Source organism: Musa acuminata, chromosome BXJ3-3, assembly GCF_036884655.1.
Source record: "Musa acuminata AAA Group cultivar baxijiao chromosome BXJ3-3, Cavendish_Baxijiao_AAA, whole genome shotgun sequence".
Taxonomy (NCBI): Eukaryota; Viridiplantae; Streptophyta; class Magnoliopsida; order Zingiberales; family Musaceae; genus Musa; species Musa acuminata.
The window spans coordinates 8,484,048-8,544,995 of NC_088351.1; the positions used below are offsets into that span (position 1 = coordinate 8,484,048).

The window sequence follows — 60,948 nt, forward strand, 5'->3', positions numbered from 1 at the left end:
TCTCATAATATGATTGAATCATTGAAGTACATGGATAGAAAATTATTGGCTGCACATCTCAAAAGTGCTACGAAACTCACACTTTCAATAAGAAAAAAGTGATGACTTGAATGCTAATATAGGATTAATATCATCGGCATAAACGTTAGCTTGAATATTATTGGATATTGACTTGAACGTTAAATATGGCTGCTAGGAAGTTAAAGGTCAAATGTTGAAGTTTGAATGGTTGAAAGACAAAATTATAGCTTAAAGATGAGCCGAAAGCAGTGCACAAGCAGTAGCACCACTAGAGTACACTACCCATAAGCAGTAGCATTGCCCAACTGGCGGTACCATAGCCCGAAACTGAGCCCTATAAAAGGGCTTTTATGGTCGATGGTAGAACCGCCCCCAAACCTTCCTCCACCTCTCCTGTACATTTCTAAACCCTTCTACACTTCTCATTCTCTTTGCTCTTCCTCTACAAAACCTTTCTCTTCTACAAATCTAAGGATCAATCTCAACTCTCTAAGAGATCACTATAAGGTTAATCTTTAAAGCTTTTTTCTAAATTCATTGATTGATCTTGCTTCTTATATATAGTTCTCTCATTGATAATATATGTAGTTCTCATGATACCTAGAAGATCCTCAAGCGGTAAAGAAAAGAGAAGATTATATGAAACCTATGATTTCATACTCTTTGATTCTCCTCAACATGCCCTTAAATTCCCAAACTTTGAGTCTAGAAGTATACATAAAGGAAAATATATAGGTCTAAAAGAATTAAGTAATTTGGAACTAATTCAATGGTTTGCTAACTTAGATGTCCTTCCAATCCTTCAAATAAGTGAACATATTTATTCTAAACTTGTTTGGTTATTTTACAACAACTTGCATGTGGATGAACATAATAGGATATCCACTTATCTCTTAGGGCATCACATACCCATTACGAATAGTATAATATGCAACCTTATAGGAATTCTTGAGAAAATGAGATGTTACTATTTTAGAGGATAATGAGATAAAGAATCAATTAGGATTAAGGCTTTATGTACCTTTTTTTAATCCAAATTTGTTTATCGTTCTGAACACTTGTTATCCTTCAGCACAAAATTATTTCATCACATCATGATAAATATTCTACTTCTAAAATAATACCATCACGATGAAGTTAGTCAAATATAATTATGAACAATATATTGGATTATAGTATGATATGACAACTATTTTGGATATCTGATACAACAAAACATGATTGAACTATAAATAAAAGATATGATGCTTTCATATGATGGCTTGATTATTAGACTAATGTATGCGCATGACATAGTCATCCACCAGACAAAGAAACCTTGAAACTAGATAGATTTAATGTCATCAATAGAAACATATTAAGAAGATTAAGATGTATAATAAGAAATTATGTTTGAACTAGATTACCAAGGAGGACTAATCCTCCCCCATCTGAACCAAAATCAGAAACACCTGTATATAGGGAAAGTCAATCTCCTCCTATTAGTCCCTTTGAGGCAGCACCTCCAACAAAGCCAACACCCTCCTCATCTGTCAATTCCATAGTGACTCGACCGGATCGAATTGAACTATGTCAAGATCAAATCTTAACCGAGATGTAGTAAATTTATCGATAACTTGACACTCTGTTTAGGCATTTTAATTTACCACCACCTAAATAGCTTGTATATTTCTTATTTCTTTTTGTTAATGAATGAGAAAGCTCGTTAGTATCCTGATATGTTGTACTCTTACACTCTATGATGTACTTTCTAATATTATGTGCTTTTTAATATGCATTTCTTGATGATATTATGCAACACTCTAAGAATTAGGCATGTTAAATCTTCTTAATGCATGAATTCCTATATACATTTTTCAGATTTTTTTATTTTTTGTAACTTGAGTTTTTCTTTTTAAATTGAGATCGTTTTATTCATTCCTTTTTCATATAATTCACCAAAGAGAATTTATTCATGGATTTTTTATCCTTTTTGAAAGAAGAGTTTTTATTCATAGACTTTTGGGATTTTTTTATCTTTTATGTGATAATCAATTCCTATAAATCCTTCTTCCTTCTATTTATAATAAAAGGGATTTGATTGATGAATTTTTAGTATGTATATTTTAATATTTTTTATGAATTATTTCTCTTTGTGATAATAGAAGCTTGATTCAATGAAACTTATTTATCATGGATTTGATTTGGTTTAAATACTTTCATGGATTTGGTTTGAAGCAATAATGCTAGCTTGCCTATTTCAAAAAGCAAAAGGAGTTATCTTGCAAAGTTTTTACTTTAACTTCTCATTTCATAAATTTGCTAGGTTGCATAAATTAGTGTAAAACTTACTCAAATAGTTTAAAATACTTACATAAATTATTGAATGATTTTCTTTTTTTTATGACAAAAGGGGAGAAATGATTAATATTATTGAATATGATATCATGCATGAAGTGATAAATAGTTAAAATATGAATGCTTTAGTATCATGAATGCTATGCTCTAGATGATGTTAATTTTGATATCATATAGATTATACTCAAAGCGATTTATTATCATGCATGAAGTGATGAAATTGTGCATGTTATACTTGGATGGCTTTAATCTACGATGATGTATGAAATATTGATATATTACATTTTATCATAGTAATCAAAATTATTTCACTTAGAATTCAAATGTCATGATTCCTTTTGAATTTAAGTATACTTTATCTGACATATAGATAGGAGGAGTTAGGGTTAACTCCATCATCAATTGATTGTCATCATAAAAAAAAGGAGATTGTTGAATCTCGAATTTTGATGATGATATCAATTGATGAATTAATGATATAATCTATGTATTGAGATAAGTGATGTAGGACTAACTACGACCATGAGAAAGGCAAAATGATTAAAAAATAATCGGAGTTGGGCTGGAGTCAATGATCGGGTATCAGATCGGATGAATCAGATGATACGGTGAAAGCTCGCTAGAGGTTCATTGAGAGTTCGTTGGAGGTTTGCTAGGAGTTCACCGGAAGATTGCCGGAAGTTCACCGAGAGTTTGGTTGAACCATTGACGTGCAGGACAACTTAGATTGTAAGTAGAATAATTGTTTTAGCCTTAACTACCATAGTTAAGACTTTGATTTGAATTAGTTTTGGGAGAAATCCTAATAACTCAATTAAAGGTCAACTGGGCCTTTAACTAGGCTAAATTGGGCTAATTGGATGGTTTATTCAGCCACTTGGAGCCATATCAGGCGATGGCACCGTCCAGACTAGGCGATGGAACCGCTTGGGGCTCAACCTCCTAAGTGGTTTGGGTAGTGGTACCACTGGCAGTTAATGTTACCAAGTGATAGTATCGCCCTGTTAAGCGATGGTACCACCCTGTCAGGCGATGGTATTGCTAGAGCCCAGTCTCCGAGGCTCTTTCAGGCAATAGTATCGTTAGACTAGGTGATGGTACCGCTAATACCCTAGAAATCGAGGTTGAGACACTCTTTGGCTCTATTTTTGAAGTCATTAGAGCTTATAAATATCTAACTCTTTTCTACATGAAATAGCATGAAAGTATGAACAAAAGCCTTGAAAAGAGTCCTCCTCCCTTTCTAATTTTATGATCATTCAAGAGGTGTGAGAGTTGTAAGGGTTATCTCCTAAGTTCATAAAAAGGAGAAAGTATTGTAAAAAGGTGGTTGGTCTTTGCCCATTGAAGGAAGATCATTAGTGGACGTTGATGGCATCAACAAAGAGGAATCGAGAGTGGACGTAGATCACGACGACCGAACCACTATAAATCCGGTGTTTGTGCTGAGTTGGCTGCTTAATCCTTTTAATCACTATATCTTCCTTATCATCTCTCTTCTACTTTTTTTTTATTATTATTATCTATTGACTTGGCTGCTTAATCCACTTCACATCTTCTTTATATTAAACATATTTTCGATACATTTTTAATTGAAACGAAAATTTTCAACTGAATGTAATTTTTAGAAAAACACTAATCCTTCCCGCTGTTTGTGCTGAGTTGATCCTAACACTTATATTTCTAATAATTTATCATTTCACGATAAATTAGGCATTCAAGAGTCAATAATATATTAACAGTCTAATTAGCAATGGAGGAGCAGCAGCGGCATCAGCTGCACGTTAATCTAACTAATTTAGCGTCACATGAAGGTAATTAGCGGCCGACGTCGACGTCGTGTCGGGGCACCACCCGTTTCTTCTTCGGGGTGCTCACGGGGCTATGCGCTGATCGCGCCATCGGTCCCATCACTCTCGCCTGTTGCTGCACCACCAGCGTGGACGCTCGGCTGCCCAAGTCTGTCGACGCCAGCAGGTCGCCGATGACCCCCAGCTCCGGGTATTCGCTCCACATCGACATTGCCGCCGTCAATGGCGACTCCTTCTCCGCCCTCCGCCCCACGATTAGCAGGCTGAAATGGGCACTCGTCTCGCGGATCACCTCCATCGTCTTCTCCCCGTCCTTCACCACCTCCTCCCTGTACACCACCCGGTGGCCGTCCACCCTGTCGCGCAGGAACTGCATCAGCATCCGGTCGTCGATTATCTCATCCCGCCCTTGCTCCCGCCACTCCTTGGGCGGGAGGAACCGGACCACCGTCAGTTCGACGTTTGCGTGCTCCGCCATGCGCGCGCCGTAGGCCAGCGCCTCCCGGTCGTCGGGGCCGCCCAGGAAGTAGACCGCCACGCGGTGCACCAGGGACCCGGCGTCGGAGAGCCCGTTGTCGACGAGGATGCCAACGGAGCAGGGCGCGTAACGGAGGACGTTCAGGTTGACGGCCTGGACAGCGGAGCTGGCGGAGCTGGTGCTGCCGTCAACACCAAAGTGCTTGTGGAAGGGGACGATGACGAGGGTGACCTTCTTGTCGTGGGCGAGGGAGCAGACGTCGTCGTGCATGGTGCTGTAAGGGGAGATGCAGATGTAAGGGATGATCGAGATGCCATCCCGGTGTTGCTTCTCAAACGACTGGAAGGCGTTGACAATGTGGTCCGACTCCGTAAAGACGACGGGCACGGAGGAGGACTTCTTGTGGCGCCGGTGGGGGTGGAGGACGGCATCAGCACGGCCGACGAGCTGGATGAGGTGGAGGAGGTAGACGCAGATGGGCGCGTTAGGGGAGGGGCCGGAGGCATCGAGAAGGGCGAGGACGGGGACGACGTTGTCCTGCTCGTGGACGCATGCAAGGATGCGGAGCTCGTCGTCGGGGATGGCGTGCTGGAGGGTGCGGCGCTTGTAGGCCACGTAGCGATCCTCGGGGCGGTACAAGTACTTGACCAAGGGAGCGGTGCCGCCGCCGAAGATGACGATGGAGAGGATGAGCGTGGTGTAGAGCTGATCATCCACCATCTGCAGCCCACGTGCGTTAAAAGGACTTGTCCCAGTTAGAATCTTTTGCAATTACAAACAAAACGAGGACCTGAATGTAAATATAAAAATTATTAACGATCAAATTACAAAATATCAAAAAGAAATTTGCAGTTGACCCTCCACCACCGTCTCTTTCACGGCGGCTCCAAGAGACGGTAGAGGAGAAAAGGGAGAGAAAGGAGAAGGAAGAACCGGAGAGAGAGGAGAGGAGAGGAGAGGAGAGGAAGGAAAGAGGGGATGAAATAAAAGAAAAAAATAAGTTGCTTTTGGAAATAAAAAAAAATAGGAAAAAAAATATATATGACACGTGGATACAATTATGAATTTGTATTATTTGAATAATCCAAAACAAAAAAGAAATGTTAGAACTATATGATTATGAATTTATATTATTTGAATGATCTTGGAAAAAGAAAATGTTAGAATTATATGATGATGCTGATGATATATATTATTGTGACCTCTAATTGCTAAAGTTTGATGAGGTCTAGAGATCGTGGGCTGCTACTTAATAAGGGTCGGTTTGATTGCAAGAATAGATTTCTTTTCTAATAAATAAATATATAAATATATAAATTATTCGGAATTAGGACGGATTGTACAGAAACAGAATGAACAATCTATTCCGTAGAAATAAAAGTATTCCATCGAAAAGGAACGCATACCTCGGTTTCTTTCCACCTGACGGCAGTTTCTACTTCGTAGATGCCTTTGCTAGTCATCATGAGGCCCAGTGAGAGGGCGTCCCGGTGCGGCATATTGCTGCAGATGCATGGCAGCACCACCCCCACGAACTTGGACACAACGCACAGCACCACGAACATCTCAAACCACGCCCACTGCGTCGCATCCGCCAGCGACGCCAGGTTCATCCTCATCCCCCCCACCGCCAGGCACACCGGCAACAGCACCCCCTTCACGAACCGGTCCACCCGCTCCACCAGCGTCGTCCCCAGCGGCGCTCCCCCCGGCAGCACCAGTCCGAAGAAGAAGGGCCCCGCCAAGAAGTCGAAGCCGATGATCTCGCTCATCAGCCCGCAGGCCAGCGCCATCAGCAACACCGACACGAAGCTGGCCTCGCTGAGGAGTGCGCCATCCGGCGTCCGCCGTATGATCCAGAGCACGAGCGGCCTCATGACGTACATGATGATCCCCACCAAGCCCAAGAAGGATAATAGCCCCGATAACCCCTTCATGGCATTTCCCTCCTTACCGCTCAGCAGGAAGGTGCCGAAACAGGCCTCCGCAAACAGATGGATGATGTCGGCGATGAGGGCTGCCGACAAGGCCAGGCGACCGAGCTTGGAGGTGAGGAGGTTGAGCTCGCTGAGGACGGCCGAGACGACGGGGTAGGACGTCAGGCACCATCTGTCGGACAGGATGAGGAGCACGGGTGTCTCCGTCAATCGAGGAGGCATCTTGTGCTTCAACGCAGTGGCCATGAGGAAGACGGAAACGTAGGGTAGCAGGGTGCCGAGCACCGCGATTACGACCGCCTTCTTCCCGGCCTTGTGGATCATACTCAGGTCCGCCTTCACGCCGACCACGAAGTAGAAGATCACCAAGGATAAGATGTAGATGGTGTTGAGCTGCTCGAAGCTCTGGCGGGCGAAGAATCGCCCCGCGAACCACAGATTTCGGCCAAGGAAGCTCGGGCCTAGCAGCACGCCCGCCTGCGTCTCGCCAAGCTCGAAAGCTTAAGATGGAGATCATATTTGGTGGAAATCGAGTGCTCGAGTTAAGCATGAATACCAGGATCTGAGAGATGGCGAGGGGTTGGCCGAGGCGGCTGAGGACGACGTGGGTCAGGCTGCACGCGCCGAAGATGGTGATGAGCTGGTAGAGGAGAAGGGTCAAGGAGAAGCGGAAGGGGTTGTCGCCGAGCCATACTCCGGCGGAGGTGGTCAACATGGCACGGCAGCAGTAGATGGACTTTGCTCCCGAGTACGAGGCACTGAGGAGGTTGTCGTCGGTGGATCTCCCGGCGCCGGCAGTGGTTGCCATCTTGGTACCAGAGAAGCGAACAGAGATGGGAGCAGGAGAGATGTGGGGAGAGGGAATAGGGACGGGAGGAGGTTGAAAAGGATGGGGAAGAGAGAGAAAGAGAGAGAGAGAGAAGAAATGGTCAACTCAATCCAATTGTCACGTTCCTCGATCCACGAAGATGCTACGGTTGACGGTTTGACCAACAAACCCCGCGCGTCTTCACGCCATGTCTTGACACCCTCCGCCCATGGAGGAGGAGGAGGAGGAGGCTTATCACTTTGACGTGCCACCGACGGGGACATCAAAATCCATTCTTTTGCTTTGCATCAAAAGAATCCGATTCCCGATTCCATCAAACTGGAGTTAGTCCTCATTGACGATGTCATACCCACTTGCAATTTTGCCTATCGACACGGCACAGTGTGCACTAGGTTTGATTACAACTTACAGTTCATCCTTGGATTAATGGAATTGCGATAAACGTTGATGGGGTTCCTTACGAGATTAGATTATACGTTTAAATGTCCATAGATGACACGCGTGACAGCGTTCAGATGAGTTTTGTCATGATCAAGAGCTTGGTGGGGGATGAGTGTAACATCTTTGATTGTGTATCTGAGAATCTGATTGCAAATATAGAAATTATAAGAAACTAAAATTCAATAAAAGTCAAAAATAAAAACTTTCACACCACTCAATCACTTCGGCAGTTTTAGAAAGAAAGAAGAACAAAAAGGAAAACGAATTGAAGAGAGAAGAGGAAGGGACAGCAAAAGAAGAAGAAGAAGAAGAAGAAGAAGAAGAAGAGAGAGGAAATGAAGACCAAAAAAATTTTCATGCAAAGACACAGAGTGGAAACATAAGAGAAAGAAGATAGAAAAATAGGGAAGGAAGAAGAAGAAAAATTGGAAAGAGGAGAGAGGAAGCGATCTGCTGTGACCAGAAAAAAATATAAAAAATTAATTTGATTAGTTCTATTATATTTATTTTAATTAGATTAGCGTATAGGATTATAAATCAATTAATTTGATATTTATATTATGAAGGAAAAAAATGAAAATAAAAAAAATAGAAAATCATATGATTTGAATAATTATTATTTTATGTTATTTGAACTTATATGAAATTATCTATTCAACATTATAATTATTATTTTTAAAAAATTTAATATGATTTCATTACTTTTTAAAATATGCAGAAAAAAGGATTTGTTCGAACTGTTAACTTAGTAAAAATTAATTGATATATTATTTTGATCGTGACCCTACCAATAAAGATTATACATTCCAACATATTTCTGAAATTGATTTCTTTTATCCAAATTGGTTTTTATCTATTCCATATCGATTAAATATAGTTCTGAATTTTATCATGGGGACATAATGTGATTCAAGTCATCGATACTATTATGACTTATATTTTGACATGTACATTATGATTATACTTATACTGAATTCTTGGTGTTATATATATATATATATATATATATCATAACATGTACATTATGATTACTGAATCCTTAGTTATATTTATGCTTAAATGCTGAAATTAAAATCGATGTTCACCATTTAGAAAACAATCTATACACCGAAATCCTATATAAACCAATTCCTAATTGGTTCGATTACTGATTGGACCAATCTAATCAATTCTTATTCCAGCCGGAATGTTTTATGGGTTCAATCTGTGACCACAAATTCGATCTTGAATCCCGAGTCTATTATTTGAGCCACCAGTAAACTGAGCTAACTATTTCATTTCCCATCAGATTGCGTGTACACTGCGGCCTCCGGTACCACCTGGCTCCCAGTTGCAGCGCTCTTGCGGCTCTCTGCGGCCAGCGCCGCTTCTCCCACCACCCACACCTGTTGCTGCACCACCAGCGTCGACGCTCGGCTGCCGCAGTCTGTCGACGCCAGCAAGTCGCCAATGACTCCCAGCTCGGGGTACTCGCTCCACATCGACATCCCTACCGTCAGCGGCGACTCCTTCCCTGCTCTCCGCCCCACGATCAGTAGGCTGAACTCCGGGCTCGTCTCGTGGATCACGTCCACCGTCCCCTCCCCGTCCTTCACCACCTCCTCCCTGTACACCACCCGGTTTCCGTCCACCTTCTTGTGCTGGAACTGCTTCAACATCCTGTCGTCCATCCTCTCCTCCCGCCCTTCCTCTTGCCCCTCCTCGAGCGGAAGCAAGCGAATCACCGTCAGCCCGATGGCCGCATGATCCGCCATGCGCACGCCGTATGCCAGCGCCTCTCGGTCATCGGCGCCGCCCAGAAAGTAGATTGCCACGCGTTCTAGTAGCTGCCCGCCGCTGGAGAGCCCGTTGTCGACGAGGATCCCAACGGAGCAGGGCGCGTGCTGGAGGACGTTCACGTTGACGGCATGGATGCCCGTGCTCGCAGAGTTGATGCTGCCGTCAGCGTTTACCTTCTTGTGGAAGGGGAGAATGACGAGCGCGGCCTTCTTGTCGAGGGCGAGGGAGCAGATGTCGTTGTGCATGGTGTTGTATGGGGAGATGCAGACGTAAGGGAGGACCGAAAAGCCGTCCGGGTGCTGACGCTCGAACAGCTGGAAGGCATTGACGATGTGGTCCGACTCCGAGAGCGTAGCGACCGAGGAATAGGGCTTGCGGTGGCGCCTGTGGAGATGGAAGACAGCATCGGCGCGGCCGACGAGCTGGACGAGGTGGAGGAGGTAGGTGCAGATGGGCGAGTCAGGAGAGGGGCCGGTCGCCTCCAGAAGCGCGAGGACCGGGTTGACGTTGTCCTGCTCATGGACGCATGCAAGGAGGCGGAGCTCGTCGCCGGGCCTGACGTGCTGAACAGTGCGGCGCTTGTAGGCCACGAACCGATCCTCCGGGTGGTACAGGTACTTGATCAGGGGGGCGGTGCCGCCGCCGAACACCAGAATGGTGATGATGACCATGGTGTAGTCCGTATTATCGACGACCTGCTTTCACACGCATCAAAAGGACTAATTCCGGTTAGCGGTTGCACCGTCGATCGCATTCATGGTGTCCTCGAAAGGGAAGTGTGATGAATGCGAATGGTGTTCGGACGCACCTTGTCCTCGTGCCACCGGATCGCGGCACATACTTCGAAAATGCCCTTGGTTATCATCATGAGCCCCAGGGAGACGGTGTCTCGGTGCGCCATCCTGCTGTAGAAGCACGGCAGCGTCACTCCCACGAACTTGGTCACCACGCAGATCAACAGAAACATTTCGAACAGCCCCCAGTGGCGGGCGCCGGCCAAAACGGATATCCTCGTCGCCATCCCGGCCATGACAATGTTCGTCGGCAGTAATATCCCCATCACCAGCCCGTCCATGCGCTGCACCATGGTCGCCCCCAGCGGTGCTCCCCCCGGCAGCACCAGCCCGAAGAAGAAGGGCCCCGTGCTGACGTCGAACCCGGTGACCGCCGTCAGCACCCCGCACGCCAGCGCCATGGTAAGCACTGCCACGAAGCTCGCCTCGTCCAGAAGTGCCCCCTCCGGCGTCCGTCTTATGAGCCAGAGAACGATCGGCCTCAAGACGAACAGAATGAGTGCCACCACGCAGAAGAAGCATAGTAGGGCCGAGAGGCCCTTCCACGCGGAGTGGAGCTTCACGCTCAGCGAGTACGTTTTGACGAAGGCGGCCAGGAACAGATGAACGAAGTCCGAGATGAGGGTGGCCGACAGGGCGAGGCGGCCGAGCTTGGAGCTGAGGAGGTTGAGCTCGCTGAGGAGGCACGAGAGGACCGCAAAAGACGTGATGCTCCATTTGTCTGACACAGCTAGGAGCACTTGCGTCTCCATGAAATGGTGAGGGATCTTGTGCCTCAGGGCTTTCGCCGTGAGGTAGACGGAGACGGCGGGAAGTAAGGTACCGAGGAGAGCAATGGCCGCCGCCTTCTTGCCAGCCTTAAGCATCAACCCGAGGTCTGCCTTCACGCCGACGACGAAGAAGAACAGCATGGAGGCCAAGATGGCCGCCACGTTGATCTGCTCAAAGCCGTAGGGGGGAAAGATTAGATACGCGAACCTCTGATTTCGGCCAAGGACATCACCGCTTAATATAATGCCTGCCTGCATCATGTCAACCAGAGAACACCCATCGATTGATTACGACCATACATATCGATTAAGGCGGAAAGCATGGGTATCATGACGGCTTAATTAACTACCACGATCTGAGAGATGACGACGGGTTGGCTGAGGCGGCGGAGGACGACGTGGGTAAGCCGGAACAAGACGAAGATGACGGTGATCTGGTAGATGAGGGTGGGTAAGGAGAAGTTGAAGGGGTTGTCGTCGACCCAGAAGCCGGTGGAGGTGGTCATGACGGCACGGTAGCACAAGATTTGCCTCGTCCCGCTATTCGTGCCACCCAAGAATAGTTGCTCGTCATTGGGCAAGGCCATCTTCCTCAGGGCACGGAGACACCGGGATAGATGCAGGAAGGGAGGGAGGGAGAGAGAGAGAGATGTGCAGAGGGAAGCAGGGAAGGAGAAGGGCAACGATCGAGAGAGTGAGAGGAGGAAAGGCTAACAGGTGGTGGAGAAATGGCCCGATCAATCTGATGACGTTCCTTGTTTCACGATGGAGTTCAAATTGCAACAGTTGACCGACGACATCGAGCTATTCCCGTGCCGCCGGAAACTAATTCGGTAGGGTGAGACCGAACATAGTGTCATTTGATTGGATCAAGTTCGACCAATTTTGTTCTAACCAACATAAATTTCAAAATTTTATGGAGTGCAAATGATATCACCCAATTCTTTTCCGAACCTCTGATGAGAACAAACCAATGTGACAAAAAATGATCACTGTCCTCAATGATTAAAAGTGTTGAGGAGTTGGAGATATATCACTCTAGCTATAGCATAAACGAACAAAATTACAATTTAAGACACCAATAATTATTAATATAAACTATAATTTGTAAAAAAAAAATTGATAAAATTTTCTCCAAGATAAACTATACTCAGCCTGTAAATTCATCTTAAGTTTCAACATTAAATCATCAACTGCTCAATACATAGTCCATGACATAATGGTGGTCGCCAATCAAATAATTATTTATAGCTAAACCATTTTATTTCGTAATAAAATATTATAAGAACTCAAAACTAAATGTATTCAAAATTTTAATTTGAAATAGAATCATTTAAGGATTATAATTAAATATTTTATGTCTATGATTTTAAAATATTACATAAATAAAACTATAAAAAGTGTATGCTTACTGATTTATCACTCATCATCGTAGGCCCTATTCTATTACTAATAATCCATCCAAACGACGGGTTGAGATTTATTTGATTAATTTTACTTATCAAACAAGTCATTTATTTGATTGATGTAAGTTTTGAGGTATTATGAGTATATTTTAGATCATTCTTATGAAGCTTGTTGTACATTGGTTGTTTTAAATAATTATTTCAAAAAATATACTCTTGATCTTTATTAAAAAAAAAACTCCTTTGAATATAATTTGAATAGTAATTTATTTATCATCGATGTCCCCATAAGATAAAGAAGAGGAGGAAAAGAAAGAAGAAGAGACAAAAGAGGGGGAATAGGGTTGATCGATTTAGTGAATCGATTCAGAAAAATAATGATTTGACCACAAGGATAAAATCAAAATTTATTAGAAAAAAATTATTCCTATGTAATTTTTCAATAGAGCAGCATAAGATAAAAATCAAATAACATGATCTTTTTTCCCCTTATGGACGTGGACTCCAAAAATACGTCTATTAAATTGTTATATATGAATAGAATTGAATTCTTAGTAAAAAAAAAAAAAAGAAGTGGTAGGCACATTTAGTTTCATATTTATTGAGAGGAGGGGAACTTATATCTTATAAACATCAAAATCTATCATATGCACCTCTCAGGATCCACCTTAAGGGAACAAAATTGTATGTGCTCACCGAACATTCTTGTTGAACCCTTGAAGTCTCTTTTGGGAGCACATATAACCATGTTTAAGATGTTATATCGAGTAGGATATGATATAATTCAAATTTCAAAGATAAAATGGATCTATAATCATTAACAATCGCAACAAATTAATGATCAATTATTAATTTAGTATAAAAAAAACTTGTACTTAGTAGTGATATTGGGATAATAACAAAAATGAAATCTATTTATTATATGACCAATCGTCTAGTGTCGTACAATAGATACCCTGACATCTTATCATCACGTGATTGATGGTTCAGCATCACATTAACGACATCTAACGTTACATAGCCAATGATCTAACATTATGCAATAAATACTCTATCATTCTTCAAACGTTACAATTACATCCATTTACACTATATGTTCAAGACAATCTCAAAAGGACCAAGAAAAAGATGTGTAACAATCCCAACATTGATTGAAGTCTTCAAATAAAACAATTTTGAAGCCCCTCTCTCTCCCTCTCTCTCTCTCTCTCTCTCTCTCTCTCTCTCACTCTCATACTCCAATTCTAAAATATTTAGCTCGAAATAACTAGAGTAACTTACCTATAAAGGGATCTTATCGGGAATAAGTACGGAATAAAATTCCAAACCAAATGTATACGGATGTATTAAGATAAATCTATTATGATTGATCTAAGTTTAAACATTTTAGATAATAATTCAACTTGACAAGTCCGTACTCCATCGAGCTAGTTCGTGAACAACTCAGTTTAATGGCTGATTTGATATAACGTCGGCATTGCCAACGGATTAAAGAATCTGAAGTGATACTTCTGATGCCAGAAGTTATTTGTCTGCTTGAGCAACACCACAAGGCATGATAATAGACTAATGTTCTGCACTTGTCTGTCCACATCAGTCTTGTGTTCAACAGTTGAAGAAGAAACATTCGTTCAATTTCACGAGCTGATTTCACCCAAACAAATCCCACTCAGTCACGGATAGCCTTTTGCTATCACATAATGATAACAAGTTCGCAACACACATCAAGTTCACAACAGGAGATCAAGGGTACAAAAATTGTCAACTTTCTCCGCCACGTCCCGTTCTCATTCTTACACACGGTTACACGACAGCGTATTGAACTCTTCACAGCTTGGTTTGCAAAGGAGACATCCATAAAGTGTAGTCTTATAAGGCGATAACATGGAGCTTCGACTCCAACTAAACATAGATCTCAGTGTAACAATATTACCTTACCAAACCGAGCTTCGAATTCTAGGAAAGTTAGCGCTTGTTGTTGACCTGACTGGCCGCTCTATCGTTGGAAGTGTCCATACCATGGCACTGCTGCTCTTCCCACTGCCTACATAGTAGTCGAGAGAATAGGATTCAATGACAAACAAAAAAGTTAAATATGATAACAGATAAAATTTTTCCAACTATATGAGAAAATCTTAGAAAATCCTCTATTCTATTGAGAAAAATCCTCCCTCTTAATCTATATAAATAGGTATAAATAGGAGAGAGACATGTTAATGTATTCAAGTTAAAACTTCTTCAATAATTTTTTTTATCTTCTATTTTTTCCAATAAAATAGCAACAACACGATCAATACAAAAGAAGAAATTACAAAAAGAAAGGAATGAAAAAGAGAAAAAATGTCATGATCACATAATCTGGAAGACACCTCAACTTCTTGAAAACTTGATCTGGTTATTAGATCACATGAAAGCCAAGCTACCACCTTATTCGAGCAAATCATGTTCAGTTAAAGAAAAAACAACGGAGAGAGAAGTCACTTAGACCGACCATAGCTTGTTCAAATCCAAATTTCGTGACAGGGGATCTGATTGCACAAAGAGAATGTTAAGAGATGTAAGATTCAAGAAAGACTGCCGCTAGGAAAAATCAAGGTAGACCCTCTAAAGGAGAACATCATTGTACAATGAAAAGATTCTGTACAACGCCACAAAAGACGATAATAACAAAGATTTACCACTTCAAATACAGAGAAAGCTTGATGTCTTAAGTACGAAAGGGGTAAAGGGAACCAGAATGAGGGTCCAGAAACATAATGAACATTCATAGATTGAACCGTCCTAGCATTTATTTTCACAATCATGATCCATGGAATAAACAGTGGAAATTCACGTCTAGGACTATAACCACGCAATGACAATCATGAAAAACACTTTGCTAATTCCTTGTTCCGAGACTAAACTTCCAATATCAAGCTTAACAGATGGCACAAATGAGATACAGTAACAAATATGATAGTCTCAAAGTAATCCATGAGCATGTACATACTAGCGTTAAGCCTACCATGTCCAGAGTTCCATCGAGGCAAGTTGTGTTGAGCACTCTCCTGCCAAGCTTCCTCAAAGGCTGGTAGTTCATCTGAGGAAAAGCAAATTGCGAATAAGATGTAACATACAAAACAGAAGAGAGAAGACAATCACCCAGTGGTGCTGGATGAACCTTCATCGAGGTTATGGAATGTCTGCAACATGTCCACCCTCCCATCCAAACTCAGTTTTCTTGTTACCGTGTAGCCCTGCAAAACCGATACCACCACTGAGTTTAGTGATAATGATCACATAAGCACTTCTTTGAACAAACAACACACGATCAGGAGCACAACAAGGCTTGTAAGAATACACACTTTATGACCGATTCCACGGGATATCCTGTGAATCGCTTTACCAGTAGTAGCATCAGCTTCCTTGCTCTCTTCCGCAATTACCTGTCAAAGAATTAGGCAGGGGTGAGTTTGGCTTATGAACAACTAAACCAAAGCCTCCACTACCACGCACTGACTGCAACTCAAAAAGTCTGCAGATTTACATTGAAAACATGATTTACTTACTCCATCACCACCGGTTCTCCTGACTGTAGATGAAGCATAATACGCTCCGTTTGGACCACCATAAGTCACAGATAAGCTGCGAAAAGCATAGCTACCACCCTGTGGCAGCATTGTTTTTGAACGGCTGAAGTCATTCCTGAGGTGATTGTGTCTGCTTTTGTTCCCTGTGTATACAGAATGAAGTGAGAAGCTGTTCCATCGACTGCTATACCAACTTAAGATGCCAAAAGGAGGATTCAATTAACGCAGCAAGAAACTAATAGAGAAAAATACCTTCTGCTGCTTCGTCGGGATCCTGAACATAGGGTTGTTTCTGTTTCCTCGACCTAGAAGGTCTTCGGACGCTCTTCCCCTTCACCTTATCCGCGTTCTCTCCCTGGTCTTCACCATCAGAAGATAGCTCCTCAATGATTGGCCGTGTTGATTTACTTGCTGGGGGAGGCTGATCCAGAAATCCGGGATCGCTCCTCTCTCTGAAAGGGCTTACTTGATGAGCAAACCTGCTACCACCGGGAACGAAGCTTGGTCCGTCCCCAAATGACCGACTGAAGAAAGCGTCATCGAAAGTACTCCTACGGCCAAAGAAGCCAGACCTCAAGCTCCCCGGTCTTCCGAGGACACTAAGCCCGGCAAATGAGTCACCGATACCAAAGAAATCATCTACATCAAGTCTTCTCCTCTGCATTTCCGCAGTGCAACTCCTGCAAATAAGAAAAATACATTACATACATCTCAAAAAAACAGATATTAGTCATTCAGAACACGTCCAAAAGCAAAACTTGGCGACGGTTTCGTAGTTTTCAGAAAGAAAAAAAAGTTACTTTTCGTGATCACCAAACAGCAATCACACGAAACAGATCGATTGAATGATTTGCAAAGAGCCCCCTATGTCCTACATAAAACGAACAACATCATTCTCCAACATAAGCACATGCAAAACCAAAAACAAATCAGCAAAAGGGAGCCGCAACAGAAGCTCTAAAAGAATCGCAGCATTAGGGAATCAAAACAGTGAGCTCTTGGAAGCCCTTCCTTGCAAACCGAGCCAATGCACGGAGTAAAATCCCATAGCTCAAAATCAAGTTTACTGCCCGGGCAGGCAGTCGTACCGAACAAATGCCCGTGAAACGAACGAAACGACGCCGTTCCGATCGGTTTAGTTCTCCCGAAACCACTATCGATGAAGAAAAAGGAACGACAGAAAGCCACCTTTGTTTTTGCTTTATGGGCGTGCCATCTTTCGCTATCTTCGGCTTTATGACCGCGAGGAAAGAGATCGGGCTGTCAAAATCTGTTCATCGCGCGGCAAAGGCGGTGGCCGAATCATCCAGAACCCCACACCATCACCCACGGTTTCCCAATGCATACTCTTCTGACGCAATGACACGATGCCCGCTTCTCCACCGGTCTTGTGGCTGGCCGTATTTGTGGGTCCCTTTTCTGTACGCTGCAGGAATCCGCGTCGCGGGTATGAAAACATACTGCTAATACTATTTTTCTCTGATGGAAAAAAAAAAAGGTATAACAGTAGAATTACGTAGCACTATTATAATAAATTTACATAACTTGTTTAGGGTTAAAATCTATTTTAATTTTTTTAGTTTATTCATTCTCAAAAAAATCTTTATATTTTTAAAAATTATCATAATTTTTTCCCATCTAATTAATTAGAGTCCACTTATAAGATATATTGACAGATAATAAATTATTAATATAATGATATATATAATTTAAATTAAAAAAATTAAAATCTAATTTAACTCATTTGATTTTAATAATAGATCACTTTGTAGTATATTTGTGTCTAAAATAATCTATATATTTTATAAAACATAATATATAAGTTCTTTCATCAAGTCTAAATTAATAAATGTTAGAAACCACTTACGTTGTATATTAACTCATAATAAATCATTAATATTATGATATGTATAATTTAAATTAAAAAATAAGATCACCATTAATGGTGGAATAAGACGTCATTGTGGAAAAAATCACCACTACTATTACTGAATCGCTACTGTTTAGCCCTGAATACTTCGATTTCTTCTTTTCTAAATGTCAAGGCTACCTCTCTGATGACGAGCTCATGAACTTCCAATCCTACCTCAAGTGTATATGCTTCGACCAACCAGACATTATGCACTAAATGGTCTCCTAGTCCCTATTTCTCCTCTTGGATATCTTTGTCTTCATCACTTCCCACTTCGTCCTCTCCTGCACCCTCATTGGTTATGCCTACGACATGGTAGTTTAGCTCTCTCTTACTTCCACCTCTTCCCTCTCCTATCTTTGTCTATTTGCCTTCGCTTGCCACCATGGCCTCTATTGTTTCTTTTTCCTTGACAAGTTGTATTTTCATCCTTTTTTAAACTTAAATTATATATGTCATTATATTAATAATTTATTATGAGTCAACACGCCGTAGACTTTAATGTATATTAACTCGGACTTGACAAGAGGGGTTTATATGATATGTTTTTTAAAATATATGAGTTGTTTTAGATATGAATAAATCATAAGGGCTTAAATGGTTCATAACAAACACCATAGGGCTAAAATGATTATTAAATATATTTTAAACTTAAATTATATATATCATTATATTAATAATTTATTGTGAGACAACATATATATATAGTCTCTAACATTTGTCAATTCATATTTTACAAAAGGGACTTATATGCTATGTTTTTAAAATATATGAGTTATTTTAAATATAAGTAAATAATAAGGGCTTAAGTAATCCATGATCAAAACTATAAAGGTTAAAATGGATCTTAATATTTTTTAATTTAAAATTTAAATTAATTGATGTTAAATTGGTTTTTATTTTTTTAATGAATGTTAATGGTCAAAGGGTATAAAAAAATTTATAATGATAAATAAGCTATTATAAACTTTGCAAGGCTAGCGTGGAAACAAGTTTTCAATTAAAATTCTCTCTTACAATTTATGAAATTCTCTCTTAGACTTGAGTTTAGTATGCATGTTTTTAAAATATGTAAAAATAGCATGAATATCATATTACACAATGTTCTTTACCTTCTTTTATCACTTATAATTTGTAAATGATATATTAATATTCTTCAAAAATAATATACGTTTTTACAAGTTAATAATATTTTTATTTTATTTTAGATTCTGCTTAAAAATTTTAATTTCTTTCAAATTCAATAACCACTATGATCAGTAATTACAAATATGAAGTTATTTAATGAACGTAAACGGCAGAGATATGTAAGAGGAATTCAAAATCCAAACACATGGACTATCACTGTTATTCGTATACTTTGCTGTAGTTTCTTAAATCCATTTCGTAACATATTTCCTTAAAAAAAAAAAATCAAATAGGTCGACTATCATCAGTTTCAAGTCCAAAGGTGATTCCATAAGAACAATGAACAATTGATTCTTCAAGAAACTAAATTCATTTCATAACATCAAACTGCGTACAAAACAAAACTCTAAACAGAAAACATATCGTGATCCATAAAACGTACAGAGAGGTCAGATGTTATCCCTCGAGGGAGACAAGATGCATCACTTGATGTTACACATCAAAATTAGCTAGTTTGAGCTCTAAAATATTTGTAAGACCTCAGTACAGAACACAAAACAAGGTGAAGCAGCGAAGCCTTCATTCATCCACCATCGCCTTGCTCCGCCTGTAACCACCTCACTGATATAAATCATTCACAGCAGAAGCAGCGGCCCCCTGCCGATGCTTAGGCTATAATGAGAGATCAATCTAAGTTTATTTTTCATCGGGTTGCGAATTATCCGTCCGGTTCTACCTGGATCACAGTTGAATCGCCCTTGGGGCTCTCCGCGGCTTGCGCCGCCGCTCCCATCACCCTTGCCTGTTTCTGAATCACCAGCGTAGACACCCGCCCGCTGAAGTTGGTCGACGCCAGCAGGTCCCCGATGACCCCCAGCTCCGGGTACTCTCTCCACAACAACATCCCAGCCGTCAACCGCGAATCCGACCCCTCCCTCCGTCCCACGATCAACAGGCTGAACTCGGGGCTCGTCTCGCGGATCACTGCCACCGTCCCTTCCCCATCCTTCACCACCTCCTCCCTGTACACCACCCGCTTCCCGTCCAGCTTCTCCTGCTGGAACTTCTCCACCATCTTGTCGTCCATCCTTTCCTCCGGCCCAACCTCCCGCAACTCCTTGGGGGGGAGGAACCGCACCACCGTCAGCTCGATGGCCGCGTGTTTCGTCATGCGCACGCCGCAGGCCAGCGCCTCCCGGTCGTCGGCACCGCCCAGGAAGTAGACCGCCACGCGGTGAAGCAACGCCCAGCGGTCGGATAGCCCGTTGTCGACGAGGATGCCGACGGAGCAGGGCGCGTAACGGAGCACGTTGACGTTGACGGCCTGGATGGGAGGGCTGACGAAGCTGATGCTTCCGTCGGCAAGAACGTTCTTGTGGAAGGGGAGGATGATGAGGGTGGCCTTCTTGTCGAGGGCGAGGGAGCAGATATCGTCGTGCATGGTGCTGTAAGGGGAGATGCAGAAGTAAGGGAGGACCGACACGCCGCTCGAGTATTGCCGCTCGAACAGCCGGAAGGCATTGACAATGTGGTCGGTCTCTGAGAGGGCAGTGGCTGAGGAGGAGAAATTCTTTTGCCACTTGTGGGGGAGTAGGACGGTATCGGTCCGGCCGACGAGCTGGATGAGGTGGATGAGGTAGGCGCAGATGGGGGAGTCGCGGGAGGGGCCGGCGGCCTCGAGGAGGGAGATGATGGGTTTGACGTTGTCCTGAAGGTGGATACATGCAAGGACGCGGAGCTCGTCGCCGGGCTTGGCGTGCTCGAGAGTGCGGCGCTTGTGAGCCACGTAGCGATCCTCCGGGCGGTACAGGTACCTGATCAGGGGGGCGCTGGAGCCGCCCAAGATGATAATGGTGACGACGATGACGCTGAGTTCATCCGGTCCCACGAGCTGCGGTGACATGCATCAACAAAAACAGACTCTGGTTAGCGTAGGCAGTGCGAATGGGGGTTGGATGACTTGTGTGATGGCGATGGGATTGAGAATAATAGTATTAAAATGGTGGTGGTGCATTTAGAGTCGTGATCTTAGAATTTAGTGACCTATATGTACGTTGTGAGGAGAAGTCTTTAATCAACAAAAAAACTAAACAGAAATCACTAAATCGTAGAAGAAAGATGAGGCAAGTGTTTTCCGCCCCTAATCAACGTGCATGCATGCATGCATGCTTGCGCTTGGAGTCTGCGTACGCACGAAGTGCTCCGCCCACACGAGGACGGCATATACTTCATTGATGCCCTTGGTTGCCAGCATCAGCCCAAGGGAGATGGTTTCCCGGGGCGACATCCTGCAGTAGAGGCATGGCAGGATCACCCCCACGAACTTGGACAGTACGATCACCAACAAATACGTTTCGAATAGCCACCAGCTACTGGCGTCGGCCAATACTGTCAGGTCCGCCCTCATTCCGGCAAAAGCCATGCTCAACGGCAGCAGCATCCCCAACACCAAACAGTCCATGCGCTCCGCCAGCGTGGCCCCCAGCGGAGGTCCCCCCGGCAGTACCAGCCCGAAGAAGAAGGGCCCCGCTGTGAGGTCGAACCCGATCATCTGGCACAACATACCGGACGCCAGCGCCATGGATATCACCGCCACGAAGCTCGGCTGGTCCAGAAGTGCCCCCTCCGGCGTCCGTCTTATGAGCCAGAGCACGATCGGCCTCATGACGAACAGGATGAGTACCAGTAAGGCCAAGAAGGATGCTAGCATCATTAACCCCCGTAGCGGGGAACCGACGTTGACGCCCTGTAGGTACGTGACCAGGATGACGCTGGCGAACGCGTGCAAGATGGAGGTGATGAGGGTGGCCGACATGGCGAGGCGGCCGAGCTTGGAGGTGAGGAGGTTGAGCTCGCTGAGGAGGCACGACAGGACAGGATACGACGTCAGGCACCATGTGTCGGTCAAGAGGATGAGCAAGTTAGACTGTTCGTATCGGAGAGGGATCTTGGGCTTCAAGAACAAGGTGGCGAGGGAGACAGATGCGATGGGAAGCAGGGTCGATAGAAAACCGACGGCCACAGCCTTCTTGCCAACCTTGGGAATCACACCAAGGTCTGCCTTGACGCCGATCACAAAGAAGAACAACATGTAGGAAGTGATGGATATGGTGACCACCTCCTGATAGTGTTCCGGCGCTACGACTGAGCTTCCGAACGCCTTATTTCGGCTTAGGACGTTGGGGCCTAATATAATGCCCGCCTGCATCACATCAACAAGAAAATGCAAATAATTCATGCGCGCGCGCGGCACATAAGGCGGAGATCATGTCGGATTTTGATTACCTACCACGATCTGAGAGACGTGGAGGGGTTGGCCGAGTAGGCGGAGGACGGCGTGCGTCAGCTGATAGATGACGAAGACGACAAGGATCTGGTAGATGAGGGTGGGCAAGGTGAAGTGGAGGGGGTTGTCGCCGACCCAGACGCCTGCCGAGGTCGTCATGACGGTTCGGTGACAAAAGAGGGGGTTGGGTCGCCCAGGTGCATAGCCGATGAAGTTTTGCCCTCCCGGGGTGGCCATCTTGCTTGAGAGAGAGAGAGAGAGAGAGAGAGAGAGAGAGAGAGAGAGAGAGGAGAGATGCCAAGAGGTGGGAGGAGGCTATGCAGTATTCGGGGAGGAACGGTCAGCGTCATCTGATGGTGTTGCTCGTTTGACGATGTAGTAACGATCGAAAGTTGACCAACGACCCGGACCTATTTCCAAAATTGTCAATTTTCATTAATTAAAAAAAAGGGGTCAAATTGGTTGCATGTGAGGACATTTGGCGGCCCCGAAAAGCACGTAGATGAAGCATAGACTGCGGCGACTCGGTGACGGTTAAAACTGTGGCGCGGAAGATATTCGACGGAATGCGTGTGAAAAACGTCGTCACCTGGAACTCGATCCTCTCCATGCGCATGAGGGCAGGGGATTTGGAGGCCGCTCGTGAGATGCCCGTAAGAGATGTCGTGTCCTGGAATTTGATCACATCAGGGTACGTCAAGGCTGGCGACATGGACGGTGCGGCTGAATTATCATTCCATTTGCATGGCGGAGAGAAATCCTATCTTTGAGGAAATGCCTGCAAGGAGTAATGTTTCTTGGATTGCGATGATATCTGGGCACACGAATTCTTTCCGACCAACTAGTTGGGATCTCTGGCGTCCCAACGGGTTTAGGTAACTGAAGCTGAGAGACATGAGATTTGACTAATCCTCCATCTCAACTTGTTGCATTTTCTGCACCGTTGTAGCATCTACTTGTGTTGTGTATAAGCTGAGATACATGAGTTTATACACAACATATTCATATCACATTTTCTTCTATCAAGTGTTTATTAATTACTATTTGCAACAGTGTCGTTGGCTATTCTAACACCACGGTTTATAGTTTGGGAGTTAATAAATTGAATGGTTGTGATGATCTGATTTGACTAGATAAGTGATCATTAACTTTGTTAATCTTGATCATATTAAACTACTACTTCAAAATGTTTAAGCTATCTAGTCCTTATCTAGTGCATTAACGTATAGGCTCATATAGATCTCATAAGTCTACTCAAGCAGAGACTAAATTGGTGTATTACTATTGTGTGTATAAACTTTAGTTTTCTTAATTTTCAAGACAATGTCTGCATTTACACTATGCATTATTAATCTCGTTTACTTTAAAAAAAAAATCCCTTTTTAAAGTAAATAATATAATTTTAAAATTATTGTTAGAAAAATGAACATTACAGTTTCGTACAGCTATTGATTTTTTTTTTCAAAATTCAAAACCTTCCCTGTTTTAGTAAAATTTTAGATCATCGATACAAGCTCGACAGACTTTATAATCAAACCCTATGGATAATTATCATCGTCATGGTCGAGGTTGACCACTGTACACCGTAAATGAGCGCATATCTCCAACTACGGAATACAGAAAAATATTAGCATAATTAAATAGGATTAGAAATATATATATTATTGAGATAGTTATATAGCCAAGATGGCTAGTTTTGCTAAAACTTCCAAATCCATCCGCCTTTTGATGTTGAAAATAGTATCTGTTTGAGACTGTTGAAGTAACGTAGTTAATCTTCTTGTTCAGGGGAAAAAAACACTGCAGATGAGACATCCTAGATTTATAAAAGATAAATAAATTATTATTTTATTATTCATAATATATAAAATAAGTTTTTTTATTTTTTTTATTTAAATCCTTATCTTTACCATAATAAATATTTTATTAATTTAAAAATAATCATATCTTCTTGGTAGGATAAAAAAAAATCTCTTTTACTCGCACCTCAAATCTATTTTAGAGTAGTGAATTATTCTATAAATAAATAAATAATAAAAAATATATTAACAATCAATAGAAATGTATAAAAAAATTATAAAAATAATATTTAATAAATTCATACATCAGAAAAAAAAAAAGATAATACTTATATAATAAATAAAATCATGCATCAATTATATATAACACATACATAATAGTCTGATAACAAAGACGTACATAACGCATAATAGTGCATCATCGTAATAACGGATGGAGAGACATACTCCATCCCTCCCAACAATAAATGAAGATAACCCATATCACACTCTCAATAGTGGATGAAGTGATATATCTCATTTACCTAAGTGGGAATATGTTCATTGCAATAGTAACTGGAGGAACCATCTAACCATCATATCTAATGGCCCACTAATCTCAAAATGGAATCATCCTACTTACCCTCAATAGAGATACATAAATAACTATGATTATTTATTTATATTTATTTATTTATGCATGTATCTAAGAAATAGTATGATAAAATATTATGAGAGACAATGCTTGATATATGATATGTTAGACTATGTCCATTAGTGGCTCCACACTATGATAAGATTATAGCTCCTTTTATATGTTATACTTTCAATATGTACTACTAGTATAGTCACATGTAGTATAAAAATTATATCAATATCATAAATTAAAAAAAATAATGAAACTAATAATCATTTTCAAATGATACTTTCAAATAAAATATTTTAATTTTATCAAATCATAAAGACATGAAATATCAATCTTTCAATTATCGTTAATCAACCAAAACATTAATTGCAATGATCTAGTTAAATTAAACCAAACTCAATTCATCTAATACATAATACATAATGAAACTAACCTCAAATCCAATCCTTGTAGAATTGGTTTTGAATCACCCTAGATTGGTCTAATTTAAATTTGATTGATTTTAATTAGGTTGAGTATGTTTAAACTAGTCAAATTAGCTTAAAATCATTATAAACCAACTTGAATCAATTAAACATGTATGATTCAATCAATTAACGAGCTTATGCTAATAAAAATTGAGGAAACTGGATTATGTCATAAAGTATTAGCTCAAATTGAATTGACCCACATGAGTTTTAGAAGTATCACGTGCATGCAATCTCAAGCAATAGGTTGGGTTAAGGTTTATTAGGCTGGATAGAGAAGCGACGATGTGTCCAATGCCAATCGTATAGTTTAGCGAGCCTAACTTCATGAACTGGGTTGAGCCTCATTCATAAGTTGGGCTGAGCCTTACCACGGTAACGCTTAACTCATGGGTCGGGTCATGCTTAGATACATAAGTTGTGATAATATTTGATCATATAGATTGGGTCATGTTTAGCTACATAGGCTAGATCATGTTTGGCCACATAGGTTAAGACATACCTTGTCACGTGGATTGGCTCTTACTTGACCACATGAGTTAGGTTATATATGACCGCATGAGCTAAGTCATGCATGATCATATAGGTTGGATTATACTTATTGAAAAATATAGGATGACAACACATGTGCAGTAGTAGAAACTACATGTATAAGAAGATTGATGCGCAAAAACTTGAGAAACAAAAAAACTACATCTATAAGAAGATTGTGTTACTTAGGGAGATCATATATCCCTGAATTACTGTAGATCTATAGAAGAGGATGAATAAGGTTAATTATCATTCTCTCTAGCAATGATCCACATGACAGGGGCTGCGAAGACACTTCTCAAATATTTGCTCGTACTATACAATCAAGAAGGGCCAACTCTTTTTGCTATCAATATGCCCCAAATAGGGGCTACAAGTTGAGGAGGAAAGGAGAAGAGGATAATAGGAAGTGGTAGCTAAAAGGGGTCTAGCCTATGACCCTTTGGTTTTCTCCTATTTATAGAGGCCTCCGATTAAATAAACCCTAATGGATCTTGCCATATTGAGTATTGGATCTTCATTCAACTATCCAAGTATATTAGATTAGTGGATCTCTATCCAATAATCTTTCATTGGCTCTTATTGGATCTTATTTACATGATCTAATAATTCAGAGGCTTATTGGATATCCAATAAGATATGGACTCTAGCGGATATATTATATCCGAACATCTACTCGTCGTAATATCTATCATATGTGTGTAACCCTCTAGACTTAATATCGAGCTAGTCATGAGTTATACCCTTCGGAACTCCTGGCTTAGTGAATTATTATCCCTATAATAATTCACTCGATTTATCGACTACGGACATACTAAGCCACTACACCACAGTTCCTAAATGATATAGGGGAATCCAATCATTTGGATCTATCTATCATCAGTTGTCTTGTACTTATATTCCCTCATCCATATAATATCCTAGAGATCGTACACTGGATATGGTGTTGTTAAGCTCATATGGTTTTTCCTCGAGTCGCACTCTAATCGATTTCTTCCGAAGAATTTTTTTTCTCTTGATCCGAATGACCTTGGCTATGGATTTGTCTGAGCAAGAACATATAAGATATTCCTCTCATAATACCGAGAGTGGATAATCCTCTATCGACACTCAATAGCCATCGTAAGGTTCGTTACCACTCCCGATGACCATTTGTACTAGATTTGGAACTTCCAAACCTATAAGTTCGTTATGAAAGAGTGGAGTATTTATACAGGTATCCATTATATCTCAAGTCTAAGGACAAATACACCAGTGAGATGACAGAATCACTATATGATAATGAGGCATCATCAACCATCTAACATTCCGTGAACGGATCAATCAGTCAATTGTCATTTGTTGTCTAATGTATGTGTTGAGATAAGTGTGCAGGATTAACTACGATGAAAGTAAGACATGCAGCAGGAGTTGCGCCGGAGTCATGACAATGATCACGTTGGGAGTTCGAGAGCTCGACGGAAGTTCGGACAATCGTCGGAGGTTCTGCGGGAACAAAACCGAGAAGTCCAGAAGCTTGCCAAAGGAGCTCGTCGAAACTTGCCAAGTGGACCGTCGCAGTCCAGGAGTTTGCCGGAAGTCCGCAGGAGCATCACCGAGGGTTCATCGGATGATCGACGGAAGTTCGCCGGAAACTCGTCGGAAGAAGCGAGTGACGCACCGAAGCAAGCTGCAGAATATGTCTTAGGAAATAATTGTAGTTAGCACTTTGATTAAGTTAGAAATGGGAGGTGATCCCATTAGCTTAATCCTGGGGCAATTGGGCCCCTGAAAAAACTCAAATTTGGTCGAATGGTTCAGCCCATTCGGACCCAGGTTGCTGTGGGAGGTACAACCGCCCAGGCAGGGAGGTAGCACCGCCCAGGCTATGTCTCCCAGTGAGACTGGGAGGTGCAACCGCTCCAGCCAAGAGGTGGCACCGCCCCGGGCTCAGTCTCCGAGCGAGACTGGGCGGTGCAACCTCCTCTGTCAACAGGTAGCACGGCCAGAGCTCAAGTTTCGAGCTCTGCCAGGCGGTGCAACCTCTCCAGTCAGGCGGTGCAACCGCCTGAGCTCGGTCTTCGAGCTCTGGCAGAGAGGTGCAACCGCCCCTTACAGAGGTGGCACCGCCCAGAGGCTCAGTCTTCGAGCTCTGCCAGGCAGTGCAACCGCCCCAGTTAGGAGGTGCAACCGCCTGATCCCGGAATTCCGGGATTTGATCGTTTTGAGCTTCAAATTTGAACTGGGTTGGGGCCTATAAATACCCCACCCATTCAGCACTGAAGAGATACTGACCTACACTGAATTCTTGATCTTTTCTGTGATTCTAAGAGCTCAAATTTGTGTAAAGTCCAAAAGTTCTCCTCTTTCTGTTCTTCAAGTCTTGAGTTGTAAAGAGATGAGAGAAAGGTTCTGTAAGGGTTGTTTCCTGAGCCCGTCAAAAGGAGTGAAACTATAAAAGGGCAGTTGGCCTTCGCCTATTGAAGGAAGGCCTCTAGTTGACGTCGGTGACCTCGTCGGTGGAGGAAGCCAAAAATGGAGTAGGTCAAGACTGACCGAACCACTCTAAATCTCTGGTTTGCTTTTATTTTGAGCACTTTATCATTATTGCAAACCTCCTACATAGCTACTGCTCTCTGCGCTTTTACGAACAAGTTTCTAAGTTCTGATCTTTCCGAATATGCATTCAGACGTAAATCGGTGTTTTCGTACGATCTTTACATTGCAGTTTACATTTATGTTTTGATTCTATTTATAACTGCAAACTGTCTTCTACGCTTTTACGAACGAGTTTCTTTGCAGTTTACGTTTACGTTTTGATTCCATTTATAACTGCAAATTGCCTTTTGCGCTTTTACGAACGAGTGTTTGAGTTCAGATCTTTCCGAATCTGAGCTTAGACGCAATCTGCGCTTAGACGCAAACTGCGCTTAGACGCAATCTGAGCTTAGACGCAAACTGCGCTTAGATGCAAACTGCGCTTAGACGCAATCTGCATTTAGATGTAAACTACGCTTAGACGCAAACTGCGTAAACTACGCTTAGATGCAAACTGTGTTTAGACGTAAACATCACTTAATCATAAGTAATCTTAGAATCGGCTTTTGCATCAAAATAGTTTTTATCGAACGAACGCAGCTTTCGTTTTTAATCGCTGAAAGATTTCCGTTGCACTAATTCACCTCCCCCCCTCTTAGTGCTCTCGATCCTAACATGAATTAGATCATTAATTCATCAATTAATATCATCATCAAAATTGAGATTCAACAATAAGAATTAAAATATTTTAGAAAATATAACATATCGCAATGTATTCGAATTATTTTAGTAATATCTTCTTAGATTTTTGTTTCTGAATCAATCAAGTTATCTACGTTTGTGTTGGACCATTTTGTAATTTAAGATTACCAGGAGAGCGCATCTGTAAATTCGTCGGTCTCTCGCCACATAAAAGTAAACCCTAAGCCTCTTTCTTGAACGCGCAGGAGTGTGAGACGAAAAAAAAGGCGGCGTCGTAGAGAAGGCAGAGAGGGGTACGGTTGTGGTCTTCCTTCACGTATCATCTATTCGTCAGGCCTCCATCTCCGATCTGACGATTTCTAGTGTTAGGTCTTTGCTTCGGTTTGTTCAGCATCGAAACCATGGCGGCGGCGGCGGCTTACGGAGCGATGAAACCGACGAAGCTGGGGCTGGAAGAACCCCAGGAGCAGCTTCACCGCATCCGGATCACCCTCTCCTCCAAGAACGTCAAGAACCTCGAAAAGGGTACGCCATGCCTATGACCTTTAGTTGGGTTCTTTAATCTTTTCTTTGACTAATTTCGCCCCTCCTGATCGATTTTGGTGGTTCAGTTTGTGCAGATCTGGTGAGGGGAGCGAAGGACAAGCGGCTGACCGTCAAGGGTCCCGTGAGGATGCCCACCAAGGTCCTCCACATTACCACCAGGAAATCTCCCTGTGGTGAAGGTATTGCACCCTTCCCTTCTCAGAGCTTCTTCGATCTTACCTTTAGTTCATGAGACCGTGTCCTAAACAGTTGCTTCCTTCAAGGCATTGTGTCGGTAACTTGGTGGCCTCAAGTATGATGTTCATTTCTGTTTATGTCTTCATTGAGATATATGTTGGTATTTCAAGGTTTCTTCTTGTTTAAATGAAACACGAGAGGCTGAAGTCATGCTTCTCAGTTTTTTCTTGTTTAATTGAAACATGAAGAGACAGACATTATGTTTCTGATATTTTTTATTTGCTTAAAGGAAACATGAAGAGGCAGTCATTATGCAGTCATTATGCTGAGTTAGCCTTATGTCATTCAATGAAGTGGATTGTTCAAATGCAACTTGGAGGCTGGAAAGTGTCTTTTATGTATCCAATTTATATTTTTCATATAAACCATTAATATCGTGGATGCTTCCTTACAGTTAAAAACAAAAGATCAAAGTTTCATTTCACGGTTGGGTTTCTTGTATGTGGTTGCCAGTAGATGATTTGACTGTAAAGATGATGATAAACAAAGACACTTTTACTGAGCATTTTCTCTTATGAAGTCTCAACAAATCGAGCTTTTTAAAACTGATGCTCAGTCTAACTATCTATTTTGGCTTTCTACGGAATATTACACTTGGAGTACCTGATGAAGTATTTTGGAGGTTTTAAGGTTTTTTGTGATTTGGTTAGAAAGATGACTTCAGTGCACTTTTGAGAGCCTCTTCCTATATTGACAAATTGACTGTCCTGCAGAATTTCATTTTTTTTGCAACTTCCGAGTGTATGTATGGCTCACGATTTGGATGCAGTTCTGTTCTTACCCATTAAAATGTTGGTCTTATTAATTTACATGGTGATGTTTTGTTGTTTGGCTATGCTGCTGAAGGTTTATGGCTGTGCTTTAGGCATGTTATCTGATTCCCATCATCTTTTTGTGTTTGCTTTGTAAATTTGCTGAGTTTGATGGTGATGTTATTGCAGGAACCAATACATGGGATCGGTTTGAGCTACGCGTGCACAAGAGGGTGATTGATCTTGTCAGTTCTTCTGAGGTTGTGAAGCAGATAACCTCCATCACCATTGAACCTGGTGTGGAGGTCGAAGTAACAATCGCAGAGCCATAAATTGGTTTATTTAATTATCTTATGACAGTATACCTTTAGCTTATCAATGTTTTTAACAGGCAAGTAAACTCTGGTTTCAGGAGGGTTTTCCAAAGCCATCTTCCATTGTCTTCTGTTTGAGATCTATTCCATTTTTAAGTCACAATTTGGTTTACTAAATTTTTTTGAGCCTCTTTTATCTCCTGAGGCAAATTGCTCATCGCATAATTTTTACCCAATATTTATATGTTTAGTCCTTAAGTTTCTGTGCTTTCGACAAAAATCTTTGTTTAATGAGTTGCTGGATACGATGCATACGACAGTTGTTATGTTACTGTTGAATCCACTCTTATTCTGTGGTCATGTTACTGTTGAATCAAGAAACTGGTCGAACAGCTAATAATAATTCGTCAATTTTGAGTTATAATTCGAAGATTTATGGCAGATTAATTTGTGTTGCAAAAGTTAGACCAGCGTCTAATTTTTATGTTGTATATATACTTGTAGCAGATTTTAGACAGACAGGCGTCTAAAATCTGCATGCTGTGTAGATTATCTGTTATTATTTGCGGATGTAATCTGTAAGTGGTTCTACCACAGTCATCGATCTCACTCCCCTTAAAATCTTAATTGTCAATATTTGAGCTTCGTATGGAAGTCACATGGAAATAGCTGTGAATCACATGGAAATCAGAGAGAAACAACGACATGATGAGAAAAAACGGGCTTCGTCCCTGTCGGAGCCTCGTATTCGACTCGGGGCGTACTACACTGATCAAGAGACTACATGCTGTAGGCAAATAATTCGGTCCGTTTTATTTCTAAGATCGTTACACGGCTCGTATCTAAAAGAATACTAGGTCTATTATTGCATTCTGCGTCACTCACGTGTCATTATGCTGTCAACAAAGTTCGACACCATGGAATCCTAAATAGATGTCAAAGTTGGGTATCCTAGAGAGTCCATCATCGTCGGTGTGGTGGCTTAATTAATAGGCTTATAAATAGAGGAACGACAGCAACGGAGGAGGGGTAAGTATGGGTACCCATTATACTCCGCCCACCACCTTTCTACTTCTCTTCGTTTTGGGTTTCTTCCTAATGGAAGCTCTCGGAGACGAAGCATCAACCAAGGTGAGTGTACCTCTACCATCTCGGTGTTTGATGTGTATGCATCAATATATCAATGGTCTTTCCTAAATGACAATAAACGGTGCTTTGCTGCTGTGAAGCTGTACATTGTGTGTCTTGAAGAGCGGCAACACGAAGGTCCGGAGCTTGTGACCGCGTCCCACCATGAGATGCTGTCTTCTGTGTTGGGGAGGTATATGTTCTCCATCCAACTTCGTCCTCATCTGCTATATGCTTCCTTGCTTACGGGTTAGTTGGTGCACTTGTTTCAGCGAGGATGCGGCATTCAATTCAATCGTCTACAGCTACAGATACGGCTTCTCGGGCTTTGCAGCCAGGCTTAAGGAATCCCAAGCAGATCAAATTGCAGGTCCTTAACACATATATCTAATGTTGTGCGCTTCAGGTGCACGAGTTTATGAGACCAAACTAAGAAATTAATTTATAAGCGATGCTTCCAAAGACTTCGGTTATTGGTTGAGCACACGATGATGAAGGGTTGCATTGTCGTTTCGTACTAGTCTTGCCGGAAGTAATGAGCATCGAACCTAGCCGCGCATTTCGTCTGCAAACTACGCGAAGCTGGGACTACCTTGGTCTAGGTTATCAGCATCACCAACCGCCAGGACTACTTGAGAGAGGCAAGGAAGGCGACGGGATCCTCATTGGAGTTGTGGACACAGGCAAGCATCAGCAATTCTTCAGCTTATTGGGTAATTGTCAATTCATCTTCTTGGCTTAACCTTATATAGGCATCTGGCCGGAATCGAGGAGCTTTGACGACAGTGGTTATGGCCCTGTACCATCGCGTTGGAAAGGAACGTGTGACGCTGGCGTAGGAGGCCCCATCAGGTGCAACAAGAAGATCATCGGTGCAAGATACTACAAAGATGCCGTCGATCCATCCAGGATCAGCCAAGACGAATACGAGTCTCCCCGGGACGCCGTTGGCCATGGAACGCACACAGCTTCCACCGCAGCAGGCTCGTTGGTGAGTTTTGCGAGCTTCCAAGGTCTCGGTGCCGGTACAGCGAGAGGAGGCGCTCCTCGAGCGCGGCTAGCAATCTACAAGGTGTGCTGGAAGATGACAGGAGGTGGGGATCGATGCGAGATGGCGGACGTACTAAAAGCCATAGATGACGCGGTGGATAACGGGGTGGACATCTTGTCACTGTCGATCAGTGGGTATGGTTATTTTCCGGCGTCACTAGGCGCGGTAAGGAAGGGGATAACGGTGGTCTTCGCTGGGGGCAACAATGGCCCGGTTCCTCAAACAATCAACAACGCGGTGCCATGGGTCATCACGGTGGCTGCCAGCACTATCGATCGCTCTTTTCCGACCGACATAATCCTTGGAAACGGACCAACTCTGGTGGTACGTACGAGCCCGTGTATCTCTTACCAGATATTGATCGACTTGAAACTTATAATCTTCATCAATTTGTTCCTAACTGAAGGGACAATCAATGTGCTACGCGTCCAGTGCAGGATACAAAGAACTTGTACCTTTTGACAGGTAACGACTGCCTATTACTGTTGTCTTCTTTGCTTTGGATCTCTTTTCACACGTCTAAGAAGAGGGCAAACAGTAACGTGTACATGTAATCCGTTGTAGTTGCTCAGTGGTGCCTCAATCTCTCACGCAATTAGCAGACAAGATTGTGTTATGCTTTGATCGTGCAAATGCTGCCGCCGTCGATGCTGCCGGTGAGACCTCCCAGTTGCTAGCGAGATTGTGGCAAGCCGGAGCAAGGGGAGCTATTATTGCACGATTCCCGCGCAGCATCCTCCCAGACTGCAGCGGCATTACATGCGTCCTCGTGGATTATGATGTAGGCGAACAGATAGCCAACTATGCCAGTGTGGAAACTGCAAGGTCTGTTTCCTCGATTTCCATTCTGATCCCCACCCGCCCCGTGCAGTTAATTTGGGAGTCTGACCACGGATAGATTGACAGTAGGAGAATCCCCATGGTGCGTGTGAGCCCTGCATCCAACATCGTCGGGAGCCAAGTGATGTCGCCGAGGGTGGCAGCTTTCTCCGCAAGAGGGCCGAGTACAAGCTATCCGGACTTAGTGAAGGTATGTATGCAGCTATAGTTTTGTCTCTGTTCATGTTAATTATGAAGTCTCCTATAATAGATTGCAAAACGGACCCCTCCCACATCTAAAACTTTGAGAAGTAAAATCATCCTCTGCTTGAAAGCAATGATAAAACCAACCATAAATCCTCTGATAAGCACAAGACGCTGCTGAGGGTCGATCGTAGCTCCACTGGAAAATGGAAAAACAGAGCACTGAGCTCATCCTTTACCTTCTCCTCAGCCTGACATCACAGCTCCAGGAGTCAATATCTTGGCGGCAGTGAGAGATTGGTATCAGTTTATGTCAGGAACTTCAATGGCTTGTCCTCATGTATCTGGAATTGCAGCTCTTCTCAAAGTAGTGCATCCCGATTGGTCTCCAGCTGCCATCAAATCAGCACTTGTCACCACCGGTGAGTAGGTGTATCTTTTATCCGCTTCATTTGCCAACTCTGACATTTGTATGCATGCCTCCGTCTCAAGCCTATACAACCAACGAACGCGGGTTCCCAGTAGAAGCGGAAGCGATTCCTCGGAAGCTGGCCGATCCCTTCGACTATGGCGGAGGGCATATCGATCCTAACCGAGCCATGGATCCTGGACTTATTTATGATATCGATCCAAATGATTACGTCAACTTCTTTCGCTACACAAACCGTGTATCGAACAGTACGAGTGGCCAAAATCACTTGAAGCTGCCCTCAGGCGCCATTCCTGACCTCAGGAAATCCGGAGTGGGTAGCAGCCGTACATATGATCTGAATCTTCCCTCCATCTCCATTCCCGACCTGAAAGAAACGCCTGTGAAAGTGCGAAGAACCGTCACTAATGTGGGCGACACGCATGGCCGTTACATGGCCGTAGTGCAGACTCCAGCCGGTGTTAAGATGGAAGTGCAGCCATCTGTTCTACACTTCAGGGCTTCCGGCGAGAAGCTTCACTTTGAGGTGACGTTCACGCCGCTTCACAAGGTGCAAGGAGGCTTCACGTTCGGAAGCTTGACTTGGGTTCATCGACGTGGGAAGAATTCGGTACGAATTCCTATCGCAGTTCGGGTCATCATTCGTGATTTCTTCTCCGACACCTCCTAAGATTTAATCCCATTGTTTGCCACTGCTTACGCATTCAAGACATGAAATAATGATGGTCTCTAACGTTGGATACATGAAATAAACCTTTTCACATAATAGTAAGTACATATACGTAGCATTTAGGAAAACATTTGGGTGTATCTGGAATCATTTGAAAACCAAGTGATAATTTCTATCCTATTATGGATAAATTTCATGTTAATGGGAGGAATCCATACAATACATCTCTCTGTTTTGATTGTCTTAAGTGGAAATTTGATCGCGTAAATTTGAGCTTAGCTCGTCTTCCTCTTCCATATTTGTTTTTTTTATTATATTAGGTTGATTGAATTCAAAATACATCTTATCCTATAAATATATTAAGGGCATATTCAATAAAACTCCTCTAACACTTAAGTTTGAGGGATTGATGCATCAACAATGCACTAAAAGTGATACACCAAAAGTACTAACAGGATGTTACTCTTTCTTATGAATATATATGATTGAGCTTTTTATAGTGTGACTTTGAACTCATTACACTCGATATGAATTAATGTTATATATGTGTATTCCTTAGCCTAGGTGAAGTTGTATTGCATCAAATCCATGAAACATATAATAGACACGATGGAGATGGAGTTGTTAACATTTATTGCCATCCTTTGATATATGAGTCATCTGACTCCCCCCTAGTATTTGTCACTTGACTCTAAGATATCTATCACTTAGTTTTAAGGTATAGATCACTTGATTATATGGTGTGAGCCACCTCATGTTGCTATTATGTCAAATTGACCTATCAACTACTTCGATATGATTGATTTGATAAAACTGACCAACGTGACCTTAAATGCGAAGAAAAAGAATAATGTCATCGTCTAGAACGAACACTTTGTCGTTCAATCAAATACGAAAAAGGAGAATGGTCCCTGACATAATGTAGCATATAATATGTGACAATCTTGATTTTTTTTTTTTTTCAGATGAGTATAATGAGAAACAATAATTGTATAAAGAACTGCTGCAAATAAAAAGCCACGCAATAGCATTTGACTTCAAGTTTTGGGTTTGGTATAGCAACGTTTTATGTAAAGTATATTACTTTATGGGTGAGTGAATGGCCAACATGAGAAAGTTGACGTCGACATGGATGGAAATATCACGGTAACAGTGGATGCTTTTTTTATCATCGTCTTGTCATGGAATCAATTGGTGGCTGCTCCATCAATTGAGAATCGAAGCCACGTCCGTTGTAAGCATTGATAGCAATAACTCATGGATCTCCATTATCCTGTTTGAGTCTTCAAATTGCAAATTAATATACGGAGGTATATATTTCTTATGGTGAATATATATTTAAAAATATTTTCCAAAACAAGATGGGTGTCAAAGCACAAGAAAGTTTGAACAGAGTAAATATTTTCCTACAAGATATAAAAAAATATTAGAGATCCTCTAACATTCGTTGGCTGACATAAGTTTCTGATAGATGAATGACTCTTGACATTAATTATTATTATTTAATTAAAAATAGGTTATATAAGCAGGATTCAAAGTTCGGATCTTATAATGATGTATTAAAATTTTACACAACTAAACTGGCAAGTGAGTGACGTCTCATTTAGGGCCAGTTGATTCATTGTCCTTTTTGTACCTATGGCATAGTAGATTATTTTTCATTCCAAATTAGGATACGAAAGATGCCGGTAATGTGTGTTGCACGACTAATATGATATATTTCCCTTATCATATAATAAAATAATATCCTTTTATTTTCATTAGTCTTTCATGTCAACAAACTTATCCTTGGCTTAATTCACCACAAACAAGCTATCATTGACCATCACCACCATCGGTCATGTGGCTTCGTAGGCTTATAAGTAGCGCCATTGCAGCAACGCTTCTCCTCCACAGCCACATGCATGATGGGTTACCAGCATCTTCTATCCTCTATGCTTCTACTTCTCTTCCTTTCAAGCTTCATCCAAATGGCAGCACTTGGACGTACACCATCATCGACCAAGGTCCATGAGCGTCTCTCTATCATCTTAACATTCGATGTCCACGGACTAACATCTCAACGGTCTCTTCTGTGTAGCTTCTGTACATAGTGTACATGGGAGAGAGGCAACACGAAGATCCAGACCTCGTGACTGCGTCGCACCATCATATGCTGTCTTCCGTACTGGGGAGGTATGCATTTTTTGCACCATATATAGTTTGTGTTCGTTTCATCTTTCTGTCATATATGCTCGATTACAGGTTATTCTAATTGGTGATTCAGCGAGGAAGCCGTGAGTTCAATTGTCTACAGCTATAAGCATGGCTTCTCGGGCTTTGCAGCCATGCTTACAGAATCTCAAGCAGACAAAATTGCAGGTTCTTCCTTCTTCAATTTCAGGCCTATTTTACCAGTGACAATGGAAGCAAGTTCTAATATGATTAACAGCACAACTGATGAGAACAATCCAAAAGATGCATGCAAGCATATATCTGAAATTTGAAGGGACGATATTGATCCAGATAAATCAGTATGTGAAAATAAAATCTCAATCACAATAGTTTTGTGCTTAATTACGGGAGATCAAAAGATTGATATACTCCTGAGAGTCGGCTCTTGTGTCGAGGCCACTAAAACAAAAAATTGGAAGACTTTATCTCGACCTTTCATGTGACTTCATGGTATTAATCTAAATTAAGCCCTTGATTCCATGTTGAGTAATAATTTTATAGTTTGTGATCACCTTAGAATCATGATAAGAAAGTAGGATTAAGGTGGGCCTTTGAACGCTTCTTTTTAGCTAAACGTCGGGTCATTATCAACCTCTTGAATCGACAGGCTGCTTAAGATAAGGTTGGTGTATCGAGATGAGAGTGAGAGAGAGAATCCATCACCTGTTTAGTATATTATATCATATTTATACGTATAAATAATCCTTAACTAAGATGAGTAAGCAACTTGATCATATCGCCCTTTTCTTTTCCGGTTAGAAATGCCGGAAGTGATCAGTGTCAATCCAAGCCGCAGCTTTCCACTGCTTACTACGCGAAGCTGGGACTACCTTGATCTTGGTTTTGAACAACCCCAAACCACAGGACTACTTGCAAGAGGCAACTTCGGCGATGGGATCATCATCGGCGTCGTCGACACAGGCAAGCAATCATTACATTATCGTCATTGAGCTTGCCCGGTCCTACAAATTTTTCTTATATAGGCATTTGGCCGGAATCGAGAAGCTTCGACGACCATGGTTACGGCCCCGTCCCATCCCGTTGGAAAGGAACGTGTGAAGTAGGTCAAAACTTCACCGTCAACCACTGCAACCGCAAGATCATCGGTGCAAGATGGTACGCCGGAGGCGTCGACCCTTCCCTCATCGAAGGAGGCTACCAGTCTCCCCGGGATTCCGAGGGCCACGGAACGCACACGGCTTCCACGGCAGCAGGCTCGTTGGTGACTGATGCGAGCTTCCATGGTCTGGGCGCCGGCACAGCGAGAGGAGGAGCTCCTCGTGCCCGGCTAGCAATCTACAAGGCATGCTGGGCAAAAGCAGGGTGTCCCGACGCTGCTGTGCTGAAGGCGATAGATGATGCTATCCATGATGGCGTGGACATCTTATCACTCTCACTTGGGGGCGTACTTCACCCATACTTTGCTTCCATACATGCGGTAGCAAAGGGGATAACTGTGATCTTCGCTGGAGGCAACGATGGACCCGTTACCCAGACCATTGCTAATGACATGCCGTGGGTGATCACCGTCGCAGCCAGCACAATCGATCGCTCTTTTCCTACCCTCCTAACCCTCGGAGACAATCAAACTGTGGTGGTATGGGGGACTGTATAGTTCATCAGAAACATGTTACGTCTACATAAGGCGAGTTACTCATGGTTCCAGACTCAAATTCTTTTGCAGGGACAATCCCTCCTCTATGAATCCATGGACGAAGGATTCACGAAGCTAGCATACGGGGGGAGGTAAGTGCGAAGATGAATCAAATCGTTTTGTCCAAATGTTCGTTCATTAAAAGAAGGCATACGATTACTACAGTTGCTCGCGCGACGCTCTGAATTCGAGTGATGTAGTCGGAAAGATTGTGCTCTGTTACGAGCTTGCCATCGCCTCAAGCACACCACCCAAGCGACACTTTCCACTGGCTGCCATTAATGTTCAAGAAGCAGGAGGGAAGGGCATTATCTTTGCACAGTACTCCGCCAGCATCCTCCACTACATCGACGAAATTTGCAACGGCACCGTATGCGTCTTTGTAGATTACGAGATGGCCACACTAATGTCCATTTATGCCGAGAGTACGAGGTTCGGTTAGCTAGCTCGAGCTCAGTTTTCATGGACAAATTAGTATTGTTTTTTTTTTTTTTTTCTGAGGTCTTCAGAGTGTAACCACGAAAGCAATTGGCAGATCACCCCTGGTGAAGGTGAGCCCAACGCAGGATATGGTCGGGAGTGGAGTTATGTCGCCCAGGGTCGCAGCTTTCTCGTCGAGAGGGCCGAGTATATTGTTCCCAGATCTAGTCAAGGTAGGTACAATTTCTATTATCTACTAGAAGCTCACATTGTTTGGTTATTTTCGATGAACTGGTGTTGCTCACCATCACTGCCTTTACACAGCCCGATATCACAGCTCCCGGATTCCTTATCCTGGCCGCAGTAAAAGATTCCTATAAGTTTGACTCCGGGACTTCCATGGCTTGCCCCCATGTCTCTGGCGTAGCAGCTCTTCTTAAAGCAGCACATCCCCAGTGGTCTCCTGCTGCCATCAAATCAGCACTCGTCACAACCGGTAAGTAGATTTACCATCCTGCTTCTGCATCGTTCCTGAGTTCATCTCTGTCTGCTTTCCTGATGTTAAAGTAGCATGACAACCTCTGTTTTAAGCTCATACGGTCAATGCATACGGCTTCCCCATAGAAGCAGAGGGAGTTCCTCGAAAGCACGCTGATCCTTTCGACTTTGGCGGCGGTCACATCGATCCTAACAAAGCCGTTGATCCCGGGCTTATTTATGACGTCGATCCCGAAGACTACTTCAAGTTCTTCAATTGCACTTACGGTCCGTCGACCACTTGTGACTTGGTGGACAGTCGGCTGTATCACCTGAATCTGCCCTCCATCTCCATTCCCGACCTGAAGAAGACACCACTAACGGTGCGGAGAACCGTGACCAATGTGGGGGACACGGATTCCATTTACAGGGCAATGGGGGAGTCTCCTCCGGGTGTGAACATGGTGGTCGAGCCTTCTCTTCTTCAATTCAATGCTTCCACGACGACGCACACCTTTGCGGTGACGTTCACGCCGCTTCAGATGGTGCAAGGGGACTTCAACTTCGGAAGCTTGACATGGATTGATGATGGGAAGCACGCAGTAAGAATTCCTATCGCAGTTCGAGTGATCATCCACGATTCCTTCTCTGATACTTCCTAAGGCATCTGCTCTATGTTGACTACTATGGCAACAAGTTAAATGTTGACGTCGTATGGGGAATAAAAACTAAGGTGTGTAAAATGCTACCCAAATATTGATGTCGGCTTTGATTCAGTCAATTTGTTCATTTATAGGCTTGTGTGAGCTACTTTTGTCCAGACGCATGAACTTGAACATATGATAGTGTCTGGAAATAATATAGCTTTGAAGGCCACAATTTTTTCATAAACTATATTGTCAAAATAATTGAATTGTCAAGATATAATAAAATAGCTTGGAACTATTTTACATGGGAGTAATTAAAATAAGAGCTTCGTGAAATTAAGATATAATAAAAATATTTAAAACGATAAATATTTAATGAGAAAAAAAGGTGATCTAAGCTAAAATGAGCAATAAAAATTAACATGCTATGTTGCTCATGTATGCTTCAGTATTTAGCACCGACCACCGACGTACGATATACGTCATAAGGAAATAATATAGATATGAGGGACTCAATTTTTTCATAATAACTTACAATTTGAAAATCGATCTTCTCAAAATAATTCAACTTCCAACAACTTGATAAATGTATGGAACTATTTTAGAAGTGAATAATTTAAATGAAGCATGATGAAATTAAGTTATGATAAAAGTATTAAAAAATATAAATATTTAATGAGAAAAATATAAACTAAGCTATAATTAGTAATTTCATGTTTATGGGTTGAAGGGGGAGGTTGTTGGGTGGTAACCCACATATTCAGCCCATAGTGGGCTTGAACAGCCCATAGCCCACCTCCTCATTTAATCTAACTTTAATTCAAATTAGGGAGGTGTAGATGGCTACGTTTTAAAGGTAAAAAGAAGTAGAAAAAGACAGCAACGACGGAGTTTTTGGCAGCCACGAGATTTCAAAGAAAAGGAGGAGGACAAAACAGAAAATGATGGGAAGAAGACAAGGACAACACACAGAGAGTGTTCTCAATCATCTAGCAGTGCTTTCATCTCAGGTAAGATCAGATCTACAGTAGATTACACAGTGATATTATCCTTGTATCACAGTTATTCTCTTGTGATTGTTGTTAGGGTTTTGGGCAAGAGATTGAGATTTGTATATTCATTATTATTATAGTGAATTATCTCTAATTTGCCCCATGATTTTTACCCTTTACATTGAAAAGGTTTTCCACGTATATCTTAGCATTCTATTTTATTGTGGTTCTTCCGCTGTATGTCATAGTCTGCTAATATTTATTTATATAAAAAAGTTTATTTCTTTTTATATCCCATCAACGTCATATCCATTGAGGATAAAGAATATTGCTCATATTAATTCTTAGTTGATATCTTGATGGAAGAAAGACATTTGAACATGATCCGTCATCGATCAGATATTTATATTAATAACATTTGCCAAAGCATATTATTTAAGAAAGAGAAACCAAAATTCTATTCAAAAGATAAAAATTAAGATATTTGTTAATGCATGATATTTCAATTAAAGATTCTTTTCCTGAAAATAACTAATTCTAGTGCTATGATGTTTTATTTTGTACATGAATAAAATTGCTTATACATAGTATCAGAGCTATGATTTCAGATTTATAATTTTTTTATTATTTATTTCTATTTTTTATTATCGATTAAAATTATGATTCTGATAATTTATGTTAATTTAAATTACAATTTAAGTCTTAAATATTGAATTTAACTTTGTTTAAATTATACCGATCATGAAACTCATGATTCACTCTTTTTTTTTTTTGATGAAATGGATGACTATAAGACATATTACGGTAATGAATTAGATTATAAAATTATAGTTTTATTTAATATATTATGAGTTAAAATCATGAGTAATTTGATATTTATGTATTAAGTGTTTTGTTAGTCACCAAGGTGGCCAAATATTATGATTACATAAAGTTCATAAAGAAACTATCCATGATTTCTGGATGCTTATGAATGGATTGATGCTAACTTTATAATTATTAAATTGATATTCATAGTTTATAAGAACTTTCAGGATCACCCAAAGGTTGATCTATTATTTTTACAACTCATGAGTACAAATATAATAATTAATATATTCAATTATATTTTTTTTATATATTTAAATGTAATAAATATATCTGATTTGAATATATTCAATTATCAAGGGATGACTTTGACATTTATTTACAAAGTCCAAAGGATGACTTTGTAATTTATGAGATAATGTTTAAACTCGAAGCATTAAAGTGAGAGTATTTATCATGTATTATTCGTATGCTTTGTTTCTTACTTTATTTAACAAATTAAAACTTTTTGATCGGTGTGAATAAGTCTAGTTTTACCTACGTGTTTTGAGTGAATCGATTTAATTATATGAGCTAGTTTATTAAAAGGATGGAGAGAAAAGATAATAAATCTTAAGAAAAAAATGAAAACTGTTAGAGAGTTGCTTTTATGTGGGAATTCGCCCCTATCATAATTATGCTGCTCCTTCACCTATATATAATTCCACACTGAAAAGCCAAGAAAGAGTTTTATTATTATTAATGAAGATATAATATAATAATAATAATTATTATTATTATCATCAACAACAACATAATTTGCAGAGGAAGCATCTCTATCAGGTGCCATAGCCATTGGGCTTGATGAGACTAGTAAAGGTCTTTGTGTCTATCGTGGTGCAATAATGCATCACGGTTCCCATCAATCATCTTCGTGGAATAAGTATAGACTAGAAAAAAGTGTCCACTCCACCAATGGTATAAGATGCTGTTATAATAGTCTTGATTTTTCCAGGATTCTTTCCTGATGACTGGTTCATTTACTTGGGAAATATGGACGTATCTAAACCACAATATTTCTCTTTTTGGGTTCATATATATATATAATACATATAGCATCTTGACCTAAAGGCTTGACTTAATCAACTCTATTCTTCTACGTCAAATCATGTGGTGAACAGTCGACATGATAACTGGACATGAATGCTCTATCCAGTCCAAAACCATCATCTAATCGTCACTGAGAACGTCGTGAGGTGACGTTCATTGCAATCACTGAGAACGAAACCAAAAGATCTCTCCAGAAACCTCTCATCATCACAAATGGTCCTCGTACAACTAAGATTTTGGTGAAGTTGTGGTGCAAATTGTCAAAGCCTCAATTAGTCAGACACCAACTGGACACCATTGACTAAGCATGCTTATTAATAATACATCTATCACATGAAATGTAGTCTCACTTAGTAATTATGTAGCAACAATTTGCAGTATCTGTTCCGCTCACAAGGTAAATCCATGGCTAATGCTAGAACAGGTGAACTTGTAGGCCCCAAGATTGCCACGACACTGCTATCATTTGGAAGCTATAATATAATCCACCACAATACCTAGCTAACGCTCATTCAAAATGTCAAAAATGGGGTACTATCATCTTATATTTGTATCTAAATTTGTTTCCATTGGCTAGTTTTGCTATATCGTATTATCAAATTGCAGATTGATATTACTCGTATCATGTTTACTTGTCAGAATAAGACTTGAACTAGTCCGTTTTGGATGACTCATGAATGCACCTTCTCCATATCCAAATCAATATATACACTATCTATCCTCTATCTTTCTGCTTCTCTTCCTCGCCAACTCCCTTTTCGAATGGTGGCAGTTGTTACAATCTGAGTCTTCATATTGTAAATTAATATACGGATGCATATATTTCTTATAGGTGAATATATATATATATATATATATATATATATATATATATATATATATATATATATATATATATATATATATATATATTCCAAAATAAAATGGTTTCAGAACAAATAAAAGCTTTTTGTTTGAACAGAGTCTTTGAGTAAATATCTTCCTATAAGATATAAAAATAATAATTAGATATCCTCTAACGACATAAGTTTTCTTTTTAATAAATGAATGACTCTTAATATTAATTATTATATCCTTTTTAAATAAAAAATAAGTGATAAAAGCAAGATTGGAGGTTAAGATCTTACTATGATCTATCAAAATTTTATCCATCTTAATATCAAAATTTTATCATTATTTTCATTTAGGGTCAGTCGATCAGTTGTCCCTTTTGCACCTTTGGCATAATAGGTTGGTTTTCATTATGAACCATAACTGGATGAATTCTGATATGAATGATATCGGTGATATATGTTGCACGACTAACACGATATATTCTCTTATCTTACAATAAAATAATATCCTTTTATTTTTATTAGTCTTTCACATCAACGAAGTATCCTTGGCTTTAACTCGCCACATACAAGCTATCATTGACCATCACCACCGTAGATCATGTGGCTTCATAGGCTTGTAAGTAGCGCTATTGGAGCAATGCTGCTGCTCCACAGCCACATGCAGGATGGGTTCCCAGCATCTTCTATCCTCTATGCTTCTACTTCTCTTCCTTTCAAGCTTCATCCAAATGGCAGCACTTGGACGTACACCATCATCGACCAAGGTCCATGAGCGTCTCTCTTCCATCTTAACATTTGATGTCCACGGACTAACATCTCAATGGTCTCTTCTGTATAGCTGCTGTACATAGTGTACATGGGAGGGAGGCAACACGAAGATCCAGACCTTGTGACTGCGTCGCACCATGATATGCTGTCTTCCGTACTGGGGAGGTGTGCATTCTTGCACCATATATAGTTTGTGTTCGTTTCATCTTCCTGTCATATATGCTCGATTACAGGTTATTCTAATTGGTGATTCAGCAAGGAGGAAGCCGTGAGTTCAATTGTCTACAGCTATAAACATGGCTTCTCGGGCTTTGCAGCCATGCTTACGGAATCTCAAGCAGACCAAATTGCAGGTTCTTCCTTCCTTCTTCAAGTTCTAATATGTTTAACCGCACAACTGATGAGAACAATCCATCGCTGGTTGGCGTCTTGAGATGAGAAACAGCATGTTTATAGTGAATATATCATGTCTCCTTTGTTGGTTTAAACATGTAAATGGATCATGAAAAGGAGAATTGATGTTCGTGAAAAGTTATGAGAAAAGAAATCGTATTTATACATATACATAATTCTCAATGAAGATGAGTAAGCGCCTTGATCATATTGCCCTTTTTCTTTTATTGGTAGAATTGCCGGAGGTGATCAGCGTCAATCCAAGTCGCAGCGTTCCGCTGCATACTACACGAAGCTGGGACTACCTTGGTATTGGTTATGAACAACCCCAACCCACAGGACTACTTCGAAGAGGCAACTTCGGCGATGGCATCATCATCGGAGTTGTCGACTCAGGCAAGCGTTATATATTATGTTACTGGCATCGAGCTTGTTGATTTGACCGTGTCATGTGAACTTATTTTGCATAGGCATTTGGCCAGAATCGAGAAGCTTCGACGACCATGGTTACGGCCCCGTCCCATCCCGTTGGAAAGGAACGTGTGAAGTAGGTCAAAACTTCACCGTCAACCACTGCAACCGCAAGATCATCGGTGCAAGATGGTACGCCGGAGGCGTCGACCCTTCTCTCATCGAAGGAGACTACCAGTCTCCCCGGGATTCCGAGGGCCACGGAACGCACACGGCTTCCACGGCAGCAGGCTCGTTGGTGACTGATGCGAACTTCCATGGTCTGGGCGCCGGCACAGCCAGAGGAGGAGCTCCTCGTGCCCGGCTAGCAATCTACAAGGCATGCTGGGCAAAAGTAGGTTGTCCCGACGCTGCTGTGCTGAAGGCGATAGACGATGCTATCCATGATGGTGTGGACATCTTATCACTCTCACTTGGGGCCATACATTTCTCAATCTTTGCTTCCATACATGCGGTAGCAAATGGAATAACTGTGGTCTTCTCTGGAGGCAACGATGGTCCCGTTCCCCAGACCATTTCTAATGACCTGCCGTGGGTGATCACGGTGGCAGCCAGCACCATCGATCGATCGTTTCCTACCCTCCTAACCCTCGGAGATAACCGAACCGTGGTGGTGCGAACGTGTGGTTTTCACAGACACGCTAATACATTTGAAAGTTTGCATCTACTTATATTGAATTAATTGTTCATGGTTGCTGCGGCAGGGACAATCCATCCTCTATGAATCCACCGATGAAGGATTCAAAGAGCTAGTAGATGGTGGGAGGTAACTATAATTCGATTAAATGTTCTTAAAGAAAACAGTACCTAGAAATGTGCATTTGATCTATTGTTGCAGTTGCTCGCGGGACGTTCTGAATTCGAGTGATGTAGTCGGAAAGATTGTGCTCTGTTACCAGCTTGCCATCGCCTCAAGCTCTCCACCCAGGCGACACTTTCCACTGGCTGCCAGTAATGTTCAGGAAGCAGGAGGGAAGGGCATTATCTTTGCACAGTACTCCGCCAACATCCTAAGCTTCATCGACGATATTTGCAACGGCACCGTTTGCGTCTTTGTAGATTACGAGATCGGCAAACAAATAAAAGATTATGTAACGAATACAAGGTCTGCTCAACTCGAGTTCAGTTTTCCTAAACAGATCAGAATTTTCTTTTCGGGAATAATAACCACGAAAGGAAATTGGCAGATCCCCGCTGGTGAAGGTGAGCCTAACACAGGATAAGGTCGGGAGTGGAGTTATGTCGCCCAGGGTCGCAGCTTTCTCGTCGAGAGGGCCGAGTATATTGTTCCCAGCTCTAGTCAAGGTAGGTACAATTTCTATTATCTACTAGAAGCTCACATTGTTTGGTTCTTTTCGATGAACTGGTGTGCTCACCATCACTGCCTTTGGACAGCCCGATATCACAGCTCCCGGATTCCTCATCCTGGCCGCAGTGAAAGATTCCTATAAGTTTGAGTCTGGAACATCGATGTCTTGTCCCCATGTCTCTGGCGTAGCAGCTCTTCTTAAAGCAGCACATCCCCAGTGGTCTCCTGCTGCCATCAAATCAGCACTCGTCACAACTGGTGAGTAGATTGACCATCCTGCTTCTGCATCGTTCCGGAGTTCTTCTCTGTCTGCTTTCCTGATGTTAAAAGTACATTACAACCTCTGTTTTAAGCTCATACGGCCAATGCATACGGCTTCCCCATAGAAGCAGAGGGAGTTCCTCGAAAGCACTCTGATCCTTTCGACTTTGGCGGCGGTCATATCGATCCTAACAAAGCCGTTGATCCCGGGCTTATTTATGACGTCGATCCCGAAGACTACTTCAAATTCTTCAACTGCACTTACGGTCCGTCGACCACTTGTGACTTGGTGGACAGTCGACTGTATCACCTGAACCTGCCCTCCATCTCCATTCCTGACCTGAAGAAGAGACAACTGACGGTGTGGAGAACCGTGATCAATGTGGGGGACACGGATTCCATTTACAGGGCAATGTTGGAGTCTCCTTCGGGTGTCAACATGGTGGTCGAGCCTTCTCTTCTCCAGTTCAATGCTTCCACGACGACGCACACTTTCGCGGTGATGTTCACACTGCTTCAGATGGTGCAAGGGGACTTCAACTTCGGAAGCTTGACATGGCTTGATGATGGGAAGCACGCAGTAAGAATTCCTATCGCAGTTCGAGTGATCATTCATGATTCCTTCTCTGATACCTCCTAAGGCTTGTGGAGGCATTTGCTCTATGTTGAGTACTATCGCAACAAGTTAAATGTTGAAGTCGTATGGGGAATAAAAATTAAGGTATTACGTTGCTTTTGTTATCCAAAAATTGATGCTACTTTTGGTTTAGGCTGTTCTTTGGTACGCTTAAGTATTTATCGTACACATACGATACATTTGAAGAAGGGATATGATTATCATTCGAGTAAGATAAGATAAGATTTTTTTTTTTTTACTCAAAACTTTTATAACTTTAAAACTTTATGTATTTCATGGCTAATATATGGGGTTTATATAATTCCAAAAGATATATTATATTAATTATACCTAAAATAAATCATTTTCTTTAAGAAGTCATTTAAAATACTTTCTCCTTTTGATGTAATGAATCTCTCTCTTGATGCAATAATTTTTTTTTTGATGAAATTAATCTCTTTATAATACTTTAACAAGTTTAATTCTAATATTCTTTCCTCTAAACTTGTTCCATCTAACATGTCAAATTTCTTTCAAAATTATTGAAATATTTTAAATTTGAGAGGTTTTGTAAGTATATTGGTCATTTGTTCACTTATGTTGATATGATGTAGATCCACGTCTTTGTTTTTAATATGATCTCTTATAAAATAAAATATATTTTTGATATACTTCGATCTTTTATGATAGACTGGATTCTTGGCTAAGGTAATATCTGATTTGTTATCAATATAAATCTTGGTTGACTTCTCTAATGCTATATGAAGTTCTTGAAGTAATCTTCTTAGTCATATTGTATGACAAACACAAGATGTGAATGTAGTATCACCAAAATAAAATATAAATCTAATTATACTCTTATGATCATCATAACTTTCTGCCCGATCATTGTTACTATATCTAATAAGCTCCAACCATTTAGATGATGAATAAAATATTCTATATTTAATTGTCCTTTTAATATATCACAAAATTTATTTCGTTACATTTAAATGAGATGTCTTAAGAGCTTTTATATATCTACTTATTAAACCAATTCCAAATAGTATATCAGGTTGAGTGCATATTAAATATCTTAAACATCCAACTAGACTTTTATAATAAGTTAGATTAATGTATTTGCCTTCACCTTTCTTGGTTAACTTTATGCCAAATATTTTACGGGTGCATATGTATGATGATAATCTTTTATAGAAAACTTCTTTAGAACCTTCTTTGCATAATTTTCTTGTGAGATCAAAATTTCTTTATTATCTTGTATAACTTCGATATTGAGAAAATAAGTCATTAAGCCTAAATCGATCATCTCAAACTCCTTCTTCATAGAATGCTTAAAATCTTTAATCATAGAGCTACTATTACTTATAAAAATTAAATCATCTACACACAGACATACAAATAAGATATTTCTATTAAAGTTAAATTTCGTATAAAGAATATACTCATATGGATACTTAGAAAATTTATTTTGAATAAAATAGGCATATATATGAGAATTCCAAGTTCGTGGGGCTTGTTTAAGCCCATAAAGTGCTCTCTTTAACTTATATATCTTGTCTTCTTGTTTGTGAATAATAAAACTAGGGGGTTGTTGAATATATATCTCTTCTTCAAAAAATTCATTTAAAAATACTGATTTAACATCTATTTGCAAAAAAAATTATTTCATTTGAGCTACTAGGGAGATAATTAATCTTATTGTCTCTAGTCGATCCTATATTATTATTTGTATCTCTTTACAACCAATCGAGCTTTGTATTTCTCTACCTCTCTTTTTATATTTCTTTTTGTTTTGAAGATCTACTTAATATCGATCGCTTGGTAGTCTTTTGGACATGTAGTAAGCTCCCATGTATTAATTTTGTTAATATCACGAATCTCCTCATTCATAACTTATTGTTATTTTTCTTCTCTACAAGTTTTTTTGAAGGTTAATGGATTATATCTTGTAAAAGATAAAATAAAGAAAGTTTATCATTGTTAGTATCAATTTTTCGAGTCACATCATATAGCTCTTCAATCAATCTTGTCCTTTTTATAATTGAACTTCTTAAATCATGTGACTAAGCTGATCTAGGTGATGATTCCGATAAAGCTTCTTCGATGTTTGTTTGCATTATATCATCATCTTTTGAAGCTATAGCTTTCTTATGCTACTCATCATTTTTTCAGTCCCAAATATGTTGTTCATCAAACTCAACATCTCTTGATATCATAACTTTATTTGTGATAGGATCGTAGAGTTTGTAGCCACAAGAATTCTCAGCATAACCTAACAAGATGTATTTTTTATTTTTATCTTTAAGTTGTGTTCTCTTTTCTTCTGGTATCTTAGCAAATGTAATACTTCTGAAAATTCTCAAATGATTAACTTTTGGTTTCTGTAAGCTCTATACTTGCTTTGGTGTAACATTATCAATTTGTTTTATTGAAAACCTATTAAGCAAATAAATTACACAAGCAATGGTATCTCCCCAAAATTCTTTAGGAATTTTTTTTCCTTTAATATGTATCGAACCATATTAAGTATAGTTATATTTTTTTCTTTCTAAAACACCATTTTATTGAGATGTGTATGACATAGTGAATTTATGTAAAATTTCATTATTTCTACAAAAACTTTCAAATACCTTTGATATGTATTCACCATCCCTATCTTTTTTTAAATATTTAATCTAACAACCATTTTATCTTTTAACCAAATCATTAAATTCTTTAAATTTACTTAAAAACTTCTTTCTTTTCTTTTAATATGTAAACCTAAGGTTACCACTATGATCGTCAGTAAAGTTAAGAAAATACTTGCTTCCTCTAAGTGATATTGAAATAATAGGGTGACAAATAAATGAGTGCACCAGATCAAATCGAAATCATGCTCTTTTTATTCTTTTGACTTTGAAAGACTTTCTTTCTTACTTGTTCAAGACATATACTTTATATAATTTTGATGGATGATCAATTCTTGGTATTTTTACCACTATATTATGCTTCTCTAGAAGTTTTAAAGCTTCAAAATTTAAGTAAACATATTTAAGATACTATAATATCGAAATATCCTCAATATTAGTTTTAAAACAACTTGACTAATAAAAAATATATAAATGTAGAGGAAATATTTTATTTTTCATCATTTTTATATGTGATATGAATGTTTTATTGTTATCACGAATTTGAAAGAGTTATATCTTTCATCTCAATATCATAATCTTTTTCAAATAATTGCCCCAAGCTTAGAATATTATTTTTCATATTAGGAACATAATAAACATATGAAATGTATAATTTTTTACTATTATTTTATCTTTATCTCTTACTGGTCATTGAGATAGATTACCAAATATAATGTTCCCGGAATAACATGTGATTTCTGAAAATAGCTCTTTGATGCCACATAATTTGAGGCTCCTAAAAATAACTTTTGAGAAACAATCATAAATAGATTTAGAAGTACCTTGTATTTTTCTTGTAAAACTTGTAAATAAATTTTTTTTACATTATCTACACCACCAAACATTTACCAAGCCTCTTTTAAAGTATTTGTTAAAGTGATGATTTCGAATATTGTATTATCAAGCCCATAGTAGATCATGAACAAAGCTTTTTTTCTCATTCTTCCTTCTATCTTTGATCTATTTTTTTACTTTGGCACTCATTGCTCCTTCTTCTATTGGTTCAAAAAACTATCTTCTATAAACTCTCATATATTATAAATTTTTTTTATCAACCTAGGGATTTGAAGTTGACTGGTGCTTAGGAATGAGGTCATAGCTTAATTTGGGTTTTGATACCAAATATTGAATTTGACAAGAAGAAGAAATAGGGTTATCACATAAAGGAAGAGTAAGATAAGACAAGATATTCTATCTTTTCACTCAAAATTCTTTACAACTTTAAAACTCTATTTATTTCTTGACCAATACATGAGGTTTATATAATCTTCAAAAATATATTACATTAATTATACTCAAAATCAATCTCTCCGGAACCTTTTCAAGAATCAATTTGGTTTTTCTTTTCATAGGCATTTAATCTATTTCTTCTCTAATCAATATGATGTAATGAATCTCTTTTGATACAATGACCCATTCTTTTGATAAAATTAATTTATTTATGATTTTTTAATGAGTTTAATTTATGAGATAATGTTTAAACTCGAAGCATTAAAGTGAGAGTATTTATCATGTATTATGTAGTACGTCATCTGTCATTTTATTCGGATGCTTAGTTTGGTACTTTATTTAACAAATTAAGTTTCTTTGATTAGTGTAAGTCTAGTTTTACCTACCTGTTTTGAATGAACCTTTTGATTGGTGGAACCGATTTAATTATATGAGCTAATTTATTAAAAATGTGGAGAGAAAATATAATAATTTTTAAGATAAAAAATAAAAACTATTAGAGAGTTGTTTTTATCATTTTAAAAATTTGTAGCTCTCCGTGCAAATTCGCCCCTATCATATTTATGCCGCTCCTTCACCTATATATAATTCCACACTGAAAAGCGAAGAGAGAGTATTATTATTATTATTATTATTATTATTATTATTATTATTATTATTTATTATTATTATTATTATTTGTTGTGGATGTGATTATTATAAACATTGTGAAAGTGGCACTTTGGATGCCAACATAATTTGCAGAGGAAACATCTCAATCATCGCAGTGAAATACGTGTAGACGACAAAAAAAGTGTCCATTCCACCAATGGCATGAGATTGGGAAATATGGACGTGTCTAAACCACAATATTTCTCTTTTTAGGGTTCATATATATAATACGTATAGCATCTTGACCTAAACGCTTGACCTAATCAATTCAATTCTTCTACGTGAAATCATGTGGTGAATAGGCGACATGATAACTGGACATGAAACATGAGAAGAATGCTCCATCCAGTCCAAAATCATCATCTACCTGTCACATCAGTTGGATCCACCCACAATCTTGTCCATCACTACTTACAATCCAAAATCGTCTTCATGAACTTTCCGTGTACTCTAGGTTACTGAGATTAAGAGTTCTTGTATTGATTTTGTTTTGGAGAGGGATCTTTTGGTTTCGTTTAGAGTGATTTCAATGGACATCACCTCACGATGATTTTAGAGACTGATCTGAAGAGAATTAGACTTGTATATTTATTTTTTCTCTTATTCTTTTAGGATTGTTATAAGTTGGATTATAATCTCTTGGTGTAAGATGAATAATTAAAAGATCGATTTGATTAAACAAAATCCATTAGCAAAAACTTGACGCAATAGTATTTGACCCCAAGACTTCAAGTTTTGGGTTTAGACCCTATGAATCTTTTATATCACAATGTTTTATGTAAAGTAAATTACTTTTATGATTGAGTAAATGGCCGACATGAGAGAGTTAGGACGTTGACATCGACGGAAATATCACGTTAACAATGGATGCTGTTTTTATCATCTTCTTGTCATGGCATAAAATGGTAGGTGCTCCATCCATGGAGGATTTTTGGCATGTCCAGGGATTGAAGTGACGTCCGTCCTAAGCATTGAGGACAACAAGCCATGGACCTGTATGCTCCTGGTTGAGTCTTCAAATTGTAAATTAATATACGGAGGTATATATTTCTTATAGATGAATATATATTTAAAAATCCTTTCCAAAATAAGATGGTGTCAAAACATAAGAAAGCTTTTTGTTTGAACTGAGTCTTTGAGCATATATTTTCCTACAAGATGTAAAAAAATAATTAGAGATCCTCTAACAATCTTTGGCTGACATAAGTTTCTGATAGATGAATGACTCTTAAAATTAATTATTATTATTATTATTTTAATTAAAAAATAAGTGATAAAAGCAAGATTCGAGGTTAGGATCTTATGATGACATATTAAAATTTTACCCAACTAAACTGAGAAGTGAGTGACATCTCATTTAGGGCCATTTGATCGATTGTTCCTTTTGCACATATGGCACAGTAGGGTGCTTTTCATTCCGAGCTACAACGGGTGAATTCCGATATGAACAACATCGGTGATGTGTGTTGCACGACTAACACGGTATATTCTCCCTTATCATAAAATAAAACAATATTCTTTTATTTTCATTAGTCTGTCATCGAGCATCACCACCGTCGGTCATGTGGGTTCATAGGCTTATAAGTAGCGCCATTGCAGGAACGCTGCTCCTCCACAACCACAAGCAAGATGGGTTCCCAACATCTTCTATCCTCTATGCTTCTACTTCTCTTCCTATCAAGCTTCATCCAAATGGCAGCACTTGGACGTACTCCATCATCGACCAAGGTCCATGAGCGTCTCTCTTCCATCTTAACATTTGATGTCCACGAACTAACATCTCAGTGGTCTCTTCTGTGCAGCTGCTTTACATAGTGTACATGGGAGAGAGGCAACACGAAGATCCAGATCTTGTGACTGCGTCGCACCATGATATGCTGTCTTCCGTACTGGGGAGGTGTGCATTTTTGCACCATATATAGTTTGTGTTCCTTTCATCTTTCTGTCATATATGCTCGATTAGAGATTATTCTAATTGGTGATTCAGCAAGGAGGAAGCCGTGAGTTCAATTGTCTACAGCTATAAGCATGGCTTCTCGGGCTTTGCAGCCATGCTTACAGAATCTCAAGCACACCAAATTGCAGGTTCTTCCTTCTTCAATTTCAGGCCTATTTGACCAGTGACAATGGAAGCAAGTTCTAATATGATTAACAGCACAACTGACGAGAACAATCCAAAAGATGCATGCAAGCATATATCTGAAATTTGAAGGGACGATATTGATCCAGATAAATCAATATGTGAAAATAAAATCTCAATCACAATAGTTTTGTGCTTAATTACGGGAGATCAAAAGATAGATATACTCCTGAGAGTCGGCTTATCTGTTGAGGCCACTAAAACAAAAAATTGAAAGACTTTATCTCAACCTTTCATGTGACTTCATGGTATTAATCTAAATTATGTCATTGATTCCATGTTGAGTAATAATTTTATATTTTGTAATCACCTAGGAATCATGATCGGAAAGTAGGATTAAGGTGGGTCTTTGAACGCTTTTTTTATTATTGAGATAAGGTTGGCGACTTGAGATGAGAGAGAGAGAGAGAGAGAATCCATCACGTGTTTAGTATATTATATCATATTTATACACATACGTAATCCTCAATGAAGATGAGAAAAGCGCCTTGATCATATTGCCCTTTTCTTTTATTGGTAGAATTGCCGGAGGTGATCAGCGTCAATCCAAGCCGCAGCGTTCCGCTGCATACTACACGAAGCTGGGACTACCTTGGTCTTGGTTATGAAAAACCCCAATCCACAGGACTACTTCGAAGAGGCAACTTCGGCGATGGCATCGTCATCGGTGTTGTCGACTCAGGCAGGCGTTATATATTTCGTTACTGGCATCGAGCTTGTTGATTTGACCGTGTCATGTGAACTTTGTTTAGGCATTTGGCCGGAGTCGAGAAGCTTCGACGACCATGGTTACGGCCCCGTCCCATCCCGTTGGAAAGGAACGTGTGAAGTAGGTCAAAACTTCACCGTCAACCACTGCAACCGCAAGATCATCGGTGCAAGATGGTACGCCGGAGGCGTCGACGATTCCGACATCAGCGTAGACTACCGCTCTCCCCGAGATTTTCAGGGCCACGGAACCCACACGGCTTCCACCGCGGCCGGTTCATTCGTGCGAAACGCGAGCTTCCATGGCCTCGGCGCCGGCGTAGCAAGAGGAGGCGCTCCTCGTGCCCGGCTCGCCATATACAAGGCGTGCTGGGGAAGCAACGGAAGGTGCCCGGATGCCGCCCTTCTAAAAGCGATAGACGACGCAGTGCATGATGGTGTGGACATCTTATCACTCTCACTTGGGGGCTTACTTCACCCAATATTTCCTTCCATACATGCGGTAGCAAAGGGGATAACTGTGATCTTCTCTGGAGGCAATGATGGTCCCGTCACCCAGACCATTGGTAATGACCTTCCGTGGGTGATCACGGTGGCAGCCAGCACCATCGATCGCTCGTTTCCTACCCTCCTAACCCTCGGAGACAACCGAACCGTGGTGGTGCGAACGTGTGGTTTTCACAGACACGCTAATACATTTGAAAGTTTGCATCTATTTATATTGAATTAATTGTTCATGGTTGCTGCGGCAGGGACAATCCATCCTCTATGAATCCACCGATGGAGAATTCAAAGAGCTAGCAGATGGTGGGAGGTAACTATAATTCGATTAAATGTTCTTAAAGAAAAGAGTACCTAGTAATGTGCATTTGATCTATTGTTGCAGTTGCTCGCGGGACGATCTGAATTCGAGTGATGTAGTCGGAAAGATTGTGCTCTGTTACGAGCTTGCCAGCGCCTCAAGCACACCACCCAAGCGACACTTTCCACTGGCTGCCATTAATGTTCAGGAAGCAGGAGGGAAGGGCATTATCTTTGCACAGTACTCCGCCAGCATCCTCCACTACATCGACGAAATTTGCAACGGCACCGTTTGCGTCTTTGTAGATTACGAGATCGGAAAACAAATAGAAGATTATGTAACGAATACAAGGTCTGCTCAACTCGAGTTCCGTTTTCCTAAACAGATCAGAATTTTCTTTTCGGGAATAATAACCACGGAAGGAAATTGGCAGATCTCCGCTGGTGAAGGTGAGCCTAACGCAGGATATGGTCGGGAGTGGAGTTATGTCGCCCAGGGTCACAGCTTTCTCGTCGAGAGGGCCGAGTATACTGTTCCCAGATCTAGTCAAGGTCGGTGCAATTTCTATTATCTACTAGAAGCTCACATGTTTGGTTCTTTTCGATGAACTGGTGTGCTCACCATCACTGCCTTTGGACAGCCCGATATCACAGCTCCCGGATTCCTTATCCTGGCCGCAGTGAAAGATTCCTATAAGTTTGACTCCGGGACTTCCATGGCTTGCCCCCATGTCTCTGGCGTAGCAGCTCTTCTTAAAGCAGCACATCCCCAGTGGTCTCCTGCTGCCATCAAATCAGCACTCGTCACAACTGGTGAGTAGATTGACCATCCTGCTTCTGCATCGTTCCGGAGTTCTTCTCTGTCTGCTTTCCTGATGTTAAAGTACATTACGACCTCTGTTTTAAGCTCATACGGCCAATGCATACGGCTTCCCCATAGAAGCAGAGGGAGTTCCTCGAAAGCTCGCCGATCCTTTCGACTTTGGCGGCGGTCACATCGATCCTAACAAAGCCGTTGATCCCGGGCTTATTTATGACGTCGATCCCGAAGACTACTTCAAGTTCTTCAACTGCACTTACGGTCCGTCGACCACTTGTGACTTGGTGGACAGTCGGCTGTATCACCTGAATCTGCCTTCCATCTCCATTCCCGACGTGAAGAAGACACCACTAACGGTGCGGAGAACCGTGACCAATGTGGGGGACACGGATTCCATTTACAGGGCAATGGGGGAGTCTCCTCCGGGTGTCAACATGGTGGTCGAGCCTTCTCTTCTTCAATTCAATGCTTCCACGACGACGCACACCTTTGCGGTGACGTTCACGCCGCTTCAGATGGTGCAAGGGGACTTCAACTTCGGAAGCTTGACATGGATTGATGATGGGAAGCACGCAGTTAGAATTCCTATCGCAGTTCGATTGATCATTCATGATTCCTTCTCTGATACCTCCTAAGTCTGGTGGAGGTATCCGCTCTATGTCGAGTACCATGGCAATAAGTTTGTATGTTGAAGTCGTATGGAGAATAAAAATTAACGTGGTACGTTGCTCTTGTACGCTTCAATATTTAGCACCGACGTACGATACAAGTTGTCAGGAAATAATATAGCTTTCGATATCCAACGTTATGACATCAAGTTAAACTCGTTATTTTAATTTCCAAAAATTTGCCTACCACCTCAATTAAAATAGACGTTCACATAATATACTCTCGTAATCTTGATTTGTTGAAATTAATGTGGCTCATACGATTTTCATTTTATGACATTTAATGATAGTTTAATAAATATTTAATGAGAAAGACAAACCTAATTTGAGTTGTCATATCCATTGACTATAAAGAATGTTACTTGTATTAATTTTTAATTGATGTCCTGATGGAAGACATCAAGACATTTGACCATAGTCCTTCACCATCCATAGATCAGAATAAGATATTTACATTAATAACATATTTACATTAATTATATGAGCTAGTTTCTTAAAATGCTGGAGAGAAAAGATAATAATTATTAAGAAAAAATAAAAAAAAAATTGTTAGAGAGTTGATTTTATCATTTTAAAATTTTGAAGCTCTATGTGGAAATTACCCCCTATCATATTTATGCCGCTCCTTCACCTATATATAATCACACTGAAAAGCGAAGAAAGAGTTTTATTGTTATTAATGAAGATATGATATTATTGTTGTTGTTGATGATGATGACGATGACGATGATGTGCTTATTATAAATATTGTGAAAGAGGCACTTTGGATGCCAACATAATTTCCAGAGCAAACATCTCTATCAGGTCTCGTAGTTGTTGGGCTCGATGAGACTTGCAAAGGTCCGTGCGTCTACCATGGTGCAAAAATGCATCACGGTTCCCATCATCGTAGTGATACTCGTACAGCATCTTGACGTAAAGGCTTGACTTAGTCAACTCAATTCTTCTACGTGAAATCATGTGGTGAATAGAACATGAAACATGAGATGAATGCTCTATCCAATCCAAAACCATCATCCACTTGTCACGTCAGTTGGATCGAAGCACAATCTAGTCCATCTCTTCCAATCCAAAACCGTCGATAGCTGCTCCCTCCATGAACTTTTCCTGTGCTCAAGGTTACTGAGATGGAGGGAGAGTCCTTTTACCTACGTTGTGTTGTGACGTCCATTGTAATCACTGAGAACGAAACCAAAATATCTCTCTTGATGTCGGCTTTTGGTTCAGTCAATTTGTTATTTTATAGGCTTGTGTGAGCTACTTTTGTCCAGACGCATGAACGTCGACATATGATGTTGTTAGGAAATAATATGCCTTTGGAGGACATAATATTTTTATAAACTATATTTTCAAAATAATTCAATTGCCAAGATATAATAAAATAGCTTGGAACTATTTTACAAGGGAATAATTAAAATAAGAGCTTCGTGAAACTAAGATATAATAAAAATATAAAAAACTATAAATATTTAATGAAATGAGTATAGTGATTATAATAATTGGAAACATGTCGATTTTGATTAGTGTTATGTCAAAATTTAATTGTGACGTAGACTTGAAGCTAATTAAGAATCTATTTCATATCTATTTCTTATTGGTGTTTGGGATAACTAAATCCTAAAGGTATTGAACCCAATAAAATTATACCGGAGACATGTCTGACAAAATCCCTACACTTATGTTAGTTTCAGAGTTAAAAGTGTCGGTCAAGTACTAAGATCCGAAGATTAAAAGTACCTAATGGGGGTGAGGGCTTTTATAGTGTGACACTAGGATTATTATGCTCGTAGATATATATTGTTATTAAAATAATTTCACGCATCTTATGGTCCTCATGGAATCATAAGGCATCAGATGACTTAAATCAGAGTGTCGATAAGATGATGATAAAATATCGATCACATGATATGATATTGATGTATCGTTCATGTTATTATTTTCCTATGATTAAAAAAATTAAGATTACTCAATCAAAAAAAAAAATATTTAGTTTTGATATTTATCTCTCAATTGCTGAAAAGATGGACACAGTTGATTTAGTTATAAAAAAAAAGAGAGAGTAAAAGTTGATAAAGAAAAGGAGAGAAACTTCATTTGTAAATATACTCTTAAGTGAAGATAACATAAGGTTTAATATAATATTAAAATATTTTTACTAAATTAATTTTTAGAAAAGCAATATGTAAAGTTAAGAAACTTATCACCATATCTGTCCGTCTTTTTATAATATGTGGCAATATTTACTTTGTGTGTTATTTACATTTGTCAGATTTCTTGAATCAATCTCAAATCGGGTTAAAATAATTTTATTTATCTCTATCGAAAATTATCTTCACGAGGAGGAGTTTGTGATCGGAAGCCATTACATTTATCAAAAGGATTGAAATAATGAGAAGAGAGAGAGAGAGAGAGAGAGGAAATCCTCAATATTTGAGGTTTGTACATTAAATGGAGAGGACACGTTCAAATTACAAGTATTATTTTCATCTTTCATGTATTTGAAGTCAAATTGAATATATGTACCTTCAAAATAAATTGTTTTCATATTTATTCCTCCAAAGCGTATAGATCATTGCAAAATATAAAATATATGACATCATGTTAAGATCCTTCGGCTGCTATCATCTGGCTATTATTCTAAATGATATTAATATCTTTTAAGAAATACAATGATTATAAAAAAATATTAGAAATAATTTAAATACTTAAATATTTTTAGTCTAAATTAATTAATGATAATTATTGTTAGCTTTCATCAACATGAGATTTTAGATGCATGTTTACGATCTTAATATTTGAAGGAATGTGTATATCATATCAAAATTTAAAAATTTTATCTTGAACTCTTTTTTTATTATGATTCAACATTATGGAATATTTGATTGGTTAATCTCGTTGAACTTGAACTACGTTTAAGATATTTAGATTGAAATTAATAATAATACATCTATTTATTATATAAGTCTAAATCGAAATACTATATTTTTAATAAATTTTCTTGTAATTTATTTATGACC

At 40.2% G+C, this 60,948-nt stretch overlaps 9 protein-coding genes and 1 non-coding gene across 17 annotated transcripts; 6 read left to right on the plus strand and 4 right to left on the minus strand.

Annotated features, from left to right (window-relative positions):
* Positions 1 to 4,119: 4,119 nt before the first annotated feature.
* Positions 4,120 to 7,422, minus strand: LOC103978112 (cation/H(+) antiporter 15). The gene is made up of 3 exons (XM_009393815.3): positions 7,141 to 7,422; positions 6,054 to 7,061; positions 4,120 to 5,367 (listed from the first exon to the last, which is right to left on the minus strand). Exons 1-3 carry the CDS (start codon positions 7,390 to 7,392, stop codon positions 4,177 to 4,179), a joined length of 2,451 nt encoding a protein of 816 aa, XP_009392090.2. The 5' UTR covers positions 7,393 to 7,422; the 3' UTR covers positions 4,120 to 4,176.
* Positions 7,423 to 9,128: 1,706 nt separating this feature from the next.
* On the minus strand, positions 9,129 to 11,784 carry LOC103978111 (cation/H(+) antiporter 15-like). The gene is made up of 3 exons (XM_009393814.2): positions 11,548 to 11,784; positions 10,442 to 11,449; positions 9,129 to 10,328 (listed from the first exon to the last, which is right to left on the minus strand). Exons 1-3 carry the CDS (start codon positions 11,782 to 11,784, stop codon positions 9,129 to 9,131), a joined length of 2,445 nt encoding a protein of 814 aa, XP_009392089.2.
* A 2,569-nt stretch (positions 11,785 to 14,353) lies between these two features.
* On the minus strand, positions 14,354 to 17,344 carry LOC103978110 (uncharacterized). 4 transcript variants are annotated; one of them, XM_065141537.1, is made up of 8 exons: positions 17,261 to 17,344; positions 16,745 to 16,852; positions 16,425 to 16,624; positions 16,152 to 16,315; positions 15,948 to 16,028; positions 15,764 to 15,839; positions 15,608 to 15,682; positions 14,354 to 14,647 (listed from the first exon to the last, which is right to left on the minus strand). In XM_065141537.1, the coding sequence occupies exons 2-8, from the start codon at positions 16,834 to 16,836 to the stop codon at positions 14,538 to 14,540; spliced, it is 798 nt and encodes a 265-aa protein (XP_064997609.1). In that variant the 5' UTR covers positions 16,837 to 16,852; positions 17,261 to 17,344; the 3' UTR covers positions 14,354 to 14,537. The 4 variants fall into 4 exon arrangements, with proteins under 4 accessions (XP_064997609.1, XP_064997608.1, XP_009392088.3 ...); XM_065141536.1 differs by lacking the exon at positions 17,261 to 17,344 and adding an exon at positions 16,973 to 17,254; XM_009393813.3 differs by having other exon boundaries at positions 16,425 to 16,852.
* A 2,586-nt stretch (positions 17,345 to 19,930) lies between these two features.
* LOC135633893 (cation/H(+) antiporter 15-like) lies at positions 19,931 to 22,657 on the minus strand. The gene is made up of 3 exons (XM_065143866.1): positions 22,502 to 22,657; positions 21,407 to 22,414; positions 19,931 to 21,103 (listed from the first exon to the last, which is right to left on the minus strand). Exons 1-3 carry the CDS (start codon positions 22,655 to 22,657, stop codon positions 19,931 to 19,933), a joined length of 2,337 nt encoding a protein of 778 aa, XP_064999938.1.
* Positions 22,658 to 29,313: 6,656 nt separating this feature from the next.
* On the plus strand, positions 29,314 to 31,165 carry LOC103977917 (small ribosomal subunit protein uS10y). The gene is made up of 4 exons (XM_009393576.3): positions 29,314 to 29,432; positions 29,509 to 29,664; positions 29,751 to 29,864; positions 30,864 to 31,165. The coding sequence occupies exons 2-4, from the start codon at positions 29,541 to 29,543 to the stop codon at positions 31,004 to 31,006; spliced, it is 381 nt and encodes a 126-aa protein (XP_009391851.1). The 5' UTR covers positions 29,314 to 29,432; positions 29,509 to 29,540; the 3' UTR covers positions 31,007 to 31,165.
* LOC135634466 (small nucleolar RNA SNORD36) lies at positions 30,390 to 30,475 on the plus strand. Its single transcript, XR_010495377.1, has one exon. It is a non-coding gene; the product is annotated as a small nucleolar RNA SNORD36 (small nucleolar RNA).
* A 779-nt stretch (positions 31,166 to 31,944) lies between the features above and the next one.
* Positions 31,945 to 35,512, plus strand: LOC103977923 (subtilisin-like protease SBT3.10). Of its 2 annotated transcripts, none has more exons than XM_065141346.1 (10): positions 31,945 to 32,119; positions 32,218 to 32,309; positions 32,389 to 32,486; positions 32,638 to 32,799; positions 32,869 to 33,491; positions 33,574 to 33,632; positions 33,732 to 33,992; positions 34,077 to 34,197; positions 34,441 to 34,612; positions 34,683 to 35,512. In XM_065141346.1, exons 1-10 carry the CDS (start codon positions 32,024 to 32,026, stop codon positions 35,288 to 35,290), a joined length of 2,292 nt encoding a protein of 763 aa, XP_064997418.1. In that variant the 5' UTR covers positions 31,945 to 32,023; the 3' UTR covers positions 35,291 to 35,512. The 2 variants fall into 2 exon arrangements, with proteins under 2 accessions (XP_064997418.1, XP_009391857.3); XM_009393582.3 differs by having other exon boundaries at positions 31,961 to 32,119; positions 34,074 to 34,197.
* A 1,632-nt stretch (positions 35,513 to 37,144) lies between these two features.
* Positions 37,145 to 40,831, plus strand: LOC135632679 (subtilisin-like protease SBT3.10). Of its 4 annotated transcripts, none has more exons than XM_065141347.1 (10): positions 37,145 to 37,296; positions 37,371 to 37,465; positions 37,557 to 37,651; positions 38,264 to 38,425; positions 38,488 to 39,101; positions 39,189 to 39,250; positions 39,324 to 39,590; positions 39,694 to 39,811; positions 39,903 to 40,074; positions 40,170 to 40,831. In XM_065141347.1, the coding sequence occupies exons 1-10, from the start codon at positions 37,195 to 37,197 to the stop codon at positions 40,715 to 40,717; spliced, it is 2,235 nt and encodes a 744-aa protein (XP_064997419.1). In that variant the 5' UTR covers positions 37,145 to 37,194; the 3' UTR covers positions 40,718 to 40,831. The 4 variants fall into 4 exon arrangements, with proteins under 4 accessions (XP_064997419.1, XP_064997420.1, XP_064997422.1 ...); XM_065141348.1 differs by having other exon boundaries at positions 40,203 to 40,831; XM_065141350.1 differs by having other exon boundaries at positions 40,149 to 40,289.
* A 4,259-nt stretch (positions 40,832 to 45,090) lies between these two features.
* Positions 45,091 to 46,103, plus strand: LOC135632680 (subtilisin-like protease SBT3.13). Its single transcript, XM_065141351.1, has 4 exons — positions 45,091 to 45,190; positions 45,265 to 45,359; positions 45,450 to 45,547; positions 45,822 to 46,103. Exons 1-4 carry the CDS (start codon positions 45,092 to 45,094, stop codon positions 46,022 to 46,024), a joined length of 495 nt encoding a protein of 164 aa, XP_064997423.1. The 5' UTR covers position 45,091; the 3' UTR covers positions 46,025 to 46,103.
* LOC103978113 (subtilisin-like protease SBT3.9) lies at positions 46,054 to 57,999 on the plus strand (the record flags this gene model as incomplete). Its single annotated transcript, XM_065143871.1, has 16 exons — positions 46,054 to 46,671; positions 46,763 to 46,824; positions 46,897 to 47,163; positions 47,246 to 47,363; positions 47,454 to 47,625; positions 47,721 to 48,263; positions 54,380 to 54,522; positions 54,597 to 54,691; positions 54,782 to 54,879; positions 55,455 to 55,616; positions 55,687 to 56,303; positions 56,395 to 56,456; positions 56,529 to 56,795; positions 56,878 to 56,995; positions 57,085 to 57,256; positions 57,351 to 57,999. Coding segments are annotated over 16 exons (4,062 nt in total), but the record flags the coding sequence as incomplete, so codon positions are not given.
* Positions 58,000 to 60,948: the final 2,949 nt, after the last annotated feature.

Excerpts from the sequence above, each read along its gene's own strand:
- LOC103978111 (XM_009393814.2), bottom strand. The coding sequence starts at position 11,784 with ATGGCCTTGCCCAATGACGAGCAACTATTCTTGGGTGGCACGAATAGC. Across the intron at positions 11,450-11,547 it reads TCGTCATCTCTCAGATCGTG|GCAGGCATTATATTAAGCGG; the intron begins GTAGTTAATTAA and ends GACATGATGCAG. Across the intron at positions 10,329-10,441 it reads TCCGGTGGCACGAGGACAAG|GTCGTCGATAATACGGACTA; the intron begins GTGCGTCCGAAC and ends GTGTGAAAGCAG.
- LOC135633893 (XM_065143866.1), bottom strand. The coding sequence starts at position 22,657 with ATGACGACCTCGGCAGGCGTCTGGGTCGGCGACAACCCCCTCCACTTC. Across the intron at positions 22,415-22,501 it reads TCCACGTCTCTCAGATCGTG|GCGGGCATTATATTAGGCCC; the intron begins GTAGGTAATCAA and ends GATGTGATGCAG. Across the intron at positions 21,104-21,406 it reads TCGTGTGGGCGGAGCACTTC|CTCGTGGGACCGGATGAACT; the intron begins GTGCGTACGCAG and ends ATGTCACCGCAG.
- LOC103977923 (XM_009393582.3), top strand. The coding sequence starts at position 32,024 with ATGGGTACCCATTATACTCCGCCCACCACCTTTCTACTTCTCTTCGTT. Across the intron at positions 32,487-32,637 it reads CCAAGCAGATCAAATTGCAG|TCTTGCCGGAAGTAATGAGC; the intron begins GTCCTTAACACA and ends GTTTCGTACTAG. Across the intron at positions 34,198-34,440 it reads GCTATCCGGACTTAGTGAAG|CCTGACATCACAGCTCCAGG; the intron begins GTATGTATGCAG and ends CCTTCTCCTCAG.
- LOC135632680 (XM_065141351.1), top strand. The coding sequence starts at position 45,092 with ATGGGTTCCCAGCATCTTCTATCCTCTATGCTTCTACTTCTCTTCCTT. Across the intron at positions 45,360-45,449 it reads CTGTCTTCCGTACTGGGGAG|CAAGGAGGAAGCCGTGAGTT; the intron begins GTGTGCATTCTT and ends TTGGTGATTCAG. Across the intron at positions 45,548-45,821 it reads TCAAGCAGACCAAATTGCAG|AATTGCCGGAGGTGATCAGC; the intron begins GTTCTTCCTTCC and ends TTTTATTGGTAG.
- LOC135632679 (XM_065141347.1), top strand. The coding sequence starts at position 37,195 with ATGATGGGTTACCAGCATCTTCTATCCTCTATGCTTCTACTTCTCTTC. Across the intron at positions 39,812-39,902 it reads TGTTCCCAGATCTAGTCAAG|CCCGATATCACAGCTCCCGG; the intron begins GTAGGTACAATT and ends GCCTTTACACAG. Across the intron at positions 40,075-40,169 it reads ATCAGCACTCGTCACAACCG|CTCATACGGTCAATGCATAC; the intron begins GTAAGTAGATTT and ends CTCTGTTTTAAG.
- LOC103978112 (XM_009393815.3), bottom strand. The coding sequence starts at position 7,392 with ATGGCAACCACTGCCGGCGCCGGGAGATCCACCGACGACAACCTCCTC. Across the intron at positions 7,062-7,140 it reads TCGCCATCTCTCAGATCCTG|GCGGGCGTGCTGCTAGGCCC; the intron begins GTATTCATGCTT and ends GGCGAGACGCAG. Across the intron at positions 5,368-6,053 it reads TCAGGTGGAAAGAAACCGAG|ATGGTGGATGATCAGCTCTA; the intron begins GTATGCGTTCCT and ends CGTGGGCTGCAG.
- LOC103977917 (XM_009393576.3), top strand. The coding sequence starts at position 29,541 with ATGGCGGCGGCGGCGGCTTACGGAGCGATGAAACCGACGAAGCTGGGG. Across the intron at positions 29,665-29,750 it reads CGTCAAGAACCTCGAAAAGG|TTTGTGCAGATCTGGTGAGG; the intron begins GTACGCCATGCC and ends TTGGTGGTTCAG. Across the intron at positions 29,865-30,863 it reads GAAATCTCCCTGTGGTGAAG|GAACCAATACATGGGATCGG; the intron begins GTATTGCACCCT and ends ATGTTATTGCAG.
- LOC103978110 (XM_009393813.3), bottom strand. The coding sequence starts at position 16,836 with ATGCAGAGGAGAAGACTTGATGTAGATGATTTCTTTGGTATCGGTGAC. Across the intron at positions 16,316-16,424 it reads TCCCGACGAAGCAGCAGAAG|GGAACAAAAGCAGACACAAT; the intron begins GTATTTTTCTCT and ends CTGTATACACAG. Across the intron at positions 15,840-15,947 it reads CCCGTGGAATCGGTCATAAA|GGCTACACGGTAACAAGAAA; the intron begins GTGTGTATTCTT and ends TCGGTTTTGCAG.